A 72089-nucleotide genomic window follows, 5' to 3' on the forward strand; every position below is an offset into this window, starting at 1 on the left:
GATGTCGGCGAAGAAATCGAAACTTAATGAAGACAAAACGTGTGTATGCTATTTGGATCTGACAGTGCACTACGAAAATACGAAAACTTCAAAAGAATAACTATGTTCGTCAACAGTAAATATTGTAGCAGCAGTGAGGAACTTAGGAGTATTTACTGATAATAAATTGTCGATGAAGAACCACATATTGCATATTACAAAAACCAGTAACTATCATATTAGAAACATTGCACTTATTAGAAAATATCTAAACGAAGATACTCTGAAAACAGTAATTTGCAACCAAATACTATCGAGGCTTGATTACTGCAACGTTATATACTATGGTCTTTCTAACTACCTACTAAGAAAATTGCAAGGAGTACAAAATAGAGCCGCCAGGTAAATAAAAGGACTACGTTCCCGTGACAGAATAACCCTAGCACTAATTGAGCTACACTGGGTCCCAATAAAAGCTAGACTAGAATATAAAATACTACTTACAGTTTTTAAAGCACTAAAATATGATAAACCAATATATCTGAGAAACCGCTTAAGCTTCTTTAGACCCGAAATGAATATTGTAATCAGACATGCAAGTGAAACTGTTTGAACCTAGAACAAATTGTAAGTCAGACGAGAGAGCATTTGTACACTGCGCACCACCAAGCCTATACAGCAAACACCGCCTGAAGTGAAGAGCATACAAGAAGAATGCAAACTTAAAAAGGAACTAAAGACTCTCCTATTCTGCAGGAGCTACGTTACTGACGAGAAACACTGAAAGACAATTACAAAATATAAGAAGCACCTTATTTTGAAAACGGGCCCGCCAGAGAGGGAATTATCCCTGTAGAGGGTTGTACATAAAACCAAACAAAGTGAATCAAAGTGAACTAAGCTGGGGTATATAAAATAAAATAAAATAAATATTGATATCAAATATGATAAAAAGGATGAATGATATAAAAGCTTTAGTAAAGAAATAAGACTCTCTATTCTTTAAGTTATTCAATAGCTACTTTTTTTACAAGCTAAAAACTGAGATTTAACCAGTTTCTTGTAAGAATGCCAAAAATTTGATGATACCAGAATCAACCAGTCAACTTGCGCATTTTTATGCATTGTGGTGCATTCAGACTATTTACAAAATGGTGCATTCATACTAAGTGATTGGTGCAATTAGATCAGGCTGGTGGTGCGTTCGGTCTAGGCTACTGGTGCATTCTGACAATGGTGCATTTTGTCTAACTTTCCTAAAATGCAATGCATTTCTGTGAACGTCATTACAGATACGCGAACGTAAAAATAACGAAAGATGGCCCTGCAGACCGTCTTCGGTCAAGAAGGGAGCTAATAATAAACTAAACAATAAGACGCTTATATCTTCTGCAGCACTGAGCCTTCAGAAAAAAAAAAAATATATGGTTATATGTGGATTTTGGACTGAAGTTGCTGCTTGACGATTATCCAAAGAAATCAGAATACATTAAAATGAATAACTGTAGATTAAAATTATCAAGTATTTATTGTTTAATATTAAACAATCAAACGATCTCATTCGTTTAAAACAAAAACTTGTAGCTAATATTCGGTAGTAAAATGAGGAATGGTGAAAGAATATTCAGTAGCTGATGGCCGTCCCAGTGACTGAGACATCAGCAATATAGTAGCTATATCAGAACTACTAAAATAGGCTACTGTTAGATAGTACAAATAAAAATTTACCAAGTGCCAAGACTTGCTGGAAGAAAGGTTGGAAGAAAGCATCATCGTGGAGACGGTGGTAATCAATATTTACAGTAAATGTTCTTGAAAATATAGTTTTACCACGAAGTATATTTCAGAGAGAGAACTCATCTAGTTTTACGCTGCGATTAATAAGCGCGTGAATTTATTGTTAATGTAACATATATCACAAAGCTGACTTTATTTATAGATGCATCATTTGCCAAGCAAGAGCTAAGAAATACGCGTAAAAGTTACCCCCAGAATATAACAGAAAATGGAAGCTCTTCCCTTCACTGCGCATTCCCCCCATTAATATTAGATAATATTTTGCTTTTCTCTTTTTTGTTTCCGATAAAATAGGAAGTTAATCTATTATGTTGATTTTTATCGTTAATATAAAGTACAAGCATCGAAATTAAAGAAAATAAGTGGACTTAAGAGATTAAAGAAAAACAAAAATCAGAACATTTCTGGGGATTAGCGTAAGTATAGGACGAGCCACTTGGGCAGTTCAGCAGCCGTCAGACGATTGTGAGAGCAGGTCTGCTTAGCCGTCAGCGACCTCGAAAATCGTCAAATTTACCGGTAAGTACATGTCAGTACTCAATTAGAATACTGCTATGAATGCATGAACCCATGCAGAGTATTATGTTAAGAGAAACTTAATATCAAACCATTTTTGGGCTGTCTATGTAATGTAATAGGCTACACAACAGCCAAATCCCAGCCCCACCCCTCCTTCGTATTTATGTTAAACCTACTTCTGTTTTAACGATTTTTGTTATATGTATATGACAGTGACACGTGCATGTCGTTTTATTCGAAGTTCATTCTCTGTTGTGCAGAAATTATTAAAGAATATCCGGATGTTTTTGATGTCAAGTTAACCGACTTCAGTATGATGACCTCATCGATATATTAAAACGAGTTGCCGTATAGTGTAGACGCTGGGTGTTCTAGTTTGATAATCAGCCCATCGTATTGGGCCTCTTTACTGTATTTTGATGCTTCATGTTCTTATTTTTCGTTTTTTAAAACTTTCCATATTCTGGGGATAGATTAAAATAAAAAAACAATAGTTAGCTTAATTGGTATCTTGTGTTTGTTTTTGGGTGGGGTGGGTCAAGGCATGCAAGTTTTGCTTTTAAATTGATTTTTATTTTAGGTTGTGCTTGACGTTCGTTAATGATGTATGTTTTGTCATTATATATCGTATTGTTATAGATGAGCCTTGTATTTGGCTCTTGTATTTATTCGCTGTGTATAGTGTAACGATGTTAGGCCGTCCCAGTTAAGTTACGACTGGCAATGATCAAAGAGCCAAATATAGCAGCCAATTTCGACGGTACCTTGATTTTTGCGGATGCATTAAGTTTCTCCAGGAAAGGCTTATTTTATCTCTCCCTTAAGGGCATTTTATTTATGAGATTCATATCAGACATTATGTACATGTCTACCGGAGTATTAATGGGATAAAAGAATAAATAGGGCGTATGGTTTGGTTGCCAGTTGCATTTGATAACACTTTCACCCAGCAAGACCGTGACATATCCCACTGCTTCCCGGTAATGTGGAACTGGTCTCCACCCACTTTTTTCCCACGGCCGTTTCTGTCATTGCTTTGGAGAAAATCACCATCTGTAATTGATTAGGCTTTCTTATAGATGTTTAGCGTTTTTGGTATCAACTGAAAATGAGAGTTTTCAATCAGAATGGATTGAGTCAGATGATTTGTCAGGTTCGCCGTTCTGGAAAAGACTATTAGAGTACGGTGAGCAGAAATTGAAATTTTACCACCTGAGACATTGTTTTTGGCATTATTTTTAAAATAAGAAATCAGAGATGAAGCGCAAATGTATGGCTTGCACTGTATAAAAAGCGAATGAATTAATGTGCTCATTTTTATTAAAGGTAGTGCTATCTTGTTAGAGTTAACCTATAAAGAAAAGTATCTCTGTGCACCAAAACTTTATTAGCAAAGAATCTGAAAAGATAACTAGAAAGAAGTCAGTAGTAAAATCATTAAAATAAAGAGTAATGCCGTCAGGTGTTGTTTGTCTAAATTTTGAAAGGCTCCTTATTGGATTAGTAAATGAAATAATTCTTTAAAAGGAATTTAACTTGTTAGCAGCGTTTCTTTGTAAATCCAAAGTTAGTAGGTAGCTAAATATCAAGAAAATAATGAAATTGTTACTATTTTTAGTAAGGCTTTGAGAAAATGACTTTACAATAGTAGTCAAGTTGTGGAAAGCTAGGTTATGATGTACCCCAATAAGACTAGAGACATGCAGTGCAAAATATTCTGTGGTGTAGAGGGGGTTGGGTGGAATTAGGATGTTTAATTACCAAAGTTAGGAGAAGGATGTTAAAATGATTGCAATTTGGTACATATCTATAGCCAGGTACTAGATATTGATTTTGAGGAATGAGAAGGAAGGAAAGGAAAATATATGTACAGTAATGATACATAGGAAGGCTGTGACAGAGGAGAGATGTTTTTTCAACAGTGTTATAATATTGCACATTTTATTCTGTATAATTTTTCACAATTTTAATTACAAACTGTAGAGAGGGAGATGGATGGTGATCTGAAGAAATTTATTTTGTTTAATGTGTAACTGTAAATTTTGCTGTGAGAGGGAGAGAGAGAGAGAGTGGTTAGTGGCTATTTATAATAAAGTGAGAGAGAATGGAGCAATGGGGTGGGGCTGATTCATGAGAGAGAGAGAGACAGACAGACTCACTCACTCATAACTGTGTGAAACTAAGAAAGTTTTCAGAAGTAAACTGGAAGCCAGAGTCCAGTGAAAATGGTGAGGGGAATTCCAGTTATGTTATACTTGTACAGTATGTATTGCATTTTGCATGGCATAGATGAATTCAAGACCTCTTATATATTGCTTTTTTGTCTTGTGCTCCATCAAAGTTTTATATATGTGTAAGCTAAGTTAACTGTTCCAACTTGTTAAATCTTTATTCATAGTCACGTAAAGTTCATAATAAAGGTTTACTGTAGACAAGTTTACAGTTCTAACTTTTTAAATCTTTATAGCCTTTATAGTCCAGTAAATTCCATCATTGTACGTGTAGGGTGTACCAACACATGACTGTAATATAAGTGTTATTCAGGGATAAGTAATGATAATTTCACCCATGATAAATCATTTGATAAACTTGATTACTCCACACCCACTAACATTCCTGACTGACTACATCCTGCTCAGGGTCTACTCTCCTCCCTCCTATCCCCTAGTGTATGCTGCCTGCATGTCATGCCCCACCCCCCTGTTTCAGTTAGTGTCAGGTTTCATCTTGGACAACACCACTGGGTGCCATCATCCTCCAGTATTTCAGCCCTAGAAACAGTGTAGGAAGTGCATTATGGGACTTCCCTTTCCTTTTAAAAGTACAGTAACTCAAATAGTACACTATTTTGATATTTTACTGTAATTATTTGTTAAAAACTCAGTGTGTTTTGGGTTTATAGGAGGTTAAACTCAGTTATTACAGCAGCATGCTGGTTGCACCCTTCATTGAATTTACACATCAGATTGGGTAGGTTTTTCATAGATTCCTTTATTGTGCTGTATACAGTATAGGTACTTTGTCTTTATTTTGTAAGGATGGAGAGACTCGAATGCTATTTTAGATTACTTATAGATTACTTTTGCATTGTAGCTGAGGTCCTAACTGTAGTATGTAGCCTAACTGAAACCAGGTTAATTTGTAATACAGTTGTTAATTTCTACAACTTGTTCAGCTTAAAGTTGATTTAAATATTCTTTATTTTTAAAGTGATTTTACAAAATTTTTTTAGCATGCCAGTTTTTCACATATGCCCAAGGCATCTTTTATTTCTCCCCTCATGTAGTACTTGGGAAAGGAGTGTTCAGTAGACCTACTCTGGCATATATTTTTTGGTATCTGCTTGTTCTTATTGCTACTTTAGGAAGTTTAATATTCTTTATGTCTCTGGTTTCAAAATTGAATAAGCAGTTGAGGAGACCGTGTGACTAAGGCACAGTATTATTTTTCTTATCATTTTAATTATCAGTATTGAATGCGGTTATCATTTTCATGAAAATTCTTGTGAAGTGAGATAATACTAGAAGGCAAGTGCATTATTGTAAAGTTGGGTATATTTTTTTTTTAGCAAGCACAATCAGATGGTAGCTTGTGATAGTGGATGTTTGAATATAAAGATCAGATACTTGATTATCCTGGTAGGTTTTATAATGGAGTATTGTGTGGTGTCCTCTTATTTATGACTCAGATGTTTGGGTATGAAACACTGTGGAGAATGTGACTCCTCACATTTAGTATATCTGCACTGACTTAAGATTTTAGATACAGTATTCAGTACATTATTTGCCAGATTCAGCAGGTACTATGTGGGACTGATTGAGAATACAGTACTGTACTTTATTACGGTACAGTATAATACTGTACTGTACTATATTTTAAAGCGGAGTTAATTTACCAAAGGAGTACTTTGATTTGTCAGCATATGTGCTGGTACTTTTTTTAATTTTAATTTTAATTTTTTTAATTTATTATAGTTAATACTTGAAAATTCCATAAGTACATAAATAACTTTTACTTTATACAGTACCATGGTCTTATACAGCATTTTAGTGTTTTGAAACCGTCAGTAAATTTACCTTGATACAAATTTACAAAAACTTGTGTTGTAAAATTTTTCACTAGAGCTTGTTGTTTGATTTTGGTTTAACTTTTATCACATTGGAGTAGTTTTATGCTATGTTGGTTTGCTCACATTTATGATCTGCTATGCAAAGGAACCTTGATACCCATAGTATTATTTTTCTCATTAGGTTATTGTGTATTGTAAACTTTTCAGTTGAATACAGAGTATTGTTTGAGTAGTGGAAATTCATTGATAGTTTTATGTTTCTTATCTTATCAGTGTGATTACCAGTACTTAGAAAGGGATGATACAATAGTGGAGGAGGCCAGGTCCCAAAAACCACAAGTAAATGAAATTTCATGGGATAGTCAGTTGAGTTGCTCAGTAAGCAAGGTTATTGTTTTAGTTACAGAATAGCACTGACAGAGGTTTATAGTTTTAGATTATGACCAGATGTGAAGTGGGACTTTTTTGTCGTACTCTTTTAACAGCTAAATTTTGAAAGATGAAGAGGATGTAAATAATGTGGTATAACATCCATGTCCGTCACAGATGCAAGTGATAGGGAATGGGTAATACTGTGCACTACTGTATCTTTTAAAGTATTATATATCGTAAGCATCTAAGAACTAATATTACGGTGTACCAATGAAGAGTTTGACACACTTGGTGAGTTAAGCTTTTTAGAGGTTGATCATTGAAATTTAATTGGGTGAGAGATTAATTTTGGGTAAAGTGATAAAGTTTCTATATTTTCCACAGCTCTTATCACGGGCTTTTATGTACTTCCACATATTATTTTGGATTAGTTTTACCTACTAGTAAAGATAGCTTGCATCTTAACCTCAATGCATATTCAGGGCTTTATTCAGCTAAGATCCCAACACAAAGAATTGCAGAAGTCAACAGATAGGGTACACTGGGAACATCAAAAGTAAACAAATACAGCACAAACAACAGAAAAGAAAACAACCATTTGCTAATGACAAACACAACGTAGCTAAATATTCAGATAGGCTATTAAGGTAAATACCAATTTACCACATTCACCCTGACTTTATTAACACTGTTACAGTATAGCCTACCCTAAAAAACAAACTTACAAAAAAATTATATAACTCTTACAAAAATATGTCAGACGATCTACTGGACGAAGTATGTGTTGTGAATACCTAGAGGCAACTGACAGGTTGTCACCATTATTTGCAGTTGGAATATTATCATTGATAGATTGTTCTATTTCCTGCATTTTAGAAGCATCTCCTTACTGACAGTTTCAACCTCAGGTAAATTGACATCAGTGTTTTCAGCAAGCTGTGTCTTGCCAGTCTCTGGTGATGAGGGCGCATCACGAGGATATTGTTCTAAATCACTGATAGCAACAGTATCTTCACGTCCATCTTTAAATCTGATAAGCATGTATGAAGGGTTAGCTTCTAGCAATTGAACTTCCTCAAGAAGAGGATATTTCTTTCTGTGCACGTCTTCTCAAAAGAACAGTTCCCGATTCACACGGCCATGTGGGAAGACTTATTCCTGAAGAAATCTTTCACTGAAAGATGAACATTCTCTTACGAGGTGTCTCACTAGTAGCAGAATCCATTTCCCAAGCTGGTGCAGTAAATCATGAAATTTCAAGGCAAACATCACAGACATCCATACGACCCAAACAAAACGCTCACATTGGGCATTTCCAGTTGGATGATAGGGCATAGAACGACTTGTTGCAATGCCATGTTTAAGGGGGAACGATTTCAGTTCAGAGGACATAAAAGATGCTCTTCTATCAGAGTGCATTTAGTTTGGCAGAACAAAAATTGAGAATAGCTTAGTGAGACAAGAAATAATTTTTGTGGCAGTCATGGCCTTGCAAAGAAAGGTGAAAGGAACTCTATATTTGTCAACATTTATTAATATGGAGCGATTGCCAGCATGCGATGGGGATAGTAAACCCTTGAAATCAACATTTAAACAATCAAATGGTTTCATGGCTCATATTAGTTGTGCAGTTGGGGTGCGATAAAAGCTAGGTTTGCACTTGCTACAGGTCTGACAAAATGATATCCTTTTTACTTCCTCTGAAGAATAGGGAAAATTCCAAGTTCTGATGAAATGCATAAGCCCAGTAATTCCTGGATGGCAGAGCAGAGATTAACTACCACTGGATATTATTAATAGGTGAGCACAAATTTTGTGATAAAGCATCAGCTGCAGCGTCTAACTTACCAGGACTATGCTTGACATCAAGTGAATAGGGCATAAGTTCTACTTTCCATCGCAGAATCTTTTCTTTTTATTTTTTATTTTTCCTTTATGCTTGCCATCAAACATGAAAGAAACATATTATTGATCTGTTACCAGTGTGAAGTGCTTTCAAGTAAGATAATGGTGCCATTTCCTTACTGATTTGATGATTGCATAAGCCTCCTTTTCAACACTGTAATATCTTTGTTTAGCAGTAGTGAGGGATCTCGAGAAAAGGCCACTGGACATCCATCCTGGTTTAAAGTAGCTCCAATAGCAAAGTCAGATGCATTGGTTTCAACAGTAAAGAGCAAATTTTCGTCCACAGCAGCTTGTAACAGACAAGGATATGGCATCCTTCAAATCATTGATAGCACCAACTGCCTCTGGAGAGAGTGGAAGAATGGTATTGATGAGAGGGTGAATCCTTTCAGAGAAATGAGGAATCCAGCGAGAATAAAAAGCAGATAAGCCTGTCATCCGTTGCAGTGACTTCTCAGTCTGTGGAACAGATATGTTCATTAGGGTCTCTAGATGTGACAGATCAGGTTGTAGCTCATTATGACCAATTCATAGCCAAGTACAGGCAGTCCTCGGTTATCGGCGGGGGTTCAGTTCTGGGGGTGTGATGTTAACCGAAAATCGCCATTAACTGAAAATCGACAATTTCCAGCGCTTCTTCGGCGATTTTCGGGCTTATCGGCACCGAAAAGTGCCGATTTTCGGTTATCGGCGCCTCTGTTAGGTATGTATTGGTGCCAATACCAAATTATCGGTGCTGATAAGCGGAATTGGCGATTTTCGGCGCCGAAAATTGCCGATTTTCATCGCTAGACAAGCGCCATAAAACCGGATTGCCATTAACCGAGCCTGCTGTTAATCGGGGACTGCCTGTACACGAATAGAGTGAGAGGAAAGATCACACACAATGTCATTCACCATTGTGTTGTAATGAAGAGCTGCCTCCATAAACCTTTGGTGTGGTTGGCATTCAAAAAAGGAAACCGCTTGGTTGACCTGGATGTCCGATCTGTTTCACCCGTCCTCCATCAGGGGGGTCTTCAGTGTTTTAGTTATTGTTTGACTTCTTGCTGCTATAATGAATGGTGCTGCTTGGCATTCAGGGTTTTGGCTGTTACTCTGTTTCACCATATTGTTACCTTTAGTTTTTGTTGGATGCGATGTTCCCAACTGGAGTCAACACAAATAAGAATGTTAGGGTCTGCCACTGGGACTTTTGTGTAAACAGGATATATTCAGGCAAAATAGATTGGCACTCTTGTATCAGTTGTAGGGGTCAAGAATGTGACCTTAACTTCAGGTGTGAGGAATGTAGGGAGTGTTACAACATAGTGATGAAGAAATACTTCTTATTGGAATTTAAGTGGATATGCTGGGAAGGCAACTGATATGAGTAGGGCATAGGCCAGATACTTCCCTTGCGCCTCTTAAAATTAAAATATTCCTTCTTTCTACCCCAACCCACTTCTTTCTCTCCCTTCTCTGCCAGTTCAGCTTCCTGTTACCCCTACTGTAGCTCCATCTTCTGCTCCCCTTCAATTCAGAAAAAGGGGCTGGATGAGTAAGAACAGGATTTTATTCTGATTTTGGATTCAGTTAAGAGTTTGACTGAATCTGAGTTTGGTAAAGAAACTGGTTCCCACCCTTCGCGTTTTCCTCAGAGAGAAAAGGTGTTGATGGCCTCACCTGTCAGTAGTCTGAGCTCAGGACTGCCCTGAGCCAGTAGGAAGCCTCTATTGCCAGGGAACTGGGTTGTGTCGTGGAGTGAGGTTTTTCTGTGCCCTCTGACACCTTTCTCTCCGTTGCAGATGACTGGTCATATTTCTCAGGCATTAAGGCCAGTTTGGTAAATGTAAGTTGATGCATCAGTTATCACCTTTCCTATTGTTAAGTTTAAATGGTAACAATATAGGTTTAGAGCTAGAACCTAGTTATGTAGTAGGAGATTACCATACCAACAAGGTTACTGTTTCGTTTATTAAGAGTTCTGTTATCCAGGTTAATGTGTCCCAATCTATTTTTGAACCTATTCTTACTTTTTCTACCTAGCAGTCTCAACTGGCTTATGCTGTACTCTAATCTGCTGCTTTCTCTTTTCTTCCAATAACGAAGGAATTGCCTCCTTAGTTTCCATCCTGCTTACTTCCTTTCTCCTTATAAACTTCATCTTCCCTCTGTTTCGTCTTAGTCTATTGAAGTTATGGCCCTTCCTCTTCTGCCATCTTGAATGTTTCTTTTGCTGCTCCTGCTGCCTCTTCAGAAGGTTCCTCCCTAGAAAGTAAACTAAATGCTATACTGGAAGTATTTTTGTAATGTGAACTGTCATCGTCTGGCAGTGTTATGAGATGGCTGGTGAGTCAGTCATGTTGGGCCTCACTGACTTCCCTCCCAGCTGTTCGCGCCCCCCTACTTGCTGCCCCTATGTCATTACTCTCTTGACTGCCTCTTGGCACCTTAGGTGTTACACAGCAAGAGTGTGTCCTCCCTACCACCCTTCCTCTTCACCTCACCTGTTGTTTTACTTGAGAAGTTGGTTTCTGTTGTCCTGGCTCCTGTGTTGGCACTTGCGTAGGATGAGTTTGAGGTGGAAGAGTCATCTTCAGTTTCTAGACAGCTCTTGGACAAATGTGCTTCTCTGTACCCTCATGTGGTTGAGGGTTTAGAGATGGTGGAGACTCAGTCTTTGTTGCATTCTAGCCAGTTGTCTCCTGGTAAAGCAACAAAAAGTTAAAGCTTTCTACCTTGGTTCAGGTGTGCTTTGAGGAAATTTCTCTTGTTCTGGTTGTGTAGAGCTGTCTCATGTTATACCTGTTCTGAAGCCACCTTCAGTTCAAGATGGAGACTTCCTCACTTGTTTAGACCCAATGAAAGGAAGAACTTTCACTTAGTACTATTGCTCATTCATTATGCAAGCTTAAAGATTTTGTGTTACCTTAAATGCTATACTGGAAGTATTTTTGTAATGTGAACTGTCATTGTCTGGCAGTGTTAGGAGATGGCTGGTGATTACTGACATCTTGTGGAATAACTGACTTCCCTCCCAGCTTTATTGCCCCCTTCCTGCTGCCCATTGTCATTAACTTCTTGACTGGTTCCAGGTGTTACACAGCAAGTCAGTGACTATGTACAGTACACCCTCCCTCTTCACCTCAGTTGCTTTACTTGAGAAGTTGGCACCTGCTGTTCTTCCTGTTTTAAATAGTTAGGGAGATGAGTTTGAGGTGGAAAGAGAATTTTGAAAACATCCTAGACAGCTCTTGGCATCAAATGGCCTTCCCTCTTTACCCTCATCTTTGAGGGTTTAGAGATGGTTCTTTGTTGCACAAGAAGTTGTCTCTGTTATAGCAACAAAAAGGTTAAAGGTCATTGAGTTCAGGTTTGCTTTGGAGGAAACCTCCTCTTGTTCTACTTTGCCTGAGCTGTTCTTGATACCTGTTCTGAAAATGTCCAAGATGGAGGAAACCACTTGTTTCCACCCAATGAAAGGAAGAACTTTCACATAGTACTATTTCCATTCATTATCCAGCAAAGATTTTTGTGACATAATGATTTAGTTTAATAGATTAGAGTTCTTGTTGCCTCAAGAGGGTGATTACTGACCATGTCAAATAACATTACACTATTTATTAATGCTTTATTCTTGTCTCTAATTTCAAAGGTTCTTTCTTTCAGAAGGGTGACTATGCTTTTACATGTATTTTCAGTCTGCTGCACGAGCACCTGCTCAGTTCTTCAATTTTTAAATAGTTAGGGAGGATTTGTGCAATCAGGATTTTTGAAAACTGCTCTGTCAGGAACCAATGGCCTAGTCCTTTTTACCTTCATCTTTAGAAGGGATTCTGAGGGCACAAGAAGTCAAATCTGTTATAGAAGGTGGTCATTGAGTTAGTTTTGGAAACCTCCCCAGTCTTCTACTTTGCCTGATTCTTGTCCTGAAAATGTCCATGAGTTGGAAACCAGATGTTACAGTTTTTGACTGGCTTTTTCCATGGAGTCATCCAGCATAGTTCTGACAGCTGTTTAGTGTAATGATTAGATGAATTCTGTGCACATGAAGGACGCCTATTTCCATGTTCAAATAAATCTTCAGTATTTCAGGTATCTTTATTCTGTATTTGGTTTCTTTTTGGAGAAGTTTGTCAGGCACATCTCTGAAGCATATTTGAGAGTATTAGCTCATGATGAGGCCCATTTCATCTTGGGATCTGGGAACTGCTCTGTTTGGAAGACTGGCTAGTCCTTGCCAACTTAAGAAGGGATGCTGAGGGCCAAGGATCATTTACTTCGTCTTGTCAATCTTAAGCATTCTTATCAGCTGGTAAAGGTCACTGCTAGATTGTAAATGTCTATCTCAGATGAGTTACAGTTTACAGGCTGGGGTGCCTTTATGGGGGATCTAGAGATACTGTATAAGGTTTAGTGTTAATCTAAAGTGTTTGGTTTGTTGTATATGTATATCAACTGCAAGGAAACTTATTAAATATTAAAATCAGTGAACCTGGAAAAGCATAACAAAGTACTATGCAGTATTTTTAAGATAAGTGAACTAAAAACTACAATTATCAGTATGCTGTACCAGCTGAAGCAGAGTGCTTTAATGCATTAAGACCTATGTGTAAACAGCATGTCAGCAGTTTCTTTCTCTTATTGTTTTCCCCCCCCTTCATATCATGAAGCTGAAAAATTTACGCTTCAAATAACAGTTGATGGTACCTATAGATGAGTCCTGTAAACAAAGTAATAGGGATGAATGAGCCTCTTGTAATCACTCAGCTAGTAACATGCAAAGTACCACATTTGAGATTTTAAACTTCAGAGCACTCCTGACTGTCTTTAATTAAGGGTTTGACCTCCCATAACCAGCTAGGGTCTAGAATGTATCTCGTCAGGTACTATGTCACTTGTTTTTTTGTTCTTGACAAAGGTTAATGAGTCCAGAGCTATAAATCTCCTTCCACTACTCCCACCCCTCCCAAATACCATGCTACTCTACAAAAGTTGTGGGAGTTCCATTGTTGTCAGAATGATTTTTGTGTCACATCAGATAGACCCCTGAGGGAACTGTAAACCTAGTTGTGAATGGCAGGTTTAGTTTATTATGTACATGATACTGCATAGTGTTGTAAGGAAATCAGGTAGAATATTTTTATCTTAAATCTGTTGTTAGATATATGGCACTGCTTGTAATTTTGTTGGTTTATTACTGCCCATAAAATTGAGTGAGTGAAAAACATTTTGGCAATGATTGTGATGCTTATTTTATGTGAATATTTTATCTTTGTGAAAAACTGCTTTAATATTAGATTTTATTTTGCAGGTTGTGGAATTCTTATTTTTCATAGAGTGTAAAGTTTTGCGATTGTGCCAATAGCCGTCATAAGCACAATAGCACACAATCTTTACAAAAGCAAGTTGGGATCAGTAGAATTATTAAGAGTTCTGCAGAAAGGATATCAAATTTGAGAGTACTTACAAAAACAGAAGTACATCAACATGGAGGGGAATGTTGTTGTAAAAGAAGTGCGGATCCTGGAGACCGCTGAAGACATCCAGGATCGGCGAGACCAGGTTCTCTCAAGGTACTCCCAGTTTCGCTCAGATGCTCGTCTGAAGAGGGACAAGCTTGAAGACTCGCGAAAGTTCCAGGTGAGTTTATAAAAAATATGAAGTTAAAACTATTTCTAGTTTTAACAAAATACTAATTTTGTTAGTAGCTTTGTTCATAACCTTTTTTCACATACGTATAGTAAACAGTATTTTATCTGGAAGGATAGAATATTTGTAGAGAAATGTATTGAATATTTGTAGAGAAATATCTTATTAATCATTAATTTGAAAAAAAATTTATCAGTTAATAATGAAAGGAGATTAACTATTGTTATAACTTGCTTTTTGTATATATACAGATAGTCCTTGATGTAGGGGTACTTACCAGTGGTCTTTAACACATGGACACTGCCTACTTGTCACTTTTTGGAATGTTGATAGGTTCTTGAGAGGATCATTGTTGCTAGAGTTGCATTACTTTTTATGTTTTACTTTTATCTTGAATATTTGGTCTCTTCATATCTGGCTGTCTAACTTCAACTTCCCACCTCCAATTTTCAGTGCTTATGTAAGAAAAAATTTCAGGGTAACCTTGTGAGCTTCTAGAAATGTGATTTGGTGGTCTTATTAAACTTATTTAGTGAAATGATATGACTGGGTTATGTGTCCAACTGTGCGTTGGGAGTTGTATTGGAACATTTTATGCTATAAAAGTTAAATTTTGTTGCATACAGGACTGTTATATGTTCCTAGTTGTTATATATACTGTACTGTATTAGTTTTTTTTGTTGCAGTGTAGTTCATATTCATTTTGCAAAATTGAGTTGTAACATTTTCATTTATCCGTATTGAAATAGGTTGTAAACCAGGAACACTATGTATGGAAGGGATTAGTTGGCTTTACATCAGTTTGACATATAAATGTTATTACAGTACTTCAAACGCGATGCTGATGAGTTGGAATCTTGGATTCATGAGAAGTTGCAAGCTGCATCTGATGAGAGCTACAAAGATCCTACCAATCTCCAGGCAAAAATTCAGAAACATCAAGCCTTTGAGGCTGAAGTGGCAGCTCATTCCAATGCCATTGTGGTGTTGGACAACACAGGTTCTGAAATGATCAACCAGCAGCATTTTGCTTCAGATGTTATTAGGCAGAAGCTGGGTAAGCTCCACTTATCATGACTGATATTACCATGGTTGTAATTAAAAGGTCTGCTGATAATGACATATAATCTATTTTATATGTATCTTTTGAGGATGATGTAATTTATTGTTTTGAATGGTTAATATAATTTTTGTAAAATTTTGAAAACTCGTAAGTCATAGTTATTTTGAATTTAGGTGTGAAACTATTAAAAATCATTAGCAATTAACCGTTACAATTTGTTACTGTAGATTTTCAGTGTTCTTGATTAACAGATTATACTTTTCCTCCTTATAATAGATATTAAATCTAATTTGCCTTGTTAAGAGTAAATGAGTCGTGTTAATCATTGTTGTGATACTGGAGTGACTGGTTTTAGCATTACAATACACTATTTTCTTCAGATGAGCTTCATCGTTTATGGGAGCTATTGTTGAGTCGCTTGGCAGACAAAGGAATGAGACTACAGCAGGCTTTGGTGTTGGTGCAATTCCAGCGCCAGTGTGATGAAGTCATGTACTGGATTAATGATAAGGAGACATTTGTTACTTCTGAAGAATTTGGCATTGACTTGGAACATGTTGAAGTTCTTCAGCGCAAGTTTGATGAATTCCAGAAGGATATGGCTGCTCAGGAGTATAGGGTCACTGAGGTCAATGCTCTGGCTGAAAAATTAGTTACTGATGGCCACCCTGAAGTTGAGGTGATCAACAAGCGCAAGAAGGACTTGAATGAAGCTTGGCAGCGTTTGCGTCTGCTTGCACGCACCAGGCAGGAGAAACTCTTTGGGGCACATGAAATTCAGCGTTTCAACAGAGATGCAGATGAAACCATCGCATGGATTGCTGAGAAAGATGTTGTTTTGTCTTCTGATGACTATGGAAGAGATTTGGCTTCTGTTCAGACCCTTCAGCGCAAGCACGAGGGTTTGGAACGTGACCTTGCTGCCTTAGAAGATAAAGTTTCTACATTAGGTGAAGAAGCAACTCGTTTGTGTGGTATTCATTCAGACCATGCTGAACAGATAAAGGTCAAGTTAGCTGAAATTGAGCACTCATGGTCAACCTTGACAGCAAAGGCACAGGAACGCCGCCGCCGTTTGGATGATTCACATTACCTTCATCGCTTCCTGTCAGATTTCCGTGACCTGATATCTTGGATTAATGATATGAGAGCAATAATTACAGCTGATGAATTAGCTAAGGATGTTGCAGGAGCAGAAGCATTACTAGAACGCCATCAGGAACACAAGGGTGAAATTGATGCTCGGGAGGACAGCTTTAAGAGTACGCATGAAGCTGGTGAAATGTTAGTAGAGAAGAACCATCATGCCAAGGCTGAAGTAGTAGAGAAGTTGAGCACCTTATCTCAGGAGAAAGCTGCTTTGCTGGCTCTGTGGGAAGAACGCCGTATCTTGTATGAACAGTGTATGGACTTACAGCTCTTTTACCGTGACACTGAGCAAGCCGATACATGGATGGCAAAGCAGGAGGCTTTCTTGGAAAATGAAGATTTAGGGGACTCCATTGACTCAGTTGAGGCCCTTATTAAAAAGCATGAAGATTTTGAGAAATCTCTAGCTGCCCAAGAAGAGAAAATCAAGGCCCTTGATGAATTTGCTACCAAGCTCATTGAAGGTCAGCATTATGCTGCAGATGATGTATCCCAGAGACGTGAACTTCTTTTGGAACGTAGGGCAGCATTGCTTGATATGTCAGCTCGCCGTCGCACGATGCTAGAAGATTCATATAGATTCCAGCAGTTTGAAAGAGATTGTGATGAAACTAAAGGTTGGATCAATGAGAAACTTAAATTTGCTACTGACGATAGCTATTTAGATCCTACCAATTTGAATGGGAAAGTCCAGAAACATCAAAACTTTGATCAGGAGTTGAGTGCAAACAAGTCACGTATTGAGGAAATAACATCTACTGGTAAAGAGCTGTTGGACTCTGATCATTATGCCAGTGAACGCATTGGTAGCCGTATGGAGGAAATTTTGCAGCTTTGGACATCACTTGAGGAAGCTACACGTAGAAAGGGCTCAAAGTTGGAAGAAGCTTCTCAGCAGCAGCAGTTCAATCGTGGTGTTGAGGATATTGAACTTTGGCTTTCTGAGATTGAAGGTCAATTGATGAGTGAGGATTATGGTAAAGACCTTACTGGTGTACAAAATCTGCTTAAAAAGCATGCCCTTTTAGAAGCTGATGTTGGATCACATCAGGATAGAATTGATGGTGTGCGGATTGCTGCTGATCAGTTTGTAGATCGTGGACATTTTGATGCAGACAACATCAAAGCTAAGCAGTTGGCACTTCAGGAACGGTACAATGCACTTCAGAAGCCAATGACACTTCGCAAGGAACGTCTTAAGGATTCTCTGTTGGTTCAGCAGTTGTTCCGTGATATTGATGATGAAGAGGCTTGGATACGGGAAAAGGAACCCATTGCAGCTTCCACAAATCGGGGAAGAGACCTTATTGGGGTACAAAATCTTATCAAGAAGCACCAAGCTGTCTTGGCTGAAATCAACAATCATGAGCACAGAATTATTGCTGTCACCACATCTGGAGAGGAAATGATCAGTGATGGTCATTTTGCTGGTGAAGAGATAAAGCAACGAGTTAACACCCTAAGCCAGCATTGGGCACAACTCAAAGAGCGTGCCAATCAGCGTCGTCAAGACCTTGATGATTCCATGCAAGCCCACCAATACTTTGCAGATGCAAATGAAGCTGAATCCTGGATGAAGGAGAAGGAACCTATTGCAGCTGGTGGAGACTTTGGTAAAGATGAAGATTCAGCTGAAGCCCTTTTGAAGAAACATGAGGCCCTCATGAGTGACTTGGAAGCTTTCAGTTCCACCATAGCCAGCTTGGAGGAACAGGCTGCTGGATGTCGTCAGCAGGAAGTACCTGTTATGGATATTACAGGCAAAGAATGTGTAGTGGCCCTCTACGATTATACTGAGAAGTCGCCTCGTGAAGTGTCCATGAAGAAGAATGATGTGCTAACACTCCTGAATGCTACAAATAAGGATTGGTGGAAAGTAGAAGTAAATGATCGGCAGGGATTTGTTCCTGCTGCCTACGTAAAGAAGATTGACTCTGGCTTAACTGCCTCTCAACAGAACCTGGCTGATGGAAATTCTATTGCTGCACGCCAGAACCAAATAAGAGTGAGTCAAGTTTATTCATTAGTATGTGAAACCTTTTATATGTGTTAAGCTTTAATAATCTGATATTTCACTCAACAGTGCTGATATTAAATACTACTCTACTGAACTGTATTTGATGCTAGTCCAGCAAGGTAAATAGTTTTTATCATAACAGAAGTGTGCTTTGTTGGTAGTGAAAGAAGAATGGATATCAGTTCAAAAATGTATAGGAATTGTATTCAAAATGCTTTAAAATGCATTCCAGGGTCAGTATGAAAACTTGATGGCTTCTGCACGGGAGCGCCAAAAGAAACTTAGTGAAACTGTTCAGGCCTATGTTTTGGTAAGAGAGGCTGCAGAATTAGCGCAGTGGATTAAGGATAAGGAGCAGCATGCCCAGATTGAAGATGTTGGAGAAGATTTGGAACAGGTAAAAGAATTAATAAAATAAAGTGAGAGTTTGATTATTTTTATGTTTGATGTGATAGATTGAAAGAGGAGGCCAGAGTGATTGAAGTATTTTTATTGTTTTCTCTGTTTAGGTTGAGGTTCTACAAAAGAAGTTTGACGATTTCAAAACAGACTTGCAAGCCAATGAGGTGCGCCTTGCTGAAATGAATGAGATTGCCATGCAGCTCATGAGTTTAGGACAGACAGAAGCTGCTCTGAAGATTCAAACTCAGATTGAAGACCTCAACACAAAATGGAACTCACTGCAACAGATGGCCCAGGTAAAGATTTTGGCAGTTCCAGTTCTTGAAGCTTTTGTCAGTTTTACATTGACAGAACTTAAAAGAACTTAATCTATATTGAGTGAAATTTTCACTTGTGTTTACTTTGTTTAGGAGCGTCAGTTTCAGTTGGGATCAGCTCATGAGGTACAGCGCTTCCACCGTGATGTTGATGAAACCAAGGACTGGATCCAAGAAAAGGATGAAGCACTCAACAATGATGATTGTGGCAAAGACCTGAGATCAGTTCAGGCTCTTCAGCGCAAACATGAAGGTTTGTAAGAAAGTTGTTTCATATAAATATGAATGTATGTGCTTATGTAGTTTATTGGTTATGAAATGTAATTCTTTATAGTATAGTTTTTATAGAATTTATTTATACTTTAATGCATATCAAGAATTTTGCAGTAGCTCATACAGTACATTTATGAGTCTGGTATAAATTTTCAGGCTTGGAGAGAGATCTTGCTGCCCTAGGTGATAAGATTAGACAACTTGATGAAACTGCTAACCGTCTGATGCAGACTCACCCTGAGGCTGCAGATACTATATATGGAAAGCAGCGAGAGATCAATGAATTGTGGACACAACTTACTGCCAAGGTGAGGAGGACGTTCATTGCTAAACTATTGATGTGTACGTATGGGACTTCAAGCACTACTTTCTGGCTTAATGGGTGACAAGTTTCATTCTGTATTGGCTAGTTGTTAGCATAGTGAGTATTGCAGCACAGTGGCAGGGTCTCTGTTTTTAGGATCTGAGTTTGATTAATTTATGGTGGTGGTTGACGAGATTCAATTGTTAGCATTATTTTAGATCATAAAAGAAGCATGATCGTATAAGACAACCCCATTTCAGCAGGGCCTATTCAGGAAGTGTTTATAGTGTGTAGGTTTACAACCCCTTATCTGAAATTTCAAAAACCTGAAAGCTCTTAAAACTAAATTTTTTTTTTTTTTCGTAGAGGTTAGAGCATTACGCTTAAGGTTTGTTTAGGGTTTGGACAACTCGGCTAGGTTATGGGTGTGATGTGGCAAGACTAGTTGGGTGGGCTGCCAAAATGTGTGTGTGAACAGTTAGCCTCGGTTAGGCTGTTACACTGACAGTATCCATGTGCAAAAGTCAAATAGTACAGTTGTATTTAAAATAAGGGTAGTTTAAATAAAACTTTTTTTTTTTATTAGATCCAATTATATTGCAAGAATTTTTATATTATAAAATAAGAACATTGCAGCTGATGTTTACATTCTGAAAATCATCAGCCAATGATTTACTTACATCATTATTACCATTAGTTGCTAAATGAAACATATTTTGGCAATGTATTGTTTCTGTAAATTAACGAAGCTTGGCAAAAAAAAATGCTGCTTGCCTTTAATTGTAAAACAGGTTTTGGCATAGGAAAAACTTATTTTTGGTAGCCGCTGTGATTCCTCAAAGCAGTGTCATATATCAAGATGTTAGGCTCATGCTGAGCTCCTCTCAAGTCAGTAATTGCTAACATGCTTCCACATCCGGAAGTGGACCGGTTTGCCATGTGCGAGAACCATCAACTTTCTGTATATGTCTCTGAACCTGGACATTCAGGCAATGGCAAGAGATGCATTCCTACAAAACTGGAATGATGGGAGGACGATATACCTTCCTTCTTTGTTCCAGATTTCGAAAGCTTTGAATACAAGCTTTCAATGGAACCGCTTGCCTAGTGGCCCTGAATTAGCCAAACAGTCATGGGTTCCTTATTTCTTCAACATTGGGCAAGAGAATAGATTCCATTGCCCTTCCTTGTTCTGTCCCAGAAGGAGGGTAAGTTGTCTGCGCATCCTCCTTTCTGAGCCATGACCTTCAAATGTGGATTTTTAAATCTAGTCTGCTGTGAAGATTATTTGCCTGACATTGCTAGATACCTAGTGCAAAAACTACGGACTTCATCTGACATACCAGTCCGTATGGAAAATGTGGTTTGATTACCTCCACACTGACAGCCCAGTTGAAATCTGTTGAAACAGTTTTACATTTTATCTTTTGAGGTCAAGCGCCTTGCTATTTCAACAATTATGGCATATAAGGCAGCATTGTCGAAACCCTTGCTTTATGGTTTTGGAATTGATTCTGTTATAGAATTTGGTAATTCATTATCCAGCCTTTTGCACTGCGAATGTCAGCTCCTGCAATGTTTCCCATTACCTGGTTGTTGAATAAGGTTCTTAGACTCCTGTCATCCCTTCAATTCATTGGCCCAATACTCTTCAAATCATATGCTCCAAAAGGCAGTCTTCTTGACTGCTTTGACATTGGTAGCTTGGATTACCATACTGTGCCCTCTTAGACATGGACATTACTTCACCACTCGTACACCTAGTAGTCATTTACTGTTGTCTCCTGGCCTATCATTCCCGGCCAAGAATGAGGACCTTTTTTAAATAAAAAATCCCCTTTTCTGATAAAAAGAACTCAGTATTTCATGTAGAATATTATGCCTGGTTCAAGCACTTAAAGTTTACCTAGATGCCATTGCAAACATCCCAGATGGTCCTATTTTTCCTACACCCTATCATAAACAAACCACTCTCTCTACAGGGGCTTAGAATGATTTTAGTGGCCCTCATTAAAAGTCACATGACATCCAAAAGATGAGTACAGTGTTCACTTTCTTCGGAAATGTTCCCGAGTTTACGAAGTGGTTATTAGAGGCAGTATTCCTGAACTAGTGAAGGCGTAATAATCCTGTGGCCAGATCCCGACACAATTGGGTAAGTCACTGTAGAACCACAAGGATAATACATTTATAGGTTTGTGTATTTTCCTGTTTTTTATTGCCAGACCCTAATGGGTATGTGGAATAGAGAAAAAAGTTGATAACCTAACTTTTCCTTAAATGAAAAATTCCTGAAACACTACTGCCATGAGAGTGGTGGCCATGCTGAGATGTTGCTGGGAAGATAAGCCCTCAGCCAGACCCAACATAATTAGGTAGCCACCTTCAAGCCACGAAGAGTAACACATATATTGGTTGGTGTGTTGTTTCCTGTTCTTTATTGCCAAACCCTATGGGTATCCAGAATAAAGAAAATGGTTAATAACCTGTGACTGTAGTTTGGACGAAAAATTTATCTGAGTTGTTGGGAGTTAGTTATTAGGAACTAAACCATTTTGTCACCAGTCAGTTTCTTTTGTAAACTCCTTTGCGGATGAAGAGCGAATAGGCTATCAAGAAACAAGTTTTGGCATAGGAAAAACCTATTTTTGTTAGTAAAGATGTGATTTTACTAATTTTGGACGTTGCTTTCTCCTATTCCAAAACATTTTGGAGCTTGTTATACTTTCTTAAAGACCTTTGCTATTGTGTGAAAGATGATTAAAAATGTATTATTTTTGCCAATGAAAGTCACCATTGAGAATTAGAAAGTTTTTAACAAATTTATAAAAGTAACATATTTCTTAATGAACATGCAGTAGTTACGATAAGTGATGTTGGCAAACGGCTGTTTCTCATTTCAAATATTTATGTCAGTACTGACAGTTATTTATGCTGGTGTTTTGCATGAAATATTTAGGTATGATGTTGGATCAGGTGGTATTGATAAATGTCACTGGTAGTTTGTTTATAATAATTACAATAATTCTTTTTACTCTGCTAGTGGTAATAATAATTAATAAAAATAATAATAATTAATAATGATAATTAATAATTAATAATCATCATCATCATCATCATCATCAAAGTAAATAATAATGAGGAGTCTAGTTAAGTAGTATTGACCATCTGATAGTTGGGGTAAATTAGCCTCCAGTAATGAGCATTGGCAATAGCATTACCATACAGGAGGCCTCACTTTTGCTTGTGAGACCAGGGATGATTTTTAAGCCATTTTTTATTTTGGAAAAAGTGCGTAAATGCCATCCAGTATGGGTATTCCTGTGGGCTGTGTTGATAATATGTGATTTAAGATTTCCTATCATCCAACAGCTCCTATAGATCTGTAACTGCAATATTTTAGGTAAGTTAGTAATCACCTTAATAACTTGATTTGACTGGTAGCTTATTTCATCTTGTAAGTTTGATTTTGTAAAGTACATAGCTCAGGAATGATTGCTGGGCTGTGATAGACAACAGAACACACTGTCCATTTTATAATTTCTTTTAGTGGGGTATCATAGTAAATTTTTCCTTGTAAAAGTGAGTGATGTGTAACTTTTCTCTCAGTAAGGCAAAGGTGTGTTTGAGGGAAGTTAGAAGGACTGGTTATCATGAAAAGAATGATTTAATTGTGCAAAAGTGTTGTTAAAATGACTTATTAAATTACAGTTGAAATTATGCTGCTTACACTAAAATTAGTATGGGTATGATATTGAAATTGTAGGAATGAATATTTGATGTGTATACATTGTGAGATTTTTGCAGTGATTACTTAATTAGTCAATTATTCTCTCATTTCATAGAGTGAAATTCACATTAGGTTGGATTCATACTGGTAGTGGTTTCCAAGATATTTCAAAGTAAAGGTCTGAAATTACAATTATATTTTTTCATTAACTGATTTCATGATCTGCTGTGACTATCGTTTTCCTTGATTTATTTTTCCAGTGAGTGTAAAATTTAATGCATTATTAGATTTTGCAAAGCTTCAGTCATGCTGTAAAGATAATTTTATAGGACAAGATATTTTTAGCCTTTTCCTTTACTCTAACAATTATTCATCTTTGAACAGGCAAATGCACGAAAAGAGAAGCTCTTGGACTCGTATGACCTGCAACGCTTCCTTAGCGACTATCGTGACTTGAGCTCATGGATTACTTCGATGATGGGCCTTGTAAGCTCAGACGAATTGGCGACCGACGTAACTGGAGCAGAGGCTTTGTTGGAAAGACACCAGGTATGTTGTTAAGGATTACAGTTCCTTGATTGTCCACAGGTTGAGAGATGTTGCTCAGACAAAGCTTATACCAATTAATGTTTTATTTATTTTATTTTTTTTATATCTCAAGGTTGCCTCCTTTGGTGTGCTGCGTTCTCCTGTAAAGTTGCACTTGTTGCCAGACCCACTTGAACTTACAATATTGAAATTGTTTGATTTTTATCCCTCATCCATTTATTGGTAGTAACTTGTCCAGAATGTCAAGAGAAAAATGTCTTCGCCAGGTACTAGTAGAAGTTGTTGAAAGCAATCCCAGTGCATAAATGCAGCTGGTTGAGTACTTGACCGGGAAATAGATAATAAGTAGCCAGTGTATCGGGAAAAGTATACTATAACGCCATGACAGCTTGCCTATTTATAACAGTGTGTAGAGTTCAATCAACAGTTTGAAAGTGGAACTGCTGTAGGAAAAGAACTTAAAATATATTTTGAAAGCATGCTGAAAGTGTAGTAAGGAGTCAGCTTAGCAAGCTACAGCTCCTTGAAAAAAGTGAATGAGGTGGCAACATGGGAAGTTCGTGTTTACATCTAGCACATTTTGTGACCAGCTAATTTAGAACAACAAGAATTTCATGGGACATACAGGGTGGAATCAGCTACCTTTGGCTTCAAGTAATCCCAAAGAAACAGCCGTTTTGTGTGAGATTGTTATCTGCCAAGCATAAAGTTCTCCATGTTTCTTTCCTTAATATTTATTGGTTTGGTAATTTTGAAGGAACTAATCAATATTCCTACATAGGATAGGTTCACAGATGCTGGCATGAAATTTCTGTAAACTGAAAGGTCACCAGAAATTTTAATGGGAAGCAAAATATAAAATATTAATTTTGAAATAATAAACTAAAAAAAACTGGGTGAGGAAGCATACTTAGTATTTTAAATATGTTCAGGATATTCACTTCAGGGAATTTGGCAAGGTACAAAAGACAAGGAATGGCGAAGAAGAGGCAACGTTGTTGTTTTGTAATTTCAATTTTCTCATCTTTTTAACTTGTCTAAGAAGAGAAAAAACACAGTAGACCCTTCCATATCTCATATTAGAAGTAAATTAGTTACTAAGGAAATGTCAGAATTTTCATAATTTTTTTATTTATCCAGTTGTTGAATTCTTAAATTACAGAAGGTTAAAATTTAACTGCATTTAAAAAAGGCAAACCCTTTTGGGGTGCCCTGTGATTTAAGTACTTCAGCTTTATCTGGTTTAACTACATAATTGTAATAATCAATAATAATATCCATTTCTAATATGAATTTCTCATGATGCAGCCAATGTTTAAATTTGTAGTACTGCACAGTTTATATGACAGATACTGTGGAAGTAGAACAGATACTATAGAAGTATATTCTGCAGTCAGAACCAACATTGTGAATCAGAAATAGAGCAGATTAATTGATAATATAATCATAAACATTTTCTGAACACAATTGCAAGGACCCTGCATTAATTGCATTTCATTGTGTGGGTTGCTTTTATCAATTGCTGCAAGGTTCTGAAGACAACTTGATGGTTTGGACAAATCTCACACTAATAGTCTATTTATACTGGAAAGTCCTGTTTTTTAATAAGTGCCTTAATGCTTTTCAAGAATTAATCATCAGTACATATTTTGAAGTAAAGTTATTCAGTATGGAAAAGAGAAAAATTAGAGAGAAACAGTAGAATAGAATAGAACTAAGACATCAAAGCTGTGAAGTGTAACAACAAACAAGAGTTTAGGGCAAACTAATACAAATATAAAAGTACAGTAAAATAATGAAGCACACTTTGAACCAGACAAAAGCGAGGCTAGGGCAGAAGAGAGCAGCAGTTGCAAGTGAAAGTTTATTACAAAAGTTGAAGGACATTGAGGTTCATACAACTGTGATTATTAGAATTAGATGGAGTCTACAAGGCTGCTAGTGTTATGTACTGACATGGACTTATCTTCATCATTTTTTAATGATTACACTTGTTAAGCTTGTTGCCATATGCCATTTTAATAAACTTTTTTTTATTGGCAGTTACTGTCTTGCAATTTTTCCAGTCCTAGCTATGCTTTCATTTGTCCTTGAACAGTCTGCTGAATTGCTACTCATAAATTGAAGTGAAGTTACATAAGTAGTAGAAAAACTGTTAGTCCATATATATAGATAAAATTGTTTTCACGGTTAATCAAGTTTTAACTTTATGGAGTTTACTGGTCATTTTGTGTAACCTGTGGGGAGCCAGGATGAAAACCATGCTTTTATTAATCTGTAAAAAATTTTTTTGGATATTTCTAGTAAACTTAATTGGTTTTAAAGTTTTTATTTCAGGATTAAGGAATTCAAGTGACAGTCTCCTTTTTTGCTGTTTTTGGGACTTTGCAAACATTCGCATTGTGGTTCTACATGTTTTTAAGTGAAGGCATAGCATACATGTACTGGAATGTTTTTTACTCAGCAATAGCAGATCTCAGGCATTTTGTCTCAAGAATTAGTTTTTCATATCTCTATATACCATTTTTCTCTTAGAGATGAAAGTGGGCACAGTAGAACCTTTTAATGGTAAAGGCCTGGCTTCAGAGGAAGTTTCAAGGTCTAGTTTTTGCTACGCATTTACAGCCACTGAGCTCTTTACAATACGTAAAATTATTGAATTACAGTAGTACAGCTGGATCTTGATCAATAGCATATCCTTTATTTTATTTTTTCTTTTGGAAGAGTTTTGCTAAAACTACTGTATGTCCTTTAATTATAGAGGAAGGGAGGATCTGTCACCTGATCTACTGATTCACATAGTGATTTTTCCTAACCCGCTGAGAACTGGATAAATTATGTCAGTGGTTTGGTGGGTAAAGAAATATTTGGTGAATAACTGGAAACAGCAATGAGAATGTTGAAGGCTGGAGAGAAAATAATTATAGATGCAGATAAGAATGGTAGATTTGAAGAGTATAAATAAATGTGAGGTTTATGGGGGCCATCAGTATAGGGTGGGGAGTGAAGGTGGAGTGTATGTATTGGAAATGGCACAGTTTTGAATTAAGTGTATGAACACCTGGTTTGTGAAGGCAGATTGTCATTTAGTAATGTGTGAGAGTGGTAGAATCAAGAGCCAAGGAGAAATACAGAAGCAGTGTTGTAAATTACAAGGCGAATCTTGATGAGGCATTTGTGAAACAAGTTAGGTTGCTAGTGATGGATATCAAGATAGGAAGTAGAAAACACAAGAAGAGGTTGAGGAGATTATGGATCAAAATATTGGATCTTAAAGGAGAACAGTGTGACCAATGTAAGAGGTATGTAAGAAGATGACATCAATTAGGAATAAGTTTAAGAGAGGAGGAAGGTGCTTGAGTAGAAGCTATTTGGAATGATATGGACAACATACATGAAAGTTGCAGATGAAGCAAGTGGCCATGAAATTTCCACAGGAGGAGAAAAGTGGTGATGAAAAAAAGAGGTACAATGTTCAGTTAAGCAGAAATCTAGGACTTCAAGAATTGGAAGGTGAGATACACACACAAGGGGTTGAGGAATTATATAGAGAAGAAGAAAGAGAAACTAAGATATTGGGCATAGCTATTTAAGAGATACAGAGAAATTAAGTAGAAATTAGAACCAGAGAAAAGAGAAAAAAGATATTTACATAATATCAAATTCAAGAAAAAAAGCAAATTCAAGAAAAAAGCAAAGGCAAGAACTGGGTCAGTCAGGTGTGTCAAAGATACAGAATGAAATAACTTTCATCAGGATGACGACGTAAAACGAAGATGGTCAGATTATTTATAAAATTTGTTAAACAGAAGGTGAAAGCGGAGATTTAGCAGAGGTAGGAAGGTGGAGTGGCTTGTGATGGAGATAAAATCTGTATAGGTAAGGGAAGGCTATCAATGAAATGAAGAATGGCCAAGCACCAGGTCCATCAGAGGTGTTAATTGAAGTGTTGAAGGTGCTAGTTTTAGAGGGGAAAGAATGGGCACCTGAAGTTGTAATAGCAATATGGAGGATGAAGTAATGCCAAATAGCAGGGAAGGAAGTCTGATAGGAAATGCGTTTAAACAGAAGGGAGATGTTATGAAGTGTGGTAATTATTGAGTAATTGTGCTAACAGGATGTAGGTTTTAAAAAACTAATTTAAGAGAGAAGGCACATGATAGAATACTAAGGGAGGTAGTATTTTTGTATTGAAAAAAGAGGAAAGTGCCAGAGAGGTTGGTTTGATTGGTTGAAATGATGTATAATTGAACAAGGACAGCAGTAATAACAGCATGTAGCAAAACAAAAATGCTTGAAGTTAGAGTTGGTATATGTCAAAGATTGGCACTTAGCTCATATGTGCTTGTACTGGTTATGGATGTATGTAGTGAAGAGATTAGGAATGAAAATCGGAGGGAGTTATTTTATGGAGCTGATCTGGTAATTATGGGAGAAACTTGAGAAGAGTTGCTAAGAAGGGTAAGAGAATGGAAGGAATCTCTCGAATTGGTGGTATGAAGGTAAATGAGAGTAAAACTTAAGGTTACGTTGACCAGCAAGCAGGGAGGCGATAGGATATTTATACAAGATAGAAGAGGCCTAGATTTGAAACTGGCAGAGAATTTCAAGTACGTAGGATCTACTTTAAGCCAGGAGGGAGGTGTGAATCTGAGAATGAAAGATGGTAGGGTAGTGTGTAACAAAAGAATGCCAAATAAACCAAAAATAAAATACTGTTATACTGTAAGACCAGTGGTGATGTATGGTTCAGAAACATAGGCATTAAGAAGGAAAGAGGAGCAGAAGTTGGAGCAATCAGGAATGAGGATGCTGGGGTAAAATTTGGGGATTTTGTTGTTTGAGAGGCTAGAAAATTAAGAAAATAGAAGTGTTGGAGTGGGTATAGATTACTGATGTGACATGAGTGTTGAGACTGGGATGGTTTGGATATGTGGTAAGGATGAGTTAGGAGGAAGGAGTGAATGGGCTTGGGTGGACCCATTGGGATAGAAGGTTGAGAAGAAGGCAAGTCTTCTAAGATTAGAAGACTTGTTAAAGTGAAGGAGGATTTGGAGAAAGGTTTAGGAGGAAGATGCTCTTGATAGAAAATAGTTGGAGAAGATGCATCAGGGCAACTGACCTCATAGCTTAGCGATGGTGATGGGGATGAAGAAGGAAATCTGATTAAACTACTCAATAATTTTAGTAATAATCTTCTTGGCACTGTATTCTGATAGCAAATGACATTAGGTGCCCTACTTAGTTATGTGCATTTACCTTCATTGGAAGTCCTCTCAAATGTTGAAAATGGATGGTCCTCATGGTTTTATGTTCTTGTCTTTTGAAAGATAATAGATTATTACACATTAAACAAGTACAATTAAATCCTCTTAGTAATTTTTTTCATAGATTTGAACATTTCAGTAAGTGTATGACACTGTCTTGCACTCAAAACTAAAAGTGCCTGTGCTGCGAATCTTTTCTCATCCCACATGTATAACTATTTTTTGCCCAGGATTCTGAATATTTTATAGTAGTTATTCAGTATCTAGTTAAATTAAATTTCTTAGTAAAGATACTATGCGTTTACAGTTGAAAGATTTGCCGTTTATCCTATGTGAAGTTAAACAAGCTAATAATATGCACTATTTAACATGAGCATTAGGACTACAAAAATGGTATTAGAGAGTAAAAAGCATTTTAATTCAGTTTTAACATTGTTAGGAGTCTCCTTGTTTGTTAATAACTCGATAGGAATCTTGAGTTCATACTGAGAAAATGCTGCTCATTCCGATGGACTTATCTTTGAAATGACATCCTTAATTGTTTTCTGTATTTTTTCCTCCTCGTTCCCCCTCCCTTTTTGCCATTGTTTTTCCCATACCAGCTTGATACATGCCATTCAGAATATGTTACCCAGCCATGTAATGTTCCACTTACAGCTTGTGTTATTTCTGATTGTTTCGTTTGCAAGGAATGTTCCTAAAAGCTTTCTCTTCCTCCACATCTTGAATATCCATTTGGCAGATCCAGACTCGGAAAAAAAAATTATGTACCATTTTGGCATGGCAATTAAGCTGGCTGTCTTTGCTAAGGTACGAACTTCGGTTCGAGTAGCAGTTTTCAGTATGCCTTTTAAGAAGTAGCGACAGTACTGGCGATAACGAGTCACCCTTCCTTTTCTAGAGCTTCCGAGCCGAGTTTGACTCTCGCTATGGTGTTCCTCAGGTACTGAGTTGTGTTGTAGGTTGTCTGTAGCACACACTACTGACTTTGCTGTGTTCTTGTGTTACTTTGGGGCCATATCCAGAGGTCTCAAATTCCATTAGTAGATGCTCGATGCTAATGGGCCCGGCCTTTGGGTGACCTCATTATGTAGATTATCCCTCTGAAGAGTATTTCCTGACTGTTTGGTGCTAGCTACCATTATTCCAAAAATTTTGGCTGGTGTTATTGTGCAGTTTACTAAGTTCCTGTTATGGGCATATGCATTGCAGAAATATGTACTTGTCTAAAACTTGACCTTCTTTTGGGGAGGTGGTTGACATTTATTATAGCTTAACTTAGCAAGCAGGAAATGCTTTTCCTTTTTCGTGTTCAGTCACTAACAACAGCATGGATATTGAATTTCTTCAGGTCAAATGACTGTATTTGCACAAGGGGAGCAATTATCACTGTGGTTTTAATTTGAAGATAGATATTATGTAAAATCCTAATGACTGACTGCAGGGAATGAGTGCTAATGTACTCTTACTCAATTTTCAGGTTTTGAAGTGACAACAAAAATGTTTCTTTGGTTACTCCCTGTTTACTCTTTCCTTTCATCTCTGTGTTTGGTGTGTTGATAGTGTTGTATTACTAACCAGGAACAACATTTGTCATTTTCAAGGTTTTCTTCGCATGTTAATTAATATTGATGTCTGTGATGGAAGAGAGATGTCAGAAAAATCATACAATTTTTTCCAAAGTAATTTGATACTGTAGACCAAACAGAAATGTTGAGAATTTTGGTGTGATCATTACGAATGCTACCAGAACAAGCGAAGTGAAAGATGCTATCTGTTTTAATCCTTTGTTGTTTCACATATTTTATATTTTTTATTTACTTTACTTCGGTGTTTAACGACTTCTAAGGTAGGGGAGGTTGGGTATGTGTAGCCATCTGCTTTCCAATACTTTCTGTCATTTCATAGAGTGGTTGTGTTCATGTTTTTAGGTAATATTTTGTGTTCTTTGATAATGGAAAATTTTGAATTTATGTACCAAACATGAAAATGGTTTTGAGATGTGTTATTTTCTATATTACTTTGAAAATGGCAAACTTTATAACTTTTTTATGTAGCCAAGTTATTTTTAATCAAATACACAGTCATCTTGAGGGCACTTGAAAGAATGTCAAATTTTGCAAAAACTTTTAAGGAATTTAACTTTGAGGTATGGACTTTAATTTTGTTGTACAGTATAGAGACTAATTGTCTTTTGTTGAGAACTGTAATTTTTTAAAGAAATATGTCAGGTGTAGATTTGCATTAATATTTTGCTTTAATCAGAAATGGCAAAAGAATTTTAGTTATGGTACGGATTAATGGGGGGAAAGGTTGTCCGTTAAAGCCGATTATCCGTTGAAGTGAAGCATTTTTTTTTTTTATGCCGTAAGTGATGTTTATTGGTAGGCTAACCACGGCCTAGGTGCAATAACCACCAACAAACATGAAAAGATTCACATTAGGAAATAAACTGATAATAAAGTAAGAAAACCATTTTCACCTTATACAGTATATTATTGGTATACCTTCATAAAAAAAATAGCCTATTCAAGGAATAGTTCCATATCAGTGAAATCAACTTTTAACTGTGAGTGGCCAGCGAACAAAACAAAAATTGAGTTATACAGTTGCATTCACAGCAACCTTTATCATTCAGTAACCTGTCAGAAATTTTAATGGTAGTGTAATTACGGTAGTAATAACATTTAGGATAACATAATATTAATTTTTAATTGAAAATTCATTATCATTTTGGTGGTAAATAACTTTTCTGAACGATGCAGTTATACGAATGATAATTATCGCACATTATTATATTGTGGTTTGTGATTGGCGATGAAGCGTAAACATAATAAAACCATTTTACCTTATATATTATTGGCATATCTTCATAATAAATACCTATTCGAGGAATAATTCCATATCAATGAAATCAGCTTTTATCTATGCAAGGCCAGCTGACAAAATGTAATAATTGAATTATGGTAGTGTGTACAGCAATGTTATCTTTCAGTATACTTTCGAAATTTTACTGGTAGTGCAATTACGGTAATAACAATGTTTAGGATAATATAATATTCATTTTTCACCAAAAATTCATTATAATTTTCGTGGTAAATAACACTTTAGAACAATTCAGTCATACGAGTGATAATTATTGTACATTATCGTATTGTTGTGATTGGTGATGAAACGTATACGTAATAAAACCATTTTTACCTTATATATTATTGACATATCTTCATAATAAATAGCCTATTCGAGGAATAATTCCATATAAATGAATTCAACTCTTATCTATGCAAGGCCAGCCAGCTGACAAAATGAAAACATCGAATTATTGTAGCTCTCACAGCAACATTGTCTTTCGGTACCCTTTCGAAATTTCAATGGTAGTGTAATTACAGTAGTAATAATGTTTAGGATAATATAATATTAATTTTTGACAAAAAATTCTTTATTATTTTGGTGGTAAATAATAGTTTAGAACAATTCAGTCGTACCACGAGAATTACCGTACATTGTCGTATTGTTAGGGGTTTGTGGTGGCAGTGAAACGTAAACAAAATGTTTTCCCTTTTAGGCTATGTGGTTAGGAAAAACATAATATAGAATCGGCTTTATTTCATTTATTTTGAATTTCTAAGGATACAGTAAGGAGAACAGCATTTGTAATATCATCGTTACGTAACCAATTTTTTATATGATACCAGTTGTTGCAAAAGCTAGCCTATACACAGATGGTTTTGTAATTTAACAGTTGGTTTAGGCTATACTACCCTTGGGCAGATTTTGTATGTTAAATCCGATGTCCGTTGGTTCCGGGTCCGTTAAAACGAGGTTTTAATGTATACTGAAGCATGTCGATTGTTTTGGGGAATAGTTGCAGGGTTAAGAAAAGCACAAAATCTATAGTTATCATGTGAAAATAATGAATAATATGTAGGGTGTAAATTTATTAGGATTTAAGATTATCTAGGATTACTTGATGTTATTTCAAAGTCACTGACAAAATACTGGTAAACTTGCTTAGGACTTCTTACCCTTTGAAGGAAGCATATCTTCAGTGCTGTATTTTTATGGAGATACTGCTGATCATTACACATTTAGCTTTGAATATGTAGTAAGGAATTTACTTAAATTTTGAGTACATTTACCAGTAGAACATATCTATCATGAACTTAATGTCAGTATAGCAAGCTGAAGGGCTACTGGAGAATTCAAAATAAAAATCCAGTTCCTAAGCAGTTCTTTTTAGTATCCACAAAAGAAAAAAGAGCTAAATAATAGTGTGAGGTGTCTTGCATTTTTTTATAGCTTTATGAGAGTTCATTGTATAATGGACACAAAAGAGCAGCTGTAAGCTGTCTCTTATTAAGGAAAAGGGACTTAAAGGGTGGGCCCGTTAGGAAGATGGATGATCCCTCATGAATTGCACTCTATACTTCACTTTTCCATTTTACATGTAAACATGAATAGAACACTATCAGAGGGATTGACACGTATTTCTGTTAAAAAGTAGTAGGAAACCATGTATTAGAAAGCAGTATGGCTGGACTCCAGTCTCAAGATTACCACCATTATCATTAAGAAAAATGCTTCAGGATGGTCTGGTACAGTAGTGCCCTGACACCTGTGGTGACATGAACATTACTGCGGTGTTTTGAAAAAATAATGACTGATTAAGGATTTAAAGATAAAATGGAATTGGTACATACAAAATGTGAAATTAATATTTTCCGTGTAACGAATCTGACAGTGAAATTCCATGTGCATTATTCTTAAATGGGTAAAATTTTCATAACTTGAGCCATGTTAAACAGATTCAAACATCCCTCTTTCCTATAATTCAGAATGTATAAAATTGTTTTTCAAATTGTGTAATTTGTGAAGGGGATGGGTAATTGAGTAAAGTCATATAAAGATTATATACTCTGGTGGTCAGTATTGTTCAACACTGAGATGCATTATGAAGCACCATTTTGATTACTTAGGATCATTTTGTTAAATATTGTATATTTTAAATAAACCTGTGCACCAGGCACCTGGCACATCAGTTTTATTTTTTGTCACTGCTGCTTCTCATAACTTCTCGCTTCACTGCCACTTCATCATTAACATCACATCATTATGGCACCATTGTAGTGCACGTCCAGGCATCATTTCATAAAACTTGAGGGTACTGTTCAAAGTTTTTGATTCTAATATAATTTTTAGCCCAATTTTTGTTGCATATTTCATGCTTTGGTAATAGTTTTATATATCATTGGCCAAAGAAGAGGAATAGGGATATCAGTAGGAACTGGTATAGTTGAAGTAGCAATAAATCTGCAGTTTTTTCAGCAACTAGGGTACACACACAGTATTGTGATTTGTTTATGTAGGAAAATAGTACCCATAAGAATTACAGTTTTGGTGGCATATAAAACACTTTTCAAAGAAAAAAAAGGTGAAGGAAATTTTCATTGTGCTTTATAAGCTAAAGGTCAAGTTTACAAGTATCTCTTGTAGACTTGAAAGATATAACAACCATGTAACGAACTGTACTGTATTACCTTGTAACATAAAAAGAAAAAATCAAAATACACATGATAATCAGAATGAAGTATGTAATGTCTTGGAGTGTAAAAATTTGATTGCGGTTTTATTGCCTGTCTAGTCATATTTTTTCCACTTACTAATCCATTTGATTACATTCCGTTAATTTCCACCTTCTGCCTCTGCTCATCTAACAACGTTGAGCATTTGTAATCTGCTTTATTTTGCCAACAATCATTTTGTGTAGAGTAATTGTAAATTTAGATAGCTTTAGTTTTTTATGCCATATCACATGAACAATATTGCAGTAAAGTATGTCTAATAGGCACGAAATCTGAGTATTAATGATACAGCATAGGAGGAAGATATTTTTTGGCTAGTTTGACAGACAGATGTTTGTAATATTGCGTAAGTTAAGGTAACCAGGATGTTTTTATGCTGTAATGATAAGCTTTTCTTATACTGTATCCCATTAAGAACAATTTTTCGTATGATATACCTTTAATGGGCATGAATTTATAGTATCAGAAAAGAATGCTAGTACAGAGAGAGAGAGAGACAAGAGTTGGTAAGCTAGGCTTATTGTAGTCTCATAGTTAGGCAAAACTCATTAGGACAATTCAGAAAAGTACACTGCATGTTTATGAGGGTCAGACTCCCAGTATGCATAGAAATACAAGTTTTACAGTTGTCCTTTGTAGTAATATTTGATTATCAATAGGTAAAGGGCTTCAGTATGAACTAAGGTGGTCTGTGAAGATCTGAGAAAAGAGGTGTTTTTATTTTTTTCCAAAATACTGTATGCTCTCCAAAACTGAAGTGCATATTCTGTATCAGGGTTTCTTATATGCTGGAAAATATGATAAATAGATTACTTTGAAGTTTTGATTTAATGGTAACATTATTATGACAACAGGTTGAACAGGAACCAATTGCATAATTTCTTGATCACTTTTAGGAAGACTTCCAACATGGCAAGATTATACTAAATTTAATTTTTGAAATGCCTTTCCAGTTAAGCCTGTTTGTGCTTATTCCCAAGTCTATTTTTTTTATATGAAAAAGTAAAATCAGTAAGAGTAGGGTCAGACTAAATGAATGGGGGAAATAATAATACATTGTATTTCAGAAATGGTTTACAGTATTGCATTAAGGTCGATGGTGCTCATATTAGATGTGTTATTCATATGAGTACAAGAAATAGTTTTTATTTGGGAAAGTCTTGAAACTTAATGTTTGTTAGCAAATACAATAATTGGCTCCTGGGTTTTGAGTGTTGGTTTTCTCTTGGTGTTGAAGAATTCTGTAGTTTTGATAAACAAATTTAGTATTTTGTTTATGTTTACCTCCTTACTGGCTTGTGCTATCTAATTGTGATTAACAACAGCACAATATATCTGTTTTAGATGGTTTAGTAATGATTCCATTTTCTTCTTTGTGAAAACAATACAGGCACAAATGTATAATTTTTTATGTAAGAACATTTTCTCTTGAATGATGAATACTGAATTAATTTATATTTGTGGCATATCTTTTAATGGTATTTAGTACTGCTTGAAATCTTGAAGAATCAAGGAAATTTGTGGCTATAAAATATACAAATATTAATATGGTGTACATTCACATTCATTTGATAGTGTAGCCTATATATTCTTTATTATATTTTAAAGTTGCTGTTATGTTGTTAGTTCACTGTAGGATTTTACTCACTAGAATTCATATCTCTTTCACATCTTCATTGCTTAGGGGACATTGGATTTTCTGTTTGTCATTGTGCCCTATCTATGTTTAATGTTAATGGAAACAAACATTAGGAAAATTTCCCCTTTATTTTAAATGTAGGTCAAGATGTTTTGTTGCATAGATAGATGTTTTATTATGGGATTTGGTCAGTCTGTTGTTTGCTTGAAGAGTGTCTTGGTGGGATGTGAATGGAGTCCACTTATTTCTGTTGCCTGTTAGTTAATGTTACCTTTTGAGATATGGTTCAGATCAAAGCATAAACTCACAAGGGTTGACATAGCTTGGAGCCAGTTATATTAATGTATTTCGGGACTTTTTTTTTATAGTTCATAATACATCATATGCACTGATGGAGTGAAATGCTTTCTTGGTTTCTTATAGGTAGTTAAAATACTATATGGGTCTTAGATACACAGTACTGTATTTGAATTATGAAAGAGAGAGGGTGTTGGCACAGTTGAGTATTATTTAGAATATTAGGGTTTTTAGATTACTGCTCTTGCAATTCTTCGAATTTGTTTGTGTAATGCCTTTACACCAAGCAGGGATTCATGTATGCTGAACAATTGGTTCTAGTAAAGCAGCTAATGCAACCAAAGAAATATTTTGTAGTAGCTAGTAGACTGACTGATCTCAAGTTATTGTAACCAGGCCACTAGTTTTTACTTCTCAGCATTTCAAACATAAGGTGATTCTAAATTTGTCATTTAAAGAAAGTATTGAGTTTATTTTTTCATATTCCAAGAAAGTGTATGTAAAAATATAAAATCTACATTAAAGTTATTGCTGTAAGCTACTACATAGAAAAGTGGTCTTCATCATTTTTTTTGTAGGAACATTTCTTCCATTTAGGGTGAATGTTTCAACAATTATCACTCTGAGAATGTGTCATTTAAGATCAGTGATGCGTGATGCAACTAAAATTTGAAAGTGTATACTCTTTTTTGTGACTACCTCTAAGGTGGTCTCACTATAAACCTGTATGTCACATAAGGCATCCATGGATAGTTGATGGGCAGTTCATGCAGGAGTCGTAATAATTTATGTACTTAGTTTAAAAGATATTTTAAGATGAATTGCAGCATGAATTGGGCATATACAAGTCATGTAGGTTATTATTTAATTTTTTTTAAGTACTTGCCACTATTGAAACTAGAATTTTTAAAATGTATATGTAAGGAATTCATGAATTACAATTTCTAAGGTTCTCATCTAGTTTTGAATCTTTAATATTCTCCCTTCTGTTTGGAATTCATGTAAAGACAAATTTGATTATTAGCTGGAATTCAACTTCCTAAGTTGAAAGTAATGCGATGGTTCTTCTTTGTTGGAGTCCTAGGCATATTCTCCATACTGACTCTAATTGTAGATACAGTCTTCAGGTTAATGGGGCATAGGCCAACATTATTAGATTTGGTCATACAACTATTTGTAGGAAGCTTTAATGCACACTTTTTAGAGTATCATTCCATATACTCAACATAAATGTGGAATCCTAGCACCATTTGTCTTAATGCTACCATATTCATCAGTTAGTCATCTCTCAGCTGCACACTGTAAGATTTGCACTCTTTCATATATTTAGTTCTTTAAAGGAAGACATCTTTAGTACAAGAATAACTGAATTGATATGTAATCATAGTTAAGAATGTTGTGATTGGTTAATAAATAACATTTGAGTACCCTCTTATTGCAATTTTGTAATTAATCATTTTCTTTTTGACATTGTAATGTTTTGATATCCCAGAAAGTTAATAGTGTGTGTGTGTGCGTGTTTTAAGTAACAGTGGTTTTAGTATGTCAGTGGAACTTGCTTCCCATGGTACGGAGTGCTGTTTTTCATTTTTGTGAAGTCATGTTAAAGATAAGAATTTTAATTGTGCCGTTTGGCAGGAACATCGCACAGAGATTGATGCCCGAGCTGGGACATTCCAAGCATTTGAACTTTTTGGTCATCAGCTGCTTCAGTCTGGTCACTTTGCATCTGCTGAAGTTCAAGAGAAGTTAGATGCCATGAATGAAGCACGTCAAGAACTTGAGAGGTAAGAGAAAATTTATAAAGAATAGTTTTCTTATGTTGAAAGAATTTTAGGCTTAAAACTGTTATGGTGATACAGGCAGTCCCCAGTTATCGGTGGGAGTTTCATTCCGGCGGCGTGACGATGCGCGAAAATCGCCAATAATTGAAAATCAGCGATTTTCGGTGCTTGTCGGCGCCAGTAAACCCCGAAGGTTGCCGATATTCGATTATTGGTGCCTCTGTTAGGTATGTATCAGCACCAATACACGATTATCAGCGCCGGTAAGTGGAAACTGGCGCATATTAGCACCGAAAATCGCCAATTTTCGTCGCTAGACAAGCCCTGAAAAACCGGATTGCCGATAAGCGGGGACTGCTTGTACTGTAAAATTTCTTTGGAATGTTTTCACTGTCACTTTCCTGTTTCTTTCATAGGGCATGGATTGCTCGACGCATGAAACTTGATCAGTGCCTGGAATTACAGTTATTCTACCGTGACTGTGAACAGGCAGAAAACTGGATGTCATCACGTGAAGCGTTCTTATCTTCAGATGAAGCTGATGCCAAGGCTGATAATGTAGAAGCACTCATTAAGAAGCATGAAGATTTTGATAAGGCAATTAATGCCCAAGAAGAGAAAATTGCTGCACTTAATCTGTTTGCTGATCAGTTGGTAGCAGCTGAGCATTATGCTAGCAAAGATATTGGAGACAAACGAGGGCAGGTGCTTGACCGTTGGCAGCATCTTAAGGAGGCCCTTATTGAGAAACGTTCAAAATTGGGAGAGTCCCAGACATTGCAACAGTTCTCTCGTGATGCAGATGAAATTGAAAACTGGATTGCTGAAAAGCTGCAGGTGGCAACTGAGGAAAGCTTTAAGGATCCAGCTAACATACAGTCAAAACATCAGAAACACCAGGCATTTGAAGCTGAACTAGCAGCCAATGCTGATCGTATACAGGCTGTGCTGGCTATGGGCCAGAATCTTATAGATAAGCACCAGTGTGCTGGATCTGAAGAAGCTGTTCAGCAAAGACTGGAATCCATCTCAGAGCAGTGGGACTTCCTTACTCAGAAGTCAGCTGAAAAGTCTCTTAAACTCAAAGAAGCCAATAAGCAGAGAACTTTCATTGCTGCTGTTAAGGATTTGGACTTCTGGTTAGGTGAAGTAGAATCCCTTCTGACCAATGAAGATGTAGGGAAGGACTTGGCCAGTGTTCAAAACCTAATGAAAAAGCACCAGTTGGTGGAGGCTGATATTCAGGCCCATGAAGATCGTATCAATGATATGAATGGCCAGGCTGATTCACTGGTGGAAAGTGGCCAGTTTGATACTGCTAATATCCAAGAAAAGCGCCAGAGCATTAATGAAAGATACGAACGCATCAAGAACTTGGCAGCTCATCGGCAGTCACGTTTGAATGAGGCACTTACCCTTCATCAATTCTTCCGTGACATTGCTGATGAAGAATCTTGGATCAAGGAAAAGAAGCTCTTGGTTGCTTCAGAAGATTATGGTCGTGATTTGACTGGTGTCCAGAATCTGCGGAAGAAGCACAAACGTTTGGAAGCAGAGCTTGCATCACATGAGCCTGCAATTCAAGCTGTTCAGGAAGCTGGTGAGAAGTTAATGGGTGTATCCAATGTAGGTGTTGCTGAGATTGAGTCCCGCTTAAAACAACTTTCAGAGACCTGGTCTCAGCTGAAGTCTATGGCTGATCAGAGAGGCCAAAAGCTTGAACAGTCCCTTATTTACCAACAGTTCTTGGCTAAAGTGGAGGAGGAAGAGGCCTGGATTAGTGAAAAGACCCAACTATTGTCTGTCCCAGATTATGGTGATAATATGGCTGCTGCACAGGGTCTCCTGAAGAAGCATGATGCTTTTGAAACTGATTTTGCTGTTCATCGAGACCGATGTAACGATGTAAGTGATGCAGGTTCTAAACTGATTGCTGATGGCAATCATCATGGAGAGAGCATTAAGCAGAGGTGCCAGCAGCTGAAGGATAAGCTGGAAGCCCTGAATGGAATTGCTGCTCGCAGGAAGCGCAAGTTGGCTGACAATTTGGCTTACTTGCAGTTTATTTGGAAGGCAGATGTTGTCGAGTCCTGGATTGCTGATAAGGAGTCGCATGTTAAGTCAGAAGAATTTGGCAGGGATCTTTCAACTGTCCAAACTCTCCTTACTAAGCAAGAAACATTTGATGCTGGTGAGTTGTTAAATTCAGGCAGTTGTCATTATATGATTCATTTAGGCTTGTTCATAATAGATTATTAGGTGATCAATCAGATAATGACACATTACATATTATAGCATAGGAATTATTTGAATTCATTTGTAGCCAAGTAAAGATAACATAATAATCAGGAAGAGTGCCCTCACCTACTATAGAGACTGACTTGCAATAAATGTACATACAATAACACAAAAGAAAACAAAGTTACTTAAAGAAAAGAAAGTATGAAATGGAAAAGAATATGGACAGAAATGGAAGAAATGGTAACATAATCAGTAAGTTCTCCTCAACCCCAGAGCATACTTATCATTGGCAATATGTAAATGTACCAACATGTGCAAATAATTTAAAAAACATGAAAAGAAAGATGAAGTGAACAAAAATTAATGCACACACACTTAAGCACACAAGCAGATTGGCAATAAATAATTGAACCTCCACGAATGCTTGAAGTAATTGTTTAAATCATTGTTATTATCATCATAAGTAGTATTTTGGAAAAATTACATATAGACAAACGTGGGACTAGGTCATACATATAGTATCTTAAAAGTTGTGATAAGTTTATGTATCTGGACATTTGCTTCCCAAAGTTTACTTACATTGAAGTTTCATGCAAGATTTTCATGACACAGCATACAAATTTAATTTTTATGCATGGGCATCCACAGCAAGTTTTCCAGGGAGCCCCCACACATCAAAGAAGCTAATGATGATGGTGATGATGATGATGTCATCATTGTTGTTATCATCACATATGACTTAGTGACCAACCATCATTATTTCTCGGTCAAAAGTTGACGCTTACTGTAGGCTTCTTGTTAAATTTGTTATGATAATGTCTTTATAACTGGATGGTACATAGAAGTAGTGTATCTTCATGAGTGCACAAAAACTACATGAGTGTATGGTAAATTTTGAGAATTTAAAGGAAAAATTAAGCCCAGATTGTGTAAGTGGTCAGAGGGTATTTGGTGGTGACTTCTGGTAATGGAAATTTGTTGTTTTAGGCAGTCAAATCACAAATTGGTTGATTGTATGTTGATGGTTGTCTGTAGCTCATTTCTATAGTTAACATTTTTGTGTTATTGAGTACTTTGTAAATTTTTTTAATTTATAGCATGTTGTTTTTCGCATCATCCTGTATATGTTTTGTAAAATTTATGACTGTATGAATACTACTGTAATTATTCTCGACATTGGGCATTAGAAAAAGATTAATGTTCTTTGTATTTGAACAGGTTTGGCAGCCTTTGAAAATGAGGGCATTCAGAATATTACTGCTCTTAAAGACCAGTTAGTATCAGGTAATCATGAGCAGTCAGAGTCCATCATCAAGCGCCATGGAGATGTGATTGCTCGATGGAAGAAACTTCTTAATGACTCTTTGGAGCGCAAGAATAGACTGTTGGTTATGCAGGTATGGTATGACAGTGATGCTTATTTTCTGTTGAATATTTTATGGACTTAATGTATCATGACCCTGGTTCATGTTAAATCTTTACTTTTATAATTTATGTTACAGGATCAGTTCCGCCAAATTGAAGAGCTCTATTTGTCATTTGCCAAGAAGGCTTCTGCTTTCAACTCTTGGTTTGAAAATGCTGAGGAGGATCTTACAGACCCTGTTCGTTGTAATAGGTAAGGAGAATGGTAATACAGTACTTTCTACAAAAATTTTTTTTTTTGTATTTTGGTAAGATTTTGATTATCATTTCAGATTGGTAGATTCCAATTTTTTTTTTTTATTAAGTATAGAAGCTTCAGCATATTGTTTGTTAAGAGAAGGGTGGTAAGGATTGTTGGGCTAATGAAATGCAATACAGTACTGTAGTATGGTTTCAGATGTGTTTTGCAGTTCGTGGTTTGAAGTAAGCATTAAACATTGATAAGTAATGGCACAGGGAATGTTTATTGCTTTAGTAGCCTTTTCTCTGATCATTTAGACATTTACTAGTGATGTGTGATGTGTTTCTTATATAATAGCTTTCATAGTATTTTGTAATACAGAGCAATTAATGTAATTGCTTTTGACAATGAAGGTGAAAGGAGTTATGCCTTCATGTGTATGTTTGTTGTTCTGTCTATTCACAAGATATCCCCAAAAAATTAGAGATGGATTTCAGACACATCCTCTGAAGTACTAGACTTTCAGCCAAGGTAGAGCTTATTAGGTTTTATTATTGATCTAAGTTTGGAGTTAAAATTTTTATTTTTTTAACACTGATACAGGTCACACGAATAGACAGAGTTTGTTTGAGGCTGTGGTGAAAGATACAGTTGGGAAAATGAGATTAGGAGGGAGAAGCACTACCAAAATTCTACCAAGGCCAAGGATTAGTTTCTGAACACATGGTTTAAGGCCTGAGAGATTATAATATACAAAATTGGAGAAGTTCAAACACTGATTTTATCATGAAAAATATGTATGGTATCAAAGAAAAACATTGACCTGTTATATTAGGTGAGACATGATTAAAACAACATTTACTTCTGTGAGCTTGTTTTGATAGTGAGGTGTGGAAAGATTATGAGGAATAGAAGGAAAATGGAAGAATCAAGTAAAAAAAAGTGTCGAGAAAAATTGTAAGCAAATATTGTATGAGAGAGTAGTCTGTTGAAACTTCTTGAAATAGGTATACAGGTGGCACCAGAAGCCTTCATTATGACATCAGAAAGGGATATAGAGAAAGTGAGACGTGTCGATTAAATCCATGTATACGAAGGGTATTTGAAGAGAAGAAGAAAGCCTTTAAATTTTGACAGAGGACAGGCAAGGAAGAGGATGGAGCTACTTAGTATACAGGATGAAGAGGGAGGCTAAAAGGCAAGCAAGCACAAAGAAGAGTCGAGAGAGGAATTTTATTAGAATTTCAGCACACTGGCTCAGCCCTGTAGGGGGTTAGCACCTCACATGGTGCACTGTAGGCATTGATAAAGGGTGCTTGCGACATCCCTTTGGGCCCAAGCTGCATCCACTTTTACAGCTTTTACTTTAATGTTGTTAAGCCTGTGCCCTTGTTATATGAGAAATGTTTTGAGAAGTTCAGAGTTATGAATGTCAGTGGGTAAACTGTTTAAACTTGGAAGTGAGCTAAATGTTATGAAATGTTTGTGGGAGTTTGTATGTGAAAGCACTGAATTGCCACTAATTTCTTGTGTTGTTTTTGTATGGGAAAGCACTGAATTGCCACTAATTCCTTCTGTTGTTTTTAACTGGACTCCAGCTAGTGCCAGAGAATTTATCATAACGTTAAGACTGAAGGTTTGTTAGTTATGAAAAATACAAATTGATTTAAAATTTGTCATTTTTTAGCTGCTGAAGAGATATTTTCTTTACCAGTTATCAAAACACAGTATTCTTTACTAGTTATTAAAATGTAGTATGATGGGCAAAAATGTACTTTTATTCCAAAATCTTGAGAGAAAATTACAAACAAAGAGTTTCTACAGAGAATTGGGACATTTCTCATGTGTTTTAGCAGATTGTATAGTTTATTCTGCTTTGTAGATTTATTTATTTTATGAATATTTTACTATCTAATTATTTATTGCAGTATTGAAGAAATCAGAGCCTTGCGGGAGGCTCATGCCCAGTTCCAGGCATCTCTTTCATCTGCACAAGCTGACTTTGAGGCTTTGGCTGCCCTTGATCAACAAATTAAAAGCTACAATGTGGGCCCGAACCCATATACCTGGTTCACAATGGAGGCATTGGAAGATACTTGGCGTAATCTGCAGAAGATCATAAAGGTTTGAGCATAGTGTCTGTTTAGTGCAGTGTAAAGCTGACATTAGCATATTGAACTATTTTTTCTTGCACAATTGAAATTTAGCAGTCATAGATGTCACTGATTCATTCTTATTGTTTAAAGTATGTCCTTTATTTTTTCAGCCTATTTTTTAATATAGATTATTAATATATACTGTAAACTATTAATTATGCAAATTAGATATTGAACTTTTTAATCAAGATTATTAATGTACATGTATATACTGTATTGGTTATGCAAATTAGATGCTGAAATTTAAGTTACTAACTCCTTGTTTTTTGAATGAAAAATATGTAATGTCTATCTATGCATGTTAGTGGTTTTATCTCTTCCTAGTAAATAAGTTCTTCACTTGCTTTTTGTCACACTTTTTCAGGAAAGAGACCAAGAATTGGCAAAAGAAGCACAAAGGCAAGAGGAAAATGATAAGTTAAGGAAAGAGTTCGCCAAGTATGCTAATGCTTTCCATCAACTCCTCACAGACACCAGGTATGGTAAAACCTGTTTTCTTGGTTGCTTCACCTGAGATTTTTTTGTTTAACTTTGTAAGCTTATGTTGCTTTGTTCTAGCTATTGCAGTTGGATAGAACTTATAACGAGGGTGTATTTTTTTATTTTGGGGGATTGTATTCTTGTTTTATGATATTTGCAAATTTAGTTACCTAGTCAAGAGTGAAGTGAGTTTTTATCAAGAAAGTTTTTAATCTTGTTGAAGAAGTTTTAATGATTACAAGAGCGTTTCTCTTCAAGAAAAGATTTCTCTTGTTTTGAATTGATGATGCATTGTAATTGTATATTTAAATGATAGATATATTTGTAGAGCTTTGTAATTGTAATTTTATATTTAAATGATTGATATGTTTGTAGAGCACTTTTGGGCTGACTAAAATTATTTAGCAAAAAATATTAAGTACCATGTAAAGAAATGTGGTTAAAGAGAACCTTACATGTTAGACATTAATAAGTACAGAATTAGAATTTTTTCTTGAGTAAATGTTGCTTTGTAAATTTGAAAGACAATAATTCTTACGTAATCTTCAAGAATTTTCTATATTTGATATATGGAAACGGTGTTTCAGATGGTGGGAAAGCTGTGGTGGTAACAAAGCTTTGATTAACCAAATTACAGTACTTGTGGTTGTTTGAGGTTATTTCGAATTAGGTATCAGGTTGATAATGGGGAGAAACTATTATAAAATAATGCATTATGCATGTGTGCACTATTTTTTCTTCATGGAATTGGAACTTGAATTTCAATGTTGCAATGATTGTTTTACCTTGGTATATTTTAAGTTAAACCTTTTAAGGAATGTACTGTCATTCCATTTATAGTGTATAATCATTAATACACAATTAAATTTTAAACATGTAAGCTGCATATTATGCATATATGCTCAGTTTACGAGTGCATTATGAGTGTACGTTTGGAGTCTTTTATGGCTTTATTATACTTTACATCTTCCTCCTTACATATAATAGTAAGTGTTGTTTGCCGTAAAAATTGACATCTCTGCTTGGAGTTGAAAGATGCAGAAACCCCTTTTCAGTGTAAATTTAGAATAAATTTATTTGTTCATGTTAAGATTTGAGCTCACTACTGCTCCCTAGACTCCAATAGTTTTGTAAAATCTGTGGTCTGATATCATACAATACCTGGAATTTAGAACAAAAACCAGGGCTAGAAAAACTTGAATCAAAGGATTTTTGTATTTATATTCTTCAGTGAGTTCTAAAGGAATATAAATTTAGTTTGTGTACACATTTACAAGTATATGCTTTATTTATATATATATTTTTTTGAAGCATTGTGAAAGTGCTGTGCGATTTACAATCTTGAAGAAAGATTGTATGTTCTTTGGGGGCTTTTTGTTCATTAATGTAGAACCATGATTCATGACTTGAATGATTTCAAGTAGTTTTGTGGTAAGTGGGGAAGTGTTAATTGTGTTACTGGTTATTATACCTCAAACTTGGGAGTAAATGAAAAGCTAAACAACAGTATCTAATGTTTAAATTGGGGACTAAGTGTAATTTCATTGCTGATAGCATCATCTTGAAAGGTTCCATTTTTAGATCCCAGCATTGATGACAATGGGAGTAGTGTTGTGTGGAGGGGGCTGTCGCTGATCTTTCTTCCTTTTGTACAGGTTCCATCTGCTGGGTTTCTCCCTTATCGGCTATGATGAGAGGTCAATATAATGCTCTCTTGCATGGGCTTGGCCATGGCTTTTTATACTTAACTATTCTTTACATATCTTTTTTTGGTATTTTTACCTAACTTCCTCTCTGACCAGATGAATGAAAATAACAGCACCCCATCCTTAAGAGCCAATTAGACTTGTTGGCATGGTAGAACTAATGGCGAAACTATATATACTACTTGAAATGCCATTTTTTGTTTAAACTCTACTATAGAGGATTTAGCAGTGTGTGTAAAGTGCCATTTTGATAATTTGTTAAAGGTTTCTTCAGTGGTTCATGTGAAGTTTTTCTTAAAAATACATACATATATCAAAGGGAAAAGGTAAAAATATCAACTAAAGTATAATGGAAGTGAACTTTACCAGGCTTTGTAGTTACTAACACATTATAATTTGCTAACTTCAGCTGTTCATTATTTTTTTATGGATGTGAATAGTATTGGATATGGGAAGAGCACTTATTTATAAGGCTTAAATATTTCTGAATTGTGCTTAAATTATTGCTCTGTTATTAAAACTGTCACTCACTGTAGGGATGTTTCAAAAGTATCGATGGAATATCTTGCAATAATGTGTTTTATGAATTCAGTAGAGACAGATATTTCAGTAGAGACAGATATGTTTATGGTGTTTATTAAGAAAAAGCAGTAAATTTTATGAGTAGAAGTATATTTTAATTTTTTGTGTATTTCGCAAAGATTAAAAATCAGTAAAGTGATTGTTTTTGCAGAATCTCTGTAATATAGTCAAGGTGCCAGAATTAATTGGTAGCTCTTTTTTGTTTTTTTGATGGCACATCTCTTTACCAGTTATCCACCACTGCTGATTATTAATTTAATAACCTCTGAAGCCTAGTTTTTACTACACATTGATCAGTGTACACAAGTTAATAACACCAACTAGCTCTACTACATATTAACATGCACATTGCTAAGTAAGCATCCTGTGAAATGATGGTGAAGTTGCATGCTGAGGAACTTTTTCAACTAATTTTTTTATTTTGCCTTCAGTAATGCATACATCTGAGGTATATTTCAATGCACAAGAAATGAAATTAATTTATTCCAGCTTTGGCCTTAAGGCTTGTGCAAATGTTGTTGTTAGAGAACAGAATGCTGTCCCCCTCCCTTTAGTGTCAGATACAATGTTTACAACTGTTATTTTATGTTGTATGTTTCATTATAAGGTGCTGACAGAAAATCTGGAGAATGTTACTTTTGAGAGTGAGGTCTGTGTTCCCAAGTCATCCAAATTTAAGGCTCAAATTTTATTGATCAGTATTTCAGCTCATAAGAAGATCACTTTTCTGGGAATACAGTGCAGTATTGATGCCATTGACCTAGGCATGCTGTTGTAACAATTATGTAAGCCTGCATATCTGATGATAATAGCTGTTCCATTGCAGATACTAAGACTAATAAGATTAATGATGCTACTTCATCCATCCTCTCCCAGTTTTTTTCCTTGTACCATGTGAGATTTCAGACAGCATATTTTTCTTTAATTAGTAAATTCATGATGGTACAGTTAAATGTTTTATAATGGCTTATTTATTGTAATTTGTGGGAAGTTGAGACTGAATTTGTCGACAAATAGTTGATTGAAAAGTTGGTGGTGGTCACATTGTGAGGTTTTCATCTGAATAGCCTTGTAGCACCTTGTCTTCAGCATTGTAAGTCTACAATTTCAAGTATTTTTGTCCCAGTCCAGTAGCAATGTGTCATACAGATAAAAGGCAATTTTCTTGGTTAACTTTTTATGATCTTTTGTTAAAATATTGTTCAAAAGAAATTGGAATCAAAACGTTACAACATTACATTCATATTCTGAATGGTGAAGTGTTTGACTTGGGAGTTAGTCAGTTTCATAATCTCATCCTCCATGCAAATAATTTTCAAAAAGAAATATTAGCATTTTGTGGTCCCAGGATTTTAAGAAGCAGCTGTCATCCCTTAAAAGCAAATTTCTTTGGCCTCTATACTGGGAAAAAATCATTGCAAAGTGTTATAAACATACTACTTTTTACATAGTTTGGTTTTTTAGCATTGACTTTCTAAAAGATACATTCATTAGCTTCACAGCTGTGACCAACCATGTTTGTAAGAGTCACCTTGATGGAAATATTGTAATGTCAAAATTTTCATAATAAATAAGGTTGAGCATTGCTAGTGTTGGGCCATGATTAGAGAAGTGCTAGATATATTTTTAATTACTAGTTTTTTGACTCATGCTTGTTTGTATGATCAAAATGTTTACTGGTTTATATTATTTTTGTGATTAATATTGTTTTTGGACTGATTCAGGTCATCAATGATGGAAGGATCTGGAACATTAGAACAGCAGCTTGAGGCAACACGTCAAAAGGCAGCTGAGGTACGAGCACGTCGTGTGGACCTTAAAAAGATTGAAGACCTTGGACAGATACTGGAAGAACACCTTATTCTTGATAATAGATATACTGAGCACAGGTAATCATCTATTTTGTACAGTACATTAATGACTCAAATTCTTTCCACTTCCAAAGGTATGTATTTAGCTGATTATAATTACATTATTTTTTTACAATATTGAGTTTAGTAAAGTGAGAGATACATATGTTTGGTCTTAAGATATGTCGATAGTTTTTAGTGTTGAATGTATGATTTTGTTTCCCAAGAATTTCAGGTTTTTTATTTTTGTGTAGAAATTTACGTGTTGGTAGTGAGGGCAAGGTGGAAAAAGTATGTTGTCAAAAGAATAAAAACATGATCACTTAGAGAAGGTGACAACAACAAGTAAAAAAAGTAAAAGATGGAAACCTGTGGAAGAGGTCTGTCATTGGGGAAAGATACAGAGAGAGTTGGACAGAGCAGATATTATGGTGGCAAAATAAAGGGGTAGGTCGGGATTAGACTTAAGTGGGGTTTGGTTGTAAGATTCCATGTTTAAGTCAGAAATCTCATTTATTCAAAATCATGTAAAATGGCATAACACACTTTATAGGGTATTTGTATAATGCACAAAACATGCACACACACCATCCTATATACAGTACAGTCTGCTTTTATTGCTAAAGCAATTTAAATACAATGTAATATGTTGCTTGTATACCTGTTTTGTTTAAGAAGTGTGTAATAGCAAGGAAGTCTGTACACTTTCATTATTGACAATTATCATAACTTTAACTAAATGCTGTATACAGTCAATGTCAGCAGCAACAACTTAACATTTTCACATTTTATGTTATACATGATAATAGACTGCTTTCATTCAGTGACATGAAGGAAAAATTGTAAAATTAGAATTACCTGTACTTTACAGAATAGTAATTTATAAATATAGAAAGATAAATTTATTCTCTTTTTTTGTAAACTAAGAAGCAAACTTTGAGATACAGTAATAAAAACATACTGAAATGTAAAATAATCAAAATATTTAAAATGACAAATAGATATATTAATAAAAAACTTTTTTCTCACGAGCTACACCAAGGCTGGACGTACACACTGACGAAGGACAGGCATCTTTCACCATTTCAAAAAAATTGTCAGAAGATTTTGCTTTTAAATACTCACATGAGTGATACAATTTGGTGGGCAGAGTTAGGCAAATTCAATGTTTTATGTGTATCCTGTGTTTAAAGAGATGCCTTTAAATGAATGAACATGTAAAATTGATAGAGGATAAATTTGGAAAGGAATTATTTAAGATTTTATAATATGAATGCACACAAAGAATACAGTAAAGAATGTTATCTGAGACAAGCTCGACCAATGGCACATCTCACCCTTTATTTGTTCATGTGCGGAACAAACCTGGGTCTTAACATTAGGATAAAATCTTCTAGCGCCAGCTGGAAACCGGTGGGCGTTAGTATTGTGTCAACTTCACATGCTGACAGTGCAGCTGCATCAGTGTGCAATAGACAGTTCAGTAGTACTGTCAGCCAGGTACATTCTGAGCAAAAAGAGTGTAGTGGCTGGCAAACTAAGTCATCTGTACTAGGTACAGAGTGGTCTCTACATCAGGAGATTGCGGACAGGCTCTTCCATCGGGGTTGGGGATGGGGAGACCAATGATAGATCTATTCGCCACAAGATTCAACAGGACGTTGGAGGTCTGTTGCGCAGTGGTTCCAGATTCCTTCGTAGTGGCAGAAGATGCCATGCAACACCCATGGGACAATCTGGAAGTCTACGCATTCCCTCCATTTTTCCTGATCCGCCATGTCTTGAACAGAATCTCAGGATGACCCTAGCAGCTCCTTTGTGGCCTCAAGCAGAATGGTTCGCAGACTTGCTAGCTCTGATGTCAGCAGTTTCGAGAGAAATTCCAGAATGGCACAATCTTGTGTGTCAGCCTCACTTGGAAAGATATCATTCAGTAGGGTCCCTATCTCTTTACGGCTGGAGACTATCCAGTATCTCCTGCGAGCAAGAGGCTTTTCTCGCTGAACAACGGCAGAGATGTCTGGCTATCTCAGAAGATCTACCTCAGCTGTGTACCAGGGAAAATGGGCCATCTACTGTGATAGGTGTTGTCGATGGGGTTTCTCTCCAATCTGAACCTCCAGTCAACGGATAGCTGATTTCCCGGTTTTCCGTCGCACAGAGAAACACCTGTTGGTTTCTGCCATTAAGGGCTATAGGGCTGCCCTGGGAGTGGTTCTTCACTTAAAAGACGTGAACCTAGCCTCGTCTTGGGGAAATCTCAATAATGCTTAAAAGTTTTGAGCAATCTTGTTTTCCTAGAGAACTTAAACTACTTACATGGGACCTTAATCTGGTACTCAGTAGTCTCAGTCATGCCCCATATGAACTGTTATGACAGGTATTGGACAGAAGCTTGACCCTCAAGAGTATGCCTATTGGCCTTAGCTTCATTGAAGAGAGTGGGGGAACTCCATGGTCTGTCTTTTGATGTAAATTATAACAGGGGTTGGGGGTCTGTAGCCTTTGAATTTGTTCCAGAATTCGTAGCCAAGACCCAGAATCCCTCGGTTCATGATTAAAGATTTGATTCCTTCTCTATCCCTTTCCTGGGAGATTCCTGGGAGATTTTGTTGACAACGAACCTTGCTTGGTCCTAAAAAGGATTTGAAAACTTCATTTGAATTGCCATACTCAAATCATGCAGATTCAGTTCTACATCAGGTAAGGACAGTTCTCTTCGATATGGTAGATTGTTCAAACTTCTTCCTCCACTACCTCACCACAGAAAGTTTTACAGGAAAAGTTTTAGGGCTGAGTAGGGCTTATGCTCCGGTGATGATGAATCCAGCAGAAGTAATAGATAAAGATCTCTGCAAACAGGGGTCTGAAGACTTAGAAAACCAAGAACTTTTCTGTACCTATGCTGAAGTTATTAAACTCATTCATGAGTCTAATAATTTACCGAAGGAGACAGCAACTCCTTCCTCGATGTAGACCTCCCTCTTCCTCTTCTGCTTCGTCCTTGTCGTCTGCTCCGTCCTCGTCATTATCTTCTTCCCCTCTGCGACCCTCATCCATTAAATGGAGGATTAAGGACTTCATTGCTGATTCTTTGTCTTCTGATAGCGGACACCATTCTGACCGTGGACGTCGCTCTCCTGCAAACGGATGTAAACGACCATCCATCTGTGGCCAAGAATGTAGTTCTCCTGCAGACGGATGCAGAAAGCCTTCTGTCCACATCCGTCACTTGCCTGTTGATGGACAGGCTCCAGTTGTGTCAGGAACAGGCCTTCCCAACACAATATGTCACAAAACAGAAAATAAAACCAAAGGGACATGGGCAAACAAAGAACACCAGCTTTGGAAGAAGGGCGAAAGAGACTTCTTACCAGCAAGGTGGTAAGAAGAAAACTAAATACATCACGGGATTGAGATTAGGTCACTTCCCGCTTCCTCCCTCATCCCAGCAACTGATGCCAGATGCCACCAGTTCCTTGCATAAACAATTCTTGTTTTTTTTTCTGGTTCCAGCTAGAAGATTTTATCCTAATGCTAAGACTGCAGGTTTGTTAGCTATGAAAAATACAAAATTTTAAAATTTGTCATTTTTTTAACCATGTATAGTAGTTTAGTAGTAATATTATTACAGTACAGGTAAAAAGGTACTTTTAATAACTTATGCTTTAGTATTTTTGTACCAAATTGAAATGAATTTTACGCCTTAATGGAAATTTTTAAAATATTGCCTGCTGCATTTAAAAATTCATGTAGGTGAACTGTACACAAGTCAACGGATTAATATTTTTGGTGTCTGCATATTTATTGTACATTGTGCTTGATCTATGTGGTGTTCTTAAGTATAATTTTTTCTTGTCTTCCTCATTTTTGTTTCTTGCATTTTCTGCTCTGGCCTATTTTATGTACCTTTCATTATGATTTTGAGTCACTAATGGTTAAAATTGTATTTCAGTACTGTGGGGTTAGCCCAGCAGTGGGATCAGTTGGATCAGTTGGGAATGCGTATGCAGCACAACTTAGAACAGCAGATTCAGGCGCGTAACCAGTCGGGTGTGTCTGAGGATGCCCTGAAGGAGTTCAGCATGATGTTCAAGGTATGTTTTTTGCAATTTTTACAAATTAAAATTTCATTTTGATGTATGTTCAAAGAAAGTGTACATTATTTGGGATAAATTTGATTTATTGTTGAAGATAGTTGTATCTTCATGCCAGTAGGCAGGTTGGCATTCAAAATGAAAGAAGATTGCTTGGCTGACCTGAATGACTGTTTAGTTTGCCTGTTCCCCACTTGGTGTGTCTTGAATATTTTAGCTTGTCAGGATTCTCCTTGCCATAGGCAAGTAAGATAGTTGGTGGTTTGCTAGTTGCTGTTGGCTGGTTTTTTCACAACATTGTGATTTGATTGTTTTGTTTGCTGAGGATATCTGACTCACAGTAGTAACAAGAACATCAGGTTTTTCAGGACTGCCTTCAGAATTAACAGATTGCATTCTATAGAATTAGATGAACATTATATTCTAAAAGTCTTATTGACTGCATTCTATGGAATTCGATACACAGTGTATTGTAAAGTGTTAGGTATGCACACAGTTTGTGCCTATTGTCGGAGTCAGGAGTGTGATGTTGAATATATGCGAAGAGTTTGTGGAGCGATCAGATGAATTATAACTCCTTATATAAAGGAAGAGGAGAAAGTCGGTATTGGGGAAGCTATTAATTAAACAGGAATAGACCTTTTACTGTCTCCCCTGCTCTCTCATACCTCTTTGTCTGCCTAGACCTGATCCTACAACTCCAGCTCTTGTCTTCTTCTGCCCCTGTGGTTCAGAAGAAGTGTATTCTAAAATTAGAAGCTGTTGAGGGTTTGACTGAATTGTGGTTTTGAGTAACCAATCTGCATTTTTGCTTATTTTACCGTACCCTGAGCTTAGGTCTGTCCAACTGTGTTTTTTCTTGGGGCAAGGCAAGGGTGTTCTGTGTCCTCCCAAATCTTCCTCTCATCCATCTTGATTGGTTAGGCGTTTGGTTGGCTTGCCAAAAGGTCATTTCGGAAAGTGTAAATCATTGCACTAGTTACTGATGTTGCCTTCATCATACTGATAGGGAGGTTTGCTTAGCCTTAGCTCTTAAGAGAATAACAATAATGGTATGATAAGAATTCATCTGTTTTTTATTCGTTCTGATAATATTGTTCTGTGCATTGTTGAACCTACTTCATTGGTATCTGTATCCCAGTCTCATTTTATTCCTTCCACATCTTATCTCTTCATAATCTATTTTTTCTACATGTATCATCTTTAGTTTTTGCTGTTGGTGGCCCTTCTTCTGCCACCTCTAATGTTCTGTTTTTGGCTCCTGCTTCATTAGCAGGCATGTCAGTTAAACGTGGTGCCATTTTAGTACCTTTATTGGCTCATGATTTGTTTTCTGTTGATGACTTCGGTCTTGTGAGATGGCTATGAGGAGGCAGTCATTCCAGATATTGCTGGCCTACCTCTTTTTCCCTTTCTTCCAACTGTCCTCCCAGTCATGCGCTTTTTCTACTGCCTGTTGGTGCTTCTAGTGTGCCACTACAAGAGGGTGTGCTTCCTACATTTAGTGGCGTTAAGTCATAGTTTTCTCAGCTGTTTTCTTCACCTCTTTTCAGTGCTGTAGAAGTGTCATGTTTGGGCTCTTGTTGTGAGGAGCTATAAGAGGATGCACCTTCTCTCCTGCGTTGGTGGGTTTTTTGTGTGAGGAGTCTGCACCTGCTGCTCAGCTCATTTTGCCACTTTAGAGGACAAGGAACTTGATTTAGATCAGTTGTCTCCATGTTTCAGCTGCTTGTTTTTCTGTCTCCCCCTGTATCCTCACTTGGTTGAAGAATGGATTTGATATAGAGACTTGGTCTCTGTTATCCTCGAGTTTGTTGATGCTCGTGTAGTTTAAAAAGCTTAGGCTTTCCCCTTTTTGTTAGAGCATGCGAAGGGCTGCCATGTATGATACTGGCACCTTGCCAATGCCCAAAAATTGCAAGTTTTTGATACCAGCAAGGTCGAAGTGGGAAATTGGTCTCGAGTTGCTTTTCCATGTAATGGAAGTTTTGTTTTTGCATACTCGTGCATGCTTGAGGTTGTGGTGCCAGAAGGAATTAATTTGTAAAGGAGTCCTCAGATGTTTTTTTTATTTCCTTAATTACCATCTCCAGTTTTTCCAGTCATCACATGCTTTTCCATACTTTACTTTATGAGAGAGCGAGCTCTTACCTTAGAGATTACTTCTCAGAAGCTGGCAATTTTTGTATAGTCTCTTTGACAGCCCCCTTACTCTGTACCCTCTTTAAGTAGGTAGGGACTATGTTTCTGTGCAAAAGAACCATGATTTCTTTAAGCAATCCTGGAAGTCAGCCATAAAAAAGGCCTCCTGATATGTTTTCTAAGGCTCATCTGGTTTTTTCTCTGACTTCCTTTTCAAATCCTTGTCATGGTTCCTTATCAGGATTCATAAAGAGCAATGGTCCTCTCATCCTTTTAATTCAGACTTTTGCATTAGAAGTCTTATTCTCTCATTAGTGGTTATATTGTTGTTTCGGAAGCCTGTTCAGGTTTCTACAATCACTGCTTTCTTGTAAGGAAGCTTTTGGTAGTTCGGGGACAATGTTGGATGTCTCCAACCTCTCGAGTTCATTTGGCTTCTACCTTTTTCGCAGGGAGTCATCCTGCATGGTTCTGGTGGTTTTTTCAGTAAATAAATAGATGTTTCTGTGGTCTTGCAGGGAACTTCTATCCATGTCTCATTAAACCCTCCCTCTCACCGATGGACTATAGAGAATGGATGTTATTTGGGTTTTAACCTATTTGAATGTCTGGCATAGTTTTTGGCATTCTTTCAATGGGTAAAAGTTATTCTAGTCCAGATGAGATAGATTCTCTACAGTTTTTGTCCTTTTCACACTCAAATTCCAAGCATTTTGCAGATTGCTATCTCTAGTAACGAATGCACATGTATTTTGTTCTTGCCTTGGGTTCAGAGCTAAGAATGATTTCATGGCATTTACATGCTCAGGGTTGTTTAAATACCAAACTTGACCTCGTTAAGGGATATTGAGAGAGATACTTTTATGCTGTATAAGGGCAATTAGAGAGTACTTAGGTTGAAGCCAGGTAGAGGTGATATATTAATAATTTTGTGTTTGAGATCGAACACTTCATCTACAATGCATTGCCCCCTTTTTAGTTTGCTATTTGAGCAAATTAGTGCATGAAAAGCTTTATCCTGATATACTACTTTTGCTGAAGTTTATGAATAATGTAGAGGCTATTGCATGCCCACCTTCCACTCCGGATAGATTGGTCCTCCCACCTGTTTGGGGGCGCCATCTGTAAAAGCGTAGGTTCGTATTCCTGTCGGAACAAATATCTAATTCGAAGAATTTGTATTTTTCTTGGGATAGAAGCCTGCGCTTTCATAAGGTAGTTTTTACCCTACTCTACTGTCTCTCATGTTTCAGATGTCTCCTAATTGAGCAGTACTGCAAATGAGCTTATTCACAAAATGGGCAGCTGACCCAGCTCAGGTCACAGGTGACTCATAGGCCTACTCATTTTGCATCTGTTTTTTTTGAGTCAACAGACAGCCACAGTGCACTTTGTGCTGAGTACTCTTATCTGTGACAGTGTAGGTTCATATTCTAGGAAAAATACAAATTATTATAAATTTAGTATGTTTTCTTGGCTCAGCAGATTCTTGTCTAACTGAACTAACCCATCATCCTTTCTCAGTGTGAGAATTGGCTGTCTTTAATAGTATGTAAGATTTGTCCAGATAACGTGAATTTTCATAATAAAATATACGTACCTGCTGTTGAAGTAGAACCCACTCAGCCTTCCCACAACGTAGGGGCTGTCAAGAGCCCTGAGTTAAAGCATTCAAGACATGCTTGATGGAGAACAGGTGAACTAGGCAGTCATGTAGATCAGCCAAGCGATCTGTTATTTTGAATGTTGACCCACATGGCAAGATGATTTCTTGGAATTTTTTTTTTTTTTTCAAACCCTGTTTTGTTTTAATTTATATACAGCACTTCGACAAGGAGAAGTGTGGTCGATTGAACCACGCAGAGTTCAAATCCTGTCTACGAGCTTTAGGATATGATCTACCCATGGTTGAAGAGGGTCAAAGTGATCCAGAATTTGAGGCCATTTTAGATGTGGTTGATCCTAATCGTGATGGAGCAGTCTCACTCCAGGAGTACATGGCCTTCATGATATCCAAGGAGACAGAGAATGTCCATAGCTCAGAGGAGATAGAAAATGCCTTTAGGGCAATTGCGGCTGGAGATCGCCCATATGTGTTACGGGAAGAACTATATCAGGTATGTATTGTCAGTACATTAACTGTAGTATTATATCATTTGAAATAGCTAGATTTTGTCATTGTATCATTCTCAACTTTTTAAAAAGTGTTTTGCTATGTAATGCTGTAAGAAATTATGAGTTTGGAAAGTATCTGCACTTGATAATTAATAATACTGTATTTCTGTTCACAGAACCTCACCAAAGAGATGGCGGACTATTGTGTTGGTCGTATGAAACCCTATGTAGATCCAAAAACTGGTCATAATGTTCCAGGAGCTCTGGATTATATAGAATTCACACGCACTCTCTTCTCACAGTAAAATGGCCCTTCATTATCTCTGCAAGCTTATACTTACACAAAGTAATTTTAATTTTGATGTGTTACTTTTAGTCACTGTTACCAAATCTTTAAGCACAGATTTCTAAGTATAGATTTCTAAGTATAGAAAGTATATGAAAAATATTTATTGTTGGCAGCTTCTTCAGGTTAACACATTTAGGGCTTTGATTGGATGTATAAACATGAATTACACCCACTGCAGTCTCACGGCAGTTATGTCGACTTGATGCATAACCTCTGTAGAGCCATATTGCTTTAAACTACTGCTGAAGTCTTGCTCATAGTTAAAATTCTAATGTTCAGGTTACTTTTTATGAAGCTGCTATAAAATGACTAGTTCTCGCCTCTTCTTGCTCTTGATGTGGATGATGAGTATGTCACCTGGAACTCTAGAAATTATGACGGCTTTTTATTATGAAGTTCCTCTCATCATCTGCTTCTAGAACATCCAGATGCTGAGTAGTGTTCTGAGGATACAACACATTCCTTGCATTTTTCTTCGTGTAGGCCAATTCCTCCAGTGTACTAGTTCTGAAAAACTCATAGAAATTTTAGTAAACTTCACTGAGGGTACATGGATATAACATCAAGGGTTTAAAGTATGACGGCTTCTAGTATTAAAAGAACCCTGCTGTGTACCTTCCTTGTAGATTTTACTTCTGACACACACACATTCAGTATGAGCAGTGACAGTGAGCAGTAGATGTGGAGGTCTTAATGGAGCTTAAAAGGAGTATGATTAATCTATTTTCATCAAATTTTGAGCCTGGTATAGTCATTGCCTGTTTAATTTGAATAAAGTCTAAATTCAATGAGACTGCATTTATTAACCACACTAACTTCAAATTTATTTTAGTTAGTTTTAAGGAAAATAGTATTCTTTAAATTATAATTTTTTCATTCGTTGGTATTTAGCCATCATTGTGTTCAGAAGAAAGCGTTAAAATACATAACTATTTTTAAAATTTTTGCTTTATTTTTTGTTTTGGAGGAATTTTTTTTACAGCTTTACATATATGTGGTTGCTGACAATGGCAGTGACAACTAAATTCCCGAGTCTACCTAAGATAGAGTAAAAAGTGTTAGAGGGAGAACAAGAGAAAAGGATCACATTGTAATGTGAGCAAGAGTAAAAAGTGTTAGAGGGAGAACAAGAGAAAAGGATCACATTGTAATGTGAGCAAAATCTTCTCAAGTTTATTATTCTGATTGAAGAGGCCAAAAGGCCATGCATAAATGCAAGAATAGTATGCCCCTTTTGTGAAGAAAATAAAAAACATCAAAGAAAGTAAAGGAGTGGAAACATATATAGAGTATCAGATAACTAATAAAATATGTACTCATGATTCCTGACACCTTGCTGTTGCACTGGGGCTTCAAATACTTGGAGTAGATTCATAGCATGGCAATAGTGGTAGTTACGCTAAATGGAATGAAATGGCCAGGCCTTTTTTACCTCCTACCCAATCCATTGTACCTCTTACCCTGATCAGGACCAGTCTGTGCATAATGACCCATGCACAGCTTTCGACAGTTTTTGATTGCTTATAAGACATGAAGGAAGGTGAGGTTGGATGGCATGCTAGGTCCCATCTTGACGGACAGACAACATTTAATGCACTACAAGCTTTCCACCTATATAGTTACAAGCCCTATGGCAGCCTGTAAAAAATTGGGAAAGATTTAGAAACGGATAACACCTCACTAAAACTTGAAAATTATGTCAGATATCCAACAAACATGAAATTTACCTGTTAAATAGATCCACCAAATTTTTGAAAGAATTTACATTAAACTAAGTAAAATGCCCACTACTGCAGTGAAGAATGTTAATATAAATCAAAAGATTCATTCAAGAATAAAAAAAAATAATAGCAAAACAGTTAATCATCACGCCTTGCAGCTGCTCATCTAAGTTGTTCATATGCGGAACAAACCTGAGGTCTTAACATATGAATAAATCTTCTAGTGCCAGCTGGAAACTGGTAAAAAAACAAAATTGTGATGTAAAGGATTGGTGGCATCAGGGATTAGTCATTGGGATGAATGGGGAGGCAACCGCCAACCTCTTTTTAACCCTGTTACACATTGTTTCTTCTTTACTGCCTTGCTGGTAGGATGTGCTGCTGCCCTTCCCACCCAAAAGCTGGTGTTTTCTTCTCTTGCCCTTATTTCCCTTGGTTTGAATTTTGTGTTGTGGTATAGTGCTATAGTGTGTGTTTTTGTGTTTTAGCTTTTGATTGTGCAAACCCAAAACTCTTGAAGCCTCCAAAGCCTCGGGGGAAATGTCCTGGAGTAGATGACTGCCCCTGCTCTCATTTTTTTGCTTCTTTTGAGACTTGTTCTCATTCTCCTTGCAGTAGGTGCAGGTCTAACACTTGTAACATAACTAATCCTTACCCTGATTGTCGTTCTTGGTCTCCTGAGCAATGGAGGGTCTGCCAAGAAGAGGCAGCATAGGAGGAAGTCAGAGGCACCATCTTGGGAAGGGTTCTCTCCTCTTTTGATGGATACTTCTCAAGCTCCCCTTTGTTCTGTCTCTTCCTTGTCCAAATTTCCTCCAGTTGCTGCTTCTTCTTTAGAAAATTTTACCCCTTCCCATCCTTCCATGGCCTTGCCCTTAGAAGTTTCGGTAGAGGGGTCAGGAGATATCCCTTTTGCTGCCCCCGCTCTCTCTCTCTTTGGGGGAGGGGGGTTCCCCCCCAGAGGGTGGGGGAGACTCCATCTTGTTCTTCCATGGCCTTGCCCTTAGAAGTTTCAGTAGAGGGGTCAGGAGATATTATCCCTTTTGCTGCCCCCGCACTCTCTCTCTGGGGGGAGGGGGTTCCCCCTGGAGGGTGGAGGAGACTCCATCTTGTTCTACTGTGTCAGGACCGGATGCGCAGGTGATGTCATGCATTTGGGCCTTGTTATGTCTATCAGGGGTACTAACCTTAGACGGCCTGTTATCCCACTTCACATATTCTTGTGATCCTATGTCGGCTGCCATGACAGCTCCCAGTCCTCCTGCCCATCACTCTTCTGGGTTGAGCATTGCTGTTCCTGGTGCGCCTTGTCTACCATCAGACTTCCCGTGCATCGTCTTGGGTCAACTACAGTACTGCTAAAGCAATGTCTTCTCGGGGTTCCAGCTCAGCTGCCTTGACAGTTTCCAGACCAACGGCTCTCCCTGCTCTTGTGCCCAGAGCCTCAGTCCCTGTGACTTCTTAGCTGCCATCAGTATTCTCTGCGGTGACAACATCTGCTCCTGTTCTGTCTCCAGACTCTATCGTTCAGGCTGTGGTGGACAGAGTTGACATCGTTTTCTGAGAGAGGTACAGATGTGTTTTGAAGAAGATATGACGTAGACCTCCCTTTCCATCGTTGTCTTCTTTGTCCTCATTGTTTTCCTTTCCGTCTTCTTGGCCTGTCCGGTCCCCCCCTGTCAGATGCTGGAGGATTAGGGACTTCACTACTGCTCCTTGCCAGAGGAATTGTAGGACCATTTCTGTTTCCCCGTTGTCTTCCGATCACGTATGTGGGTCTCCTGCTTGTGAACGTGTTCCTGGTGCTGATGTGTCACATCCGTCTGTCTTTTGACCTCGAAGAGGTGATTCCAAGAAAAAGGCTACAGTGGTTCTGTCTATCCCCAATTGCCCTGTGCAGGTTTGAAGGAAAGATGACAAGGCTCCAATTAAGAATTCTTGGGTAGAGGATTCATCTAGGGTACTGTCCCTTTCCCTTTGGGTCCTGCAGTCCCCCCTCGCATGTCCAAAATTCGACACGTCAGCTACATGCATTCAACAGTATCAGATAACTTTAATAAAATATGTACTCATGAATCCTGACATCTTGCTGTTGCACTGGGGCTTCAAGTACTTGGAGCAGTTTCATAGCATAGCGATATACTGAATGAATTGGCCAGGCCTTGTTTTGCCGCCAACCCAGTCCATTGTACCCCTTACTCTGATTAGGACCAGTCTGTGAATAATGACCCTTGCACAGCTTTAACAGTTTTTGATTGCTTATAAGACATGAAGGAAGGCGAGGTTGGATGACATGCTAGGTCCCATCTTGACAGACAGACAACCTTTAATTCACTACAAGCTTTGTGCCTATATGGTTACAAGCCCTATGGCAGCCTGTAAAAATTTGGGAAGGATTTAGAAACATATAAAACCTCACCAAAACTTGAAAATTATCTGTCAATTAGATATCCACAAACATGAAATTTACTTGTTAACTAGACCCACCAAATTTTTGAAAGAATTTACATTAACAATAAGTAAAATGCCCACTACTACAGTGAAGAATGGCAATATAGATCAAAAGATTCATTCAAGAATAAAAAAAAATAATAGCAAAGCAGTTAATCATCACATCTTGCAGCTGTTCATCTAAGCTGTTCATATGCAGAACAAACCTGAGGTCATAACATATGAATAAATCTTCTAGCGCCAGCTGGAAACTGGTAAAAAACAAAATTGTAATGTAAGGAATTGGTGGTATCAGGGATTAGTCATCAGGATGAATGAGGAGTCAGCCACCGAGCTCTTTTAACCATTACGTATTGAGTTTCTTCTTTATCGCCTTGCTGGTAGGATGTGCTGCTGCCCTATCCCCCCAAAAGCCGATGTTTTCCTCTCCCGTGTTTCCCTTGTTTTGAATTTTGTGTTGTGATATAGTGCTATATTATGTATTTGTGTGTGTTTTGGCTATTGATTATGCAAACCCAAAACTCATGGAAGCCTTCTCCAAAGCCTCAGAGGTAATGTCCTGGAGTAGTTAACTATCTTTGCTCACGTTTTCTTGCTTCTTTTGAGACTGATTCTCATTCAACTTGCAGTAGATGCAGGTCTAACACTTGTAATATAACTAATCCTTACCCTGATTGTCGTTCTTGGTCTCCTGAGCAATGGAGGGTCTGCCAAGATGAGGCAGCATAAGGGGAAGTCAGAGGCACCATCTTGGGAAGGGTTCTCTGCTCTTTCAGTGGATACTTCTCAAGCTCCCCTTTGTTCGGTCTCTTCCTTGTCCAAATTTCCTCCAGTTGCTGCTTCTTTAGAAGATTTTACCCCTTCCCATTCTTCCATGGCCTTACCCTTAGAAGTTTTGGTAGAAGGGTCAGGAGATTTCCCCGTTTGCTGCCCCCACTCCCTCTCTCTTGGCGGGTCCCCCCAGAGGGTGGAGGCAACTCCATCTTGTTCTACTGTTTCAGGACCGGATGCGCAGATGTCAAGCATTAGGGCCTCGTTAGGCCTATCAGGGGTACTAACCTCAGATGGCCTGTTATCCCACTTCATGTCTTCTTGCAATCCTGTGTAAGCTGCCATGACAGCTCCCAGTCCTCCTGCCCATCACTCTTCTGGGTTGAGCACTGCTGTTCCTGGTGCACCTCGTCTGCCATCAGACTTCCGGCACATTATCTCGGGTCAACTACAGTACTGATAAAGACTGTTACAATCTGGTGCTAAGGCCATCTCATACCTTACTTACCTAAAATACCAACTTTTGGGCCAATCTGTTACTAAAGAGAAGAAACGCATCCCTCACCAAGGTTTCTTGTTTCGTCAGTACTGACTCTTTGTTAGCTTTGAGGAATGGGGATATTTTGAACTCCCCGTTACTCTTCCCTAAGGATCAGCTTGACATCAGCTTGACATTGCTGCTGATAGATGTTGGGCAGGTAATAATGACTGGCTTGTTCATCAGGCAGTTTCAAAATCCACGGAACCCTCTCGCCTTAGCACCTAGACCACAACCTTCTCCCAAGACGACCTCTAATGCAACTTCTACAAACAGGCCCACTCAACCTGTAATGACAGCACTGAAGAAAGTTCCCCAGCAACGGCCCTTTCAACCCAGCTTTTCCAAATGGGGAAGAGGAGGTAGAGACAGAGCTTAGAGGAAGTAGGCAATAGAGTAGGCACCCCTCCCTATTCATTGCCACCGGTGGGAGGATACCTGGCGAGCCATTGGGCTACATGGCAAAGTTTTGGAGCAGAGCTATGGGTAGTAAACCCCCGTATTCATGGGGGATGCATACCACACCCCCCCTCCCCGCAAATAGCTAAAATCCACGAATACTTAAAACCCCTCTAAAAACACTTTGAACTGCCTATTTTGATAGTTAAAAAAAAAAAAAAAAAATGCTTATACCTGAGTATTTTAATAGTTTTATCACAAAAAGTGCATTTGGTCATGAAAATCATATGAAAATACAGTAATCAGTGAATATTTCTCAGTGAAAAATACTGCGAATGGGCGAATTTTCTACGAATAATGTGTATATATGTTCCACAGAGAAATCCGCAAATAGGGGAGTCCGTGAATCGTGAGACTGCGAATATGGGGGTTTACTGTAGATGTTTTTCGGGTAGGATATCTACTACCTTGCGACTTTGCTCCTCCTCGCTCCGATCTACCTCTCCTTCAGCTGACGTACACCCAGGGCTCTCTGAGGTATCTAGCTCTCCAAGAAGAAGTGAGGCAGATGATGGAAAAAGGAACGGTGGAAGAAGTCAAGCATCCATCCCCAGGTTTTTACAGCCGAGTCTTTCTAGTCCCCAAGGCCACGGGCAATTGGAGGCCAGTGATAGACCTATCAACCCTGAACCTCTTCATCAGGAAGACCTAGTTCAAGATGGAAATGCTTCGAACAGTCATAGCAGCTGTCACAAGCAACGGTTACATGCTCACAATAGATATGAAGGATGCTTACTTCCAGATTCCAATCCATCCATCCCTCTTGGAAGTTACTTTGCTTCAGTCTTGGAGAACTGGTATTTCAATTCAAAGTACTCTGCTTTGGCCTTACAACAGCCCCTCATGTGTTTACAAGAGTGTTCACCCTGGTGTCGACGTTGGCTCATTCTCAGGGGATTCACCTCTTTAAGATATCTTGATGACTGGCTGGTCTGGGCAAGTTCTTGGGAAAAGCTAATCCAAGACAGGGATCATCTCCAATTTTGTCACGGCTTAGGCATCTTGATAAACTCAAAAAGTCCAATCTTCATCCTAGTCAAAAGATTCTTTACCTGCGAATGGTAATGGGCACAGCTTCATCGAGAGTGTTTCCATCGGACCAAAGAATTGAGAAGTTCAGGAGGTAGTTCACTCCTTCCTGTCCAAGCAAAAGCAACCAGCATGGCAGCGACAAGTAATTCTGGGTCTCTTGACCTCCCTGGAGAAACTTGTTCCCCACAGCCCTGTCTACATCTTCGATCCCTTCAATGGAGGTTGAAGGGATCCTGCGAGGGATTTCCCCGTTTCAAGTCCCTCTGTCAGCAAAGGTGAGAAAAAAACCTACTGTGGTGGCCGAACAACAAAAACTTAACCATTGGAGTGCCTCTTCATTCATCCCCCGAACTTCTCCTGTTCTCAGATGCCTCGTACGAGGGCTGGGGAGCTCATCTAGATGATCTCCAGATTTGGGAGTGTGGAGTCTTCAGGACAAGCAGCTTCATATCAACTTGCTGGAATTGAAGGCAGCTTTCCCAGCACTTCAGGAGTTTTGGATGGATGGATGTATGATATTTAGGGCAAAAGCCCAGGCACTGGGGCCAAGAAGGCCGTTCAGCGCCGTAATGGAGAGAAAATATATTATGTTAAAGTTATGAATTCATGAAGGAAATGATTAATAAAATGAAGTGATGTGACCAATAAATAAGGGTATGAAGTTTAATGAATGATGTGATATATACATAAAAAATTTAATGTCATTAAAATTCTACGTGATGTAATAAATATACTAAGAAATAAATTGAATATTGTTAAAAATTTTAACACACTTTAAAAAAAGAGATGATAGAAATATCTGCTTCATCTCCCAAAATATCAGAGAGGGATTTACCCTGAAAATATCTTTCTCTTTGGTTAAAATATCTGGGGCAGACCACCAGAATGTGCTCCAATGTTAGTGTCTTGTCACGGTAAGCACACTCTGGAGGGCTGCTTCCTTCTAAAATAAACTGATGGGTTAGACGAGTGTGCCCAATCCTTAATCTGGTTAAAATAACCTCTGTTCGTCTGTCAAGCTGGAATGACAAAGACCATGGTAGTATATTATCCCTAATATTTCTGTATTTCTTATTATTGGCAAGAAGAGGAGAAGTCCACCTTTCTTGCCATTTACTTAAAACATAAGATCTAATGGGACCTTTTAGGTCTGTATGAGGCACTTTTCTGAAAGAGGTTTCTGATAAAATACTAGCAGCTTTCACTTCCCTGTCTGCCATCTTGTTTCCGCGAATCCCCAAGTGAGAAGGGACCCAACAGAAAGAGACTGATTTACGCCGACAGTATATACAAAAAAGCCACTCCTGAACTTTTTGAATTAATGGATGAAAGCTATTAAATTTTTTAATAGCTTCTAAGGTGCTTCTAAAGTCTGAGTATATGACAAAATTAGAGTCACTACTTTGAAAAACTAAATCTAGGGCAGAGACTATGGCTGTTAATTCGGCAGTAAATATTGATGCAGAGCCAGGTAATTTAGCTGTGTACGCTGTATCACCAAGGATAACAGCGTAACCAACACCAATATCTGACTTTGATCCATCTGTATAAATTTTTGTAAAATTAGCACGGGTAACATTGTGCTCTAAGAATTTTCCCCTCATCTCTTCTTCAGTGCAGTCCTTTTTGTTAAACAGTTTCTTACATACTGATGCTTCTGGAATAAGCCATGGAGGATTTACAGGATATTCTACTTCCAGGACTTTCGAGAGTGTTTCCTTTAGTGCTTGAAAGGGGGGATTTTTGGGAGCACTTTTCATTCTAGCCATGTATCGCAACCCTAGCTCTTGCCTTCTTAGATCAAGGGGAAAATGATCTGTGTCGACATATATGCTTTCAACAAGCGAAGTTCTAAAAGTCCCTGAGCATATTCTCAACCCCATGTTGTGTACAACATCCAGTTCCTTTAGCTTGGTTTTACAGGCTGAGGAATAAATTTGACAGCCATAGTCTAGCTTAGATCAACACAGAGTCATATAGCCTCAGAAGGGATTTCTTATCAGCCCCCAACTAAATCCAGAAACAACCTTTAAAATATTTATAGATAGTGTGACATTAAACTTTAGGGCATTTATGTGGCTAGCCCATGTTAATTTATGGTCAATAGTCATCCCCAAAAATTTGACTTCACTTTTGTAAGGAAGGATGGACCCTTTTAAACTAAGTGTGGGAACCTCTTCCACACGCCGGCACCTGGTGAATCTTACTGCAACTGTTTTGGAAGAGGAGAATTTGAAACCATTCTCATCAGCCCACTTAGTAATAGCATTAATAGACCTTTGCAAATGTTTACATACAGACAAGGAATCATATCCTGTGCAGTATATTGCAAGATCATCAACAAAAAGTGAGCATTAAACAGGGGGTGAGATTTTTTCAATCACACTACTTATTGCCACTGAAAAAAGTGTCACACTTAAAATGCTTCCTTGGGGAGCTCCTTCCTCCTGCATAAAAGGTTGGGAGAATAGTTTCCCACTCTTACCTTAAAAAGTCTGTCTGTTAAAAAGGAATATATAAACCTGATCATTCTTCCACATATGCCCATCTTGTGCAATTGTTTCATGATGCCAAATCTCCAGGTAGTGTGATATGCTTTCTCCAAGTCAAAAAATATGCCAATGGTCTGAAATGGCGATAGTAATCCTTTGGTTTCTTGGTGCCAAACTAGTCTAGTATTTATCATTTTCTCCATCAGCTTACATACACAGCTGGTAAGAGCTATTGGTCTATAGCTGGTGGCTTGGGAAACATCTTTATTAGGCTTTTTAATAGGAATAATTATGGATATTTTCCAGTCCTTGGGTAAAATTTCAGTTTCCCATAATTTGTTTATAATCTTCAGTAAATATTTTTTGGCATCATCTGGGAGGTGTTTCAGCATTTCATATGTGATTGTATCCTCACCTGGAGCTGTGGATTCACTTGAGGAGAGCACCTCACGAAGTTCTCTTGGGGAAAATTTGTAGTTGTATGGTCAGATTTTCCCGAATCAAACTTCAGACACATTTCAGAATTCCTAATTCTTTGAAATTCTGGAGAATAATTGTTAGGGCTGGAAACTTTAGAAAAGTGTTTTCCTAGCTCATTGGCAACTTCAGTGGGCTCTGTGATTAGAGTGTCATATTTTTAATGAGGGTAATGGTGACGCAACAAATTTTCCACTCAGTTTCCTTATTTTGTGCCACACCACTCTTAGAATACCAAGTCTTATTCCACCAGGGAACTGCAGGTCTACGAGGTTTGCCTTTTGTTTTTGGAATCGAGCCTTCAGCACTCTTCAAAGTAGATTCAATAAAGTAATCATAGGCATCTAGATGAGAATGAAAGGACTCAAACTCCCTATCTAGATTGACACCCTTACTGAATTTATCCCAGTTTGCATCCTCTACCCTCCACTTCAGTAAAACTTCAGATGGAGCATTCAGAGCATATTTCAAATGGATCGGGTAGTGATCAGTTCCATTTAAATCTTCATTAACAGACCAATTAAAATCAAGGTGGATACTAGTTGAAGAAATACTAAGGTCCAGTGCAGAGAAATGATTATTGTGAATGTTGTGGAAAGTCATTGACCCATTATTATATAGGTAACATCATTTCTGTCAATAAAGTCTTCGATTAATTTCCCCTTGCTATCTAAAAACCGACTTCCTCAAAGCGGATTGTGGGCATTAAAATCACCTAGGAGAAGTAAAGGAGCTGGAAGTTGGTCAATTAACGACTGAATATCTCCAATGTTAAAAGCAAGGTCTGGTGGAAGGTATAATGAGCAGATTGTTATCCTCTTTTCCAAAATGACTGAAATAGCAGCAGCTTGTAGTGTTGTATTTAATTGTATTGTGTAGTGCTGTACAGATTTATTAATAATAATTGTAGCACCTCCATGGGCATGATCACCAGTTGGGGGATATGATTTAAATGTTGAATAACTTAGTCCATGATTATAAGCAGAGTTGGCTAACATTGTTTCCTGTAGGCATATAATCTCTGGATTGAATTCATGCATTAAAACTTTAAGGTCTTCTGTACGGGCTCTGAGACCTTTACAGTTCCACTGAAGGAAATTGAGCATGAATGCTAAGGTGGTAAAATGTGCTACTTCCCACTCCTTGGAGGGGAAGCACTGTTCCTAAGGTGGAGTGGGAAATTCTCCTTTATAAGAGATTGTTATCTTAATCCCTTTTCATCTGAATTGGAGTTCAGGGTCTTTGGTTGATCTTCATATTTTTTATTATGAACCCGATGTTCAGAATTACTACTGTGATTCTGTGCACCACTAATCCCATTTGTCTTAGGGCGGCAAGACTGAACTGAACTCAGATGATTTTGTTCTGAATCTACTTTTGGAACCACCTTTCTAGGAGGAGAGATCTTTTCCAAAACACTGAACCCATTTGAAGTTTTTATTATAAAGTTATCATTATTTGGGGAAGTATTTCTTGTGCACTTCTTGGTAGTTGCAATTGTAGCTTTATTATTATTTTTGTTTGTGGCTGTGACGATTGATGGCTCTGAACTAGCTCTTATCTAATTGGGATTATTCCTTTAGCTTATTTTTGTTTGAAGTATTTTCAGAACATTTTCCTGAATTATTAGTTGATTTTGACACCCTTATTTTTGGAGATGAATTGGCAGCTATCTTAGAGGTGGCATTTAGATTGACTTTGGAAGATAAATTATCTGTGCTTTTGGAAGTACAATTTTTGCTATTGGACTCCAAAGCACTTGCCGACGAAAGTTTCTGACCAGTTTGGAGATTTTCATTATTATTTATAGTTCAAGAAATAGCAGGTTTGTGATATCTACTATCAGATGCAGTTATTGGTGGCCTTACATTGCTTGAAGTTTTCATAAGTTTTATTACAGAAGCATACGTAGAGCTGGCACTTTTATTTGCCTCCATTACCGTGCGCTTTGCTTCACTAATGCTGATATGTTCGTTATCAGCCACTGCCAACACTTCTTGTTCAAATTTATATCTGGGACAAGCCCTAGAATTTGGAGTGTGATCACCGTTACAAAGAAAACAGTATCGGGCTGCTTCACAATCGTCACAATTATCGTGCTCTGCAGAGCACACAGGACATCTTTTTGTTATCGCAAGAGTTTTGAATGTGGCCATATTCAAAGCATTTGCGACACTGTTTAGGGTTTCTTTTATATTTTTTAACCTGCATCCTCTCACAAGGAGGACATCGATAGAGAATCTCCTCCTCTTTAAAAACATGCAAGTCTTTTGAGTAAACTACCCCTTTCAGTGTGTTAAAGAATCTGTGAGATGAAATATATTCAATATTTCCACTTTCAGGAAGTTTTAAAGTTAGATAGCAGAACTGCTTGAGTCTCATTACCAGCTTTTATCAGAAGGTTCTTTCCATACCGTTTTTAAATTTCCAATGGGAATGGAACCAACCTTGCTCTCAATGCATTCAGCAGCTTTTATTAAATTTTTCCCTCCCTCCTTGTAGATAGCAACATGCCACAAAGGGGGAGGAAGAGCTCTGGTACATGGGGCTAGTCCATGTTCTTCAGTCTTTGGAATAGAGTCAAATGGCTTATCATTTAAGTTTTTCACTGAAAACACTTTTGTGCTGAGAACTGAGTCATTTAGAATGTGGCCATGGAGTCTTTGTTGTGCCCCACTAGCTTTCAAGGGAGAGGAAAATTTAACAAAAGCAGAAAATGACTGCTTATCTTTTTCTAGAATTAATTTAATTCTTTCCACTTTGCCAAATTGTTTTACTACAGTGTATAAACATTCATAATCTAATGACAAGCCTACATTAGTGCAATAAAGGACCCTATTATTTAAATCAAATCCACCAGATTTATTAACTTCCTGGTGTCTCAGTGTTTGGTTCTGTCCAACAGCCAAGCTCATAGCCATGTTCATGCCAGAAGTCGTTGCCTGTGCCGTTAAGTCATCGGATCCAGGGGAGGGAGAACTAATAGCCAAATCCATAAATTTAAACCAGTCCAGATGCAAAAGTCCAAAAGGTCCACACCCGACACCCAAGAGGCCCCGCACAGACCCCGACAGCTTATTAAAAGGGCAAACTGGGCAGCTCTACTGCCCAGCTTCCCCACCCCAACACACTCCCAAAGCCCGCGAAGAGACCCCAAGATGCCAAGCATGCACACATCAGACCACCACCACACAAACTGGTTCATCCACCCACCCAAAACTGCTTGGTTATATTGAGAAAGTATCGTAGATCAGTCAGGTATTCGCATTCTCCACCAATGGCACAAGTGAGAGTTGACTCCCAACCGTACTGGTGGGCTTCCCCCTCAAGATAGTTCAGGAGTTTTGGGAAAGAGTGGCAGGGCACTCTGTAGTTCTGATGTCGGACAACACTCCAGTGGTGGCTTATGTAAACAAGAGGGGGGGGGCCGCTAGTGTCACGCCAACTTCACTTGCTGTTGGTACTTATGCAAAAGTGGACAATCAATCACTCAGTAGACCTCTCAGCCAGGTATATTCCAGGCAAGAGGTATGTAGTGGCTGACAAACTAAGTTGTCAGGGCCAGGGCCTAGGGACGGAGTGGTCTCTGCATCAGGAGATAGCGGACAGGCTCTTCCATCTGTGGGGGAGACCAATGATAGACCTGTTCGCAACAAGATTCAACAGAAAGCTATTGTTCGGTAGCGCTGGATTCCTTCGCAGTGGCAGAGGACGCCTTGCAACATCCATGGGACAATATGGAAGTCTATGCCTTCCTTCCCTTTTGCCTGATCCGTCATGTCTTGAATAGAATGATGATTTCTCAGAATCTCAGGATGACCTTTGCAGCCCCCTGGTGGTCTCATGTAGAATGATTCCCAGATCTGCTATCTCTGCTATCAGTGGTTCCAAGAGAAATTCCTGCATGGCACAACCTCCTCTGCCAACCTCACGTAGAGAGATATCAATCAGTAATCCCTATCTCTTCACGGTTGGAGACTATCCAGTATCTCCTGCGAGCGAGAGGCTTTTCTTGCAGAACAGCAGCAGAGACGTCCGGCTCTCTCAGAAGGTCTTCCTCAGCCGCGTACCAGGGAAAATGAGCTGTCTATTGTGATTGGTGTCATCGACAGGGTTTCTCTCCAGTTGGAACTTCTGTTCAACAGGTAGCTGATTTCCATGTTTTTCTCTGGA

General features: G+C 37.5%; 1 protein-coding gene across 13 annotated transcripts; it reads left to right on the forward strand.

Annotated features, from left to right (window-relative positions):
* Positions 1-2164: 2164 nt before the first annotated feature.
* Positions 2165-58763, forward strand: alpha-Spec (alpha spectrin). Of its 13 annotated transcripts, none has more exons than XM_067094536.1 (21): positions 2165-2295; positions 13941-14269; positions 15104-15335; positions 15722-18495; positions 18740-18904; positions 19017-19205; positions 19320-19479; positions 19656-19807; positions 23918-24082; positions 30251-30292; positions 38506-38654; positions 39068-40842; positions 42111-42289; positions 42395-42510; positions 44427-44622; positions 45019-45131; positions 46790-46831; positions 49147-49311; positions 53228-53369; positions 57335-57628; positions 57803-58763. In XM_067094536.1, the coding sequence occupies exons 2-21, from the start codon at positions 14117-14119 to the stop codon at positions 57929-57931; spliced, it is 7332 nt and encodes a 2443-aa protein (XP_066950637.1). In that variant the 5' UTR covers positions 2165-2295; positions 13941-14116; the 3' UTR covers positions 57932-58763. The 13 variants fall into 13 exon arrangements, with proteins under 13 accessions (XP_066950637.1, XP_066950657.1, XP_066950665.1 ...); XM_067094539.1 differs by lacking the exon at positions 2165-2295 and adding an exon at positions 5001-5116; XM_067094544.1 differs by lacking the exon at positions 2165-2295 and adding an exon at positions 5003-5265.
* Positions 58764-72089: the final 13326 nt, after the last annotated feature.

The sequence above is a fragment of the Macrobrachium rosenbergii genome, chromosome 4 (assembly GCF_040412425.1).
Source record: "Macrobrachium rosenbergii isolate ZJJX-2024 chromosome 4, ASM4041242v1, whole genome shotgun sequence".
Taxonomy (NCBI): domain Eukaryota; kingdom Metazoa; phylum Arthropoda; class Malacostraca; order Decapoda; family Palaemonidae; genus Macrobrachium; species Macrobrachium rosenbergii.

Bases quoted from the DNA above. Each gene is read 5' to 3' on its own strand.
- alpha-Spec (XM_067094536.1), top strand. From the start codon at position 14,117: ATGGAGGGGAATGTTGTTGTAAAAGAAGTGCGGATCCTGGAGACCGCT. The intron at 30,293-38,505 runs GTACTGAGTTGT...GCCGTTTGGCAG, and splicing joins CTCGCTATGGTGTTCCTCAG to GAACATCGCACAGAGATTGA. The intron at 42,290-42,394 runs GTATGGTATGAC...TTTATGTTACAG, and splicing joins ATAGACTGTTGGTTATGCAG to GATCAGTTCCGCCAAATTGA.